This window comes from Procambarus clarkii, chromosome 64 (genome assembly GCF_040958095.1).
Source record: "Procambarus clarkii isolate CNS0578487 chromosome 64, FALCON_Pclarkii_2.0, whole genome shotgun sequence".
NCBI lineage: Eukaryota > Metazoa > Arthropoda > Malacostraca > Decapoda > Cambaridae > Procambarus > Procambarus clarkii.
The window spans coordinates 17,563,371-17,635,459 of record NC_091213.1 but is presented as its reverse complement, the minus strand read 5'-3'; the positions used below and the strand labels follow the sequence as shown (position 1 = coordinate 17,635,459).

Here is a 72,089-nt window from a genome sequence, read left to right as displayed (position 1 = left end):
ATATCAACCCAGATGTAATTCCAGTTGCCCAACCACATCGCCGACAACCATTCCATACTCGCAAGAAAGTCGATGCTGAACTGGATAGGCTGATAGAACTAGATATCATTGAACCAGTAACAGGCCCAACACCATGGGTAAGCCCAATTGTCACTCCACCAAAGCCGAAGAATCCAGATGAGATACGCATTTGTGTGGACATGCGTGTTCCCAACAAGGCAATAATGCGTGAACGCCATCCTACACCCACTGTAGATTATATGATCTACCGCTTGAATGGTGCAACTGTATTCAGCAAGTTAGATTTAAACAAGGGCTATCATCAGCTTGAACTTGATGATGAGAGTCGCTTCATCACAACGTTTACGACACATCGAGGTCTGTATAGGTACAAGCGCCTGAGTTTTGGTATCAACAGTGCTGCCGAGGTATTCCAGCACATCATCAGCCAGGTATTGCAAGATATACCTAATGCTGACAACATGTCTGATGACATCATTGTTTATGGCCGTACCCAAGCTGAACACGACAAAGCTCTTCGTGCAACATTGCAACGCTTACGAGAAAAGAATCTGACGTTAAGCCGAGCAAAGTGTGAGTTCAATCAACATAAAATTGAATTCTTTGGACATGTACTTAGTGACAAAGGTCTGTCTCCAGATCCTAAGAAAGTTGCAGATATCAAGAATGCTGCACCTCCTTCAACATCCACTGAAGTACATAGTTTTCTGGGAATGGCAAACTACTGTTCTCGCTTCATTCCAGATTTTGCTACCATTACGAAGCCTCTACGTGAGTTCCTGAAGAAAAATGCATCATGGTACTGGAGCGATATCGAGCAAAATGCATTTGATGCTGTGAAAGATGCACTAGTAGAGAATGCGACTGCTGCATACTTTGATCCATCAATGGACACTGAATTAACGGTGGATGCTAGTCCTGTTGGATTAGGTGCTGTTTTAGCCCAACACAAACCTGGTCAACCAGATTCCAGAGTAGTAATTGCCTACGCCAGCCGTTCTCTCACAGATGTTGAGCAACGATACAGTCAGACAGAGAAGGAAGCTCTTGCTCTTGTATGGGGCTGTGAACACTTCAATGTGTATCTGCTTGGTGCGCCCTTCACCACGATGGTCACTGACCACAAACCGTTGGAGACCATCTTCAATAATCCAAAGTCCAAACCACCAGCTCGCATTGAGAGATGGGCTCTTCGTCTGCAACCATACAACTTTACGGTGAAATACAAGCCGGGTGCAGGCAATCCCGCTGATTACATCAGTCGACATCCTGCCAACAGTTTCACCATCACCAAGCATCAGCAAGTTGCCGAGGAATATGTACACTCTGTAACCTGTGATGCAGTCCCTAAGGCTCTTACTGTTGATGAAATCCGTACTGCAACCCTAGAGGAACCAACTCTGCAAGCAACAGTGGATGCATTGACTAAGAAAAAGTTTCCACGCATCCCACCCTCAGGAGTTGACCAAGATGCATTCAAAGCACTTGAACGCATCCAGACAGAATTAAGTGTTACGCAACAACGCGACACTGTGCTGCGAGGTACTCGTATCGTTATTCCAGCTGTTCTCCAGCAACGTGCTCTGAAGCTTGCACATCAAGGACACAAAGGTCTTGTTAGGACCAAACAGCTGCTACGAGAAAAGGTGTGGTTTCCTGGCATTGATCGTCAAGCAAAGGATATGCATGATGCCTGTGTCCCTTGCCAAGCTGCAGTGGATACTTCAAGACCAACACCTCTACAACCTTCACCACTACCTGCTGCACCATGGACGGAAGTATCGATGGACTTCTGCGGACCACTACCAACTGGAGAGTACTTGATGGTAGTCATTGATGATCACTCACGTTATCCAGAAGTAGAAATCATCACTTCCACATCTGCAAAGGCTGTCATCCCGAACCTCGACAAGATCTTTTCAAACTTTGGCATTCCTGAAGTTGTCAAGACAGACAATGGACCGCCATTCAATGGACAAGACTTCGTCAACTTTTCTGAGCATATTGGATTCAAACACCGCCGTGTGATGCCACTACATCCCCAAGCAAATGCAGAAGTTGAGAGATTCATGCAACCTCTCATGAAAGCGGTACGCTGTGCTCATGCCGAAGGACGATCCTGGAAACAAGCTATGTATGCTTTTCTCAGGAACTACCGTGCAACACCACATGGAACACTGGGCAAGTCGCCTGGCGAACTTTTATTTGGACGTCCTATGAGAATCGCACTACCCGTCATGCCAGCCGAGGTAACGGATAAACGTCTCGCTCAGAAGGATGCACTAGCCAAGGGCAAAATGAAAATTGCTCATGATCAACGTGCAAAGGAACAGTTCATAAAGGTTGGAGACACTGTTCTCGTTAAAAAGAAAAAAGAGGGAAAGTTAGATATGCCGTATGATACAAAACCATATAAAGTGATTAGTGTAAAAGGAACTATGGTAACAGCTAGTAATAGAGATCATAGTATAACACGTAATATGGCTTATTTCAAAGTGATTCCAACTAGTGTAGAAAATGATGAAGTGCAAAGTCGTGCAAAAGAAAAAGAAAAAAATAGTTATAACCCGACAAACAATTCATCAAGGGATGTTATTGCATTTAAGGACTCTCGTCCTAAACGTCATGTTAAACGCCCTACACGATTTGATGATTAATTGTGTTCCTATGTAATGAAAAGTATTTACTTATTATGCTAAACTAAATTTAATATTGTTTGAATAATGCAGATATCTCATTCAATATTTTGCAACTTTGTAGTACAGTTTCTTTCATGTTTGTTTAACATTGCATATGTATTTTTAACATTGAAATCCTTTGTGGAAAAGATTAAGTTGTTTAAATTCTTTGTGTGCTTAATTAATGTTAAATGTATGCAGTATCTCTTGATATGGTAATAACTTACTTTGTGTCAATAACTTTGCTTTGTGCTACAAGCATGGTAGACATCCTGTATTCATTCTTTTTAAAGAAAAGGAGGGATGTCATGTTCACAGAAAATGGTACCATCCGTTTTCTATGTGCGGCGGCTGAGACGCCAGAGAGAGGAAGGAAAACAATAGAGCGTACAGGACGCCAGCCAAGCTTGGTAGCTACTAGTCATGTAATCATATTAAGTATTAAAGTCAGTAACCAAGTCATGACTTTACATCAACCCTACAACCAAGACTTCCTCAGTAACACACAAACACCACAGGGATATTTGGCATAGTTAAGATAGAGATAGATTAGTGCATAATAGAGATGAGAGCAGAGTTAGGAACATAATATCTGATTTTGGAGAGTATATATACAACTGTTTTAGAGACTTTCTTAGTTATGTGTTGTATGTGGGTACTGAAGTTGAGTCTCTTGTCTAGGAATAGGCTGAGAAACTTTCCATCATTTTTATTGCTAATGTTTACAGTGTCTATCTGAAGCTGGATTGCATTTGTAGATTTGCTTTCAAATAAGATGTAGTAGGTCTTTTCTATGTTAAGTGTTAGTTTGTTGGTTGACATCCATAAGTGGACTATGCTTGCGGGGGTTGAGCTTTGACTCTTTGGTCCCGCCTCTCAACCGTCAATCTACTGGTGTACAGATTCCTGAATTCTCGAGCTCTTATCATATCTACATTTGAAGCTGTGTATGAAGTCAGCCTCCACCACACTACATCCTAGTGCATTCTATTTACTAACTACTCTGAAATTGAAAAGAGCTTTCTAATGTCTTTGTGGCTCATTTGGATACTCGGCTTCTACCTGTGTCCCCTTGTACATGTACCAACCATGTTAAATAATCCATCCTTGTACACCCTATCAATTTCCCTGAGAATTTTGTATGTGGTGATCATGCCTCCCTGGGCTCTTTTGTCTTTCAGCAACGTGAGGTGTAGTTCCCTCAGCCTTTCCACATAACTCATACCTCTTAGTTCTGGGACTAACCTAGTGGCATACCTCTTAACTTTTTCCAGCTTCATCTTGTGCTTGACAAGGTACGGGCTCCATGCTGGGGCCTGCATAATCCAGGGTTGTCCTTACATACGAGGTATACAAGGTTCTGAAAGATTCCTTACACAGGTTTCTGAAGGCGATTCTGATTATAGCCAGCTTTGCATCCGTCACATGTTATTCTTTTGATATGAGCTACAGGAGACAGGTTTGGCATATCAACTCCTATATCTTTTTCTCTGTCCGTTTCATGAAGGACTTCATCTCCCATTCGGTATCCAGTGTCTGACCACTTATTTCCTCCCCCTAGTTTCATTACCTTACATTTACTTGGGTTGAACTTTAGTAGCCATTTCTTTACCATTCCTTCAGTTTGTTTAGGTCATGTTGTAGTCTCATACTATCTTCCTCTGTTTTAATCCTCCTCATAATTTTTGCATCATCAGCAAACATTGAGATGAATAAGTCTATGCCCTCTGGGAGATCATTTACTTATATCAGGAACAGTATAGGTCCAAGAACTAATCTCTGAGGGACCCCATTGGTGACGCCTTGCCACTTCTAGACCTCACTCCCTTATAGTGACTCTCTGTCTTCTGTTGCCTAAGTACTCCCTTATCCAGTGGAGTACCTTCTCTTTCACTCCTGCCTGCATCTCCAGGTTGGGCACTAGTCTCTTATGTGGTACTGTGTCAAAGGCTTTCTTGCAATCCAAAAATATGCTGTTTGCCCATCCCTCACTTTCTTGCCTGATACTTGTTGCTTGGTCATAAAATTCAATCAATCTTGTGAGGCATCATCTGCCATCCCTGAACCCATGCTGATGTGATACAAAGTTCTTCCACTCCAGATGTTCCACTATAGTTTTTTCGCACAATTTTCTCCATCACCTTGCATGGTATGCAAGTTAGTGACACTGGCCCTGGTTCAATGCCTCCTGTCTGTCATCCTTCTTGAATATTGGGACTACATATTACCCGTCTTCCAAATTTTTGGCAGTTCACCTTTTTCCAGTGATTTGTTATACACCATGGCAATTGGCTGGCACAGAGCATCTGCTCCTTCCTTCAGTATCGAAGTTGAGTATCCATCCAGGCCTATAGCTTTTGTCACTTCCAACTCTAGCAGATGCTTCCTCACCTTCTCACTAGTAATCACAAACTCAACTAGTGGTAATTGGTTAGATATTCCCTCTCCTATCGCTGAGACTTCCTCTTGCTTTATTATGAAGACCTCCTGGAATTTCTTATCGAGTTCTTCGCAAACTTGTCATTTGTAGTGAACTTGTCTGACCCCTATCCTCAGTTTCATTACCTGTTCCTTCACTGTTGTTTTTCTCTTGATATAGCTGTGCAGCAATTTAGGTTGAGTCTTTGCCTTGCTTGCTAAGTCATTTTCATATTGTCTTTCTGCCTCTCTTCTCACCCTGACGTATTCATTCCTGGTGCTCTGGTATCTTTCTCTGCTCGCTTGAGTCCTCGCTATCTATAGTTTCTCCACACCCTTGTACTTAGTTGTTTTGCTAGCTTACATCTCTGATTAAACCACGGGTTTCTCGTCTGCATTTATTTTTTTTCCTTTTGGACTGGGGTGAACTTGTCTGCTGCCTCCTAGCACTTTTGAGTAATGTAGTCCTTCATGCCTCTGAGCCCTGTCTCCAAAGTTATATCTGTTACGAATTTTCTTATCTCCTCGTAGTTTCCCTTTCAGAATGTCATCCTTTTGTTTTCTGTGCCCCTCCTTGGGTACATTATTCCTTCAACGACCAGATAATCAAATATCAATACACTGTGATCTCTCATTCCCAAGGGGTGGGGGGGGGGGTCTTCGAAACAGTTTTTCCCTTATGTCAGAGTCATTCAATGTGAAGACTAGATCGAGTCTCACTGGTTCATTTTTGCCTCTCATTCTTGTGGATCCCCTGACATGCTGACTTAAGACGTTTCTTGTCACCACTTCCAACAGTTTAGCTCTCCATGTTTTCTCACCTCCATGTGTTTCCTTGTTTTCCCAGTTTATCCTTCCATGATTGAAGTCCTCCATGATGAGCAGATGGGATCTATTTCTACTGGCAGCAGTGGCTGCTCTCTCAATTATAGTGCTGACTGCCATGTTACTTCTGTCAAACTCTTTCCTGGGTCTTCTGTCATTTGGTGGAGGGTTATATATCACTGTTACTACTACTCTTGGTCCTTCCATCAGCATGGTGCCTGTAGTCTCTGAACCCCTAGCAGCCTACAATAACAATCTCCATGAAACTCCATTCCTTTTTTATCAGGTAGCTACTTTGCCTCCTCCCATTCCTTTCCTCTCTCTCCTTATTACAGTGTAGTCCTGGGAGGGAAACACTGCATTCGTTATGATTCCTGAGAGTTTTGTTTTTCTGAATCAAATTATATCCGGGTTCCATTCTCGTGGTCTTTCCCTAAGTTCACTTACCTTGCTTGTAATCCCATCTACAGGCGATGAGTCACAATAACGTGGCTGAAGTATGTTGACCAGACCACTCACTAGAAGTTGAAGGGACGACGACGTTTCGGTCCGTCCTGGACACAATCGACTTGAGAATGGTCCAGGGCGGACCGAAACGTCGTCGTCCCTTCAACTTCTAGTGTGTGGTCTGGTCAACATAATCCCATCTATGTTCGAGTACATTACTGTGAAACTGACTCTTCATTCCATCCTCAGTTTCTGCTGATTCCACTGGGGTAAGGGGACATGGAGTGTTGGGGTGGGAGGGCCTAGGAAGGAGGAATTGGGGTGATCTGGGTGAGAGGGGCCTGGGAGGATCCAGTATGGGGACGCTACATGGATGAAATGGTTAAGCTGAGAGGGTCTGGGGTTGGGAGTCAATTAGGGCTTGTGATGGGGGAGCAGGAAGGGTCTGTTGAAGAGGGGAAGGGAGGTCATTGGTTGGAGAATGAAGGGGAGGCTTGGGTAGGGGAGCCGGTAGGTCAGGGGTTGTAGAGGGAAGGGGAGCCTGGGGTGGGGGGGGCAGGTAGGAAAGGGGGTGTGGGAGGAAGGAGAGCTTGGTGGTAGGGGATGCTGGGGAGGGCATGGGCTGGAGAAAAACAGGAGGGCATGGGGTGTGGGAACAGGGAGGGCTTGGGGTGGAGAAGAACGAGGGCATGGAGGAAAACATAGGGTGACAGACGTTGAGGAGCAAGGGGGGGAGGGGAGGCATGGTCTGGGGAGGATCTTTACTGGTAGGGGAGGTGCCAGTGATTGGGGAGGGAGAATGATCGTGGGGTGGGATGGTGGGAGGTTTCTGTTATATTCCTCCCTGGGGATGATGAACTGCTTATGAGGGGATTCCCACTCCCCTCTGAATAAGTAATTATCAAAGAAGGCACCAAGCTGGGGAGGCTATGTAGCACCATCAAAAGTGTAAGATAATCAGAGGGTGCTAAATAACACTGAGGATGCCAACATAAGAACAGAAACGCATAAGGCGAATGATATCAAAAGGTAAGGTAATTATCAAAAGAAGGCACCAAACCGGGAAGGCTATGTAACACCATCAAAGTGCGAAATAATCAGAGGGCGCTTGCCAGAGCCGTTTAACACCGCCGTTTATGGTGGTAATAAGGACACAGGAACTCACTACTCTTAAGAGTACACAGTGTGTTACCAGTAACAGAAGACCAACAACCCTGCGAATGGGCACGGATGGAGGAATGAATAACTGTGTAAAAGTCAGAATAAGCAATACCATTATGGAAGATGGGACAAGTGTGGATAGCTTCCCTAGTGGCAGCGTCCGCACGCTCATTTAAATTGACACCAATATGGCTGGGAACCCAGCAAAACTCAACTGTCTTAAATCAACTAGAAATAAGAAACAGCCAATGTTGATCTCGACTACCACCGGATGGACTGGATTAAAGAACCCCAGAGCCATGAGGGCACTACAAGAGTCAACTACAACTACAAAGGATTTGACAGTGAAAAAGCAGAAGACGAAAAGCATAGAGAACATCATAAAGTTCTGCCATGAAGATGCTAGTCTCCGGAGGTAGGCAACACATACAAGTGCTGTCAGGAACAACAGCAGAGTAGCCTACACCGCCTGCAGACTTAGACCCATCGGTGAAGATGGAAACAGAGAGGGAATATGAAGAAAAGTGTTCAAGGAAAAGGCGTTTCAAAAATGTAAGAGGGGTAAACGATTTAGTGATGTGGGTCAGGGATTTGCAATATTGAGGAAGGGGGACCCTCCACGGGAGTAAGGACGGAACAACACAAAGAGAAATATTAGTAATACTACTCGAAAAAGAATGTTGCAGGTGAGACAACCGGACAGAAAGAGGGAGGTGGTGAAGGGGAACAGGAACTACAGAAGGGGAAAAAGTCAAAGCAAGACAAAGGTAAGAGTGAGGATGTTGTAAGAACCGCGCAAGGTAGCGAAGACAGTAGCGATCTCGGGGGTCCTGGAGAGACAGGAAACCAGTGTCAACGTACAAGCTGAGGGTAGGAGTTGAACGAAAGGCACCAGAACTGAGACGCAACCCAGTATGGTGCAAAGGATTAAGGCGGCGAAGAGTAGAAGAAACAGAAGAGTATGTAGGGCAACCATAATCGAGTTTAGACAGTACAAGAGAGGCATGCAAAGAGAGGAGCGTGCGCCTATCCGCTCTCCAAGAAGTATGGGACAAAACTTTAAGTAGGTGAAGGGCCTTAGAGCATTCAACTTGGAAGTAAGAGATATGGGGCAACCAAGACAATTGAGTGTCAAAAGATTAACCCCAAAAGCTTTGCGGAATCTTTGTACCCAAGGGGATGACCATAAAGTGACAAAGAGGGACGAAGAACGACACGCTTCCGAAAAAAGTCATAGCACAAGTGTTAGTTGCAGAAAACTTGAGGCCATGATTGGTATCCCAAGATGACACGACATTAATTGCAAGTTGAAGCCGCCGTCGAAGGAGAGGTGAATCATCACCTCCACAGTAAAGAGTAAGATCGTCAACATATAGAGCGAAGATGCCAAAAGGAAGGGAGAAAAGAAGACCATTGAGGGCAACCAGAAAAAACAGTAGTGCTCAGAACACTACCTTGGGATACACGGGTGTATTGTAGAAAAGCGGCAGAGCGAGTGGCACAAAGCCTGACTCTAAAGGAACGATGAGAGAGGAAGCTTTGGAGGAAGAGAGCGAGATTACCACGAAGGTCAAAAGAAAGAAGTTGGGACAGAATATGGTATCTCCAAGTTGTGTCATAAGCCTTTTCCATATCAAATAGGACAGCGACAACAGAGGTTTTCACAGCAAAAGCAGTACGAATATAGACCTCCAAGTTCACCAGGACATCAGTCGTGCTGAGGTACTTGCGAAAACCTAATTGAGGAGAGAGGTGGTGATGGTGTTCCAAGAACCACATCAGACGAACATTTACCATACGCTCAAAGAGTTTGCAGACACAACTCGTGAGGGCAATAGGGTTGAAGTCCTGGGGGGGATGTTTCGAGAGACCCTGGTTTCCGAATAGGGAGTACAATGGCATCGAGCCAGTCCTCAGGGACAGACAACGACTCCCAGACCTGGTTATACAGAATCAGTAAATACTGAGACGTGCAAGGACAGAGATGGCGAAGCATCTCATAATGAATGTCATCAGAGCTATCTGCCTTAGATCCGCAGAGGGCCAGGACAGACCAAAGCTCAGAGAGAGAGAGAGAGAGAAGGGATCGTTATAGAGTAGGCGGAATGAGTGGGGAAATCTACGGGATGAGATTCAGGAACGGACTTACGAAGAAGGAAGGAGTGAGGAAGGTGAGAATCAGAGCTAACAGTAGAAAAGTGGGAACCCAGTTCAGTTGCAACCTTCACTGGGTCCACCACTGAAGTACCACGAAGGTGGAGAACCGGCGAGACCTCTGGAACAAACTTACCTGCAATCTTGCGGATCTTCTTCCAGATCTGCGGCAGAGGAGTATAGGACGTAATGGTGAAAACATGAGATTTACAACTCTCATGTTTAGCTGTACGGATGGTCCTACTGGCCACTGTACTTGCCTTCCGAAACAAAAAAGAATCAGCCATCTGCAGGCGTCGGTGTTTTTTCCAGGCTGCACGCTTATGGCGGACAGCCCGAGCACAGTCTGCATTACACCAGGAAACGCACTTCCGCATGCCCCGGGAGATAGAAGGAGGAATAGAGGAGGGCAGAGTTGAAGACAGTTTCATGAAAAAGGAGGAGGGCACGAGGAAGAGGCAGAGAGGAGAGGTCAAAGAGAGTAGCATGGAGTTATGAAAAGGTTCCAGTCAGCCTTAGCAAACTGCTAACTAGGGAAGGTGAAAAGAGAAAAAGGAAATGAGGATGGGGAAATGGTCACCGTTATAGAGGTCATCAAGAACCTGCAACGTGAAATTTAAGTAAAGGGACAACGAGCAGAGGGAAAGATCAAGATAGGAAAGGGTGCGATTCTGAGAGTCCACATGAGTGGGCTCACCAGAATTCAAAAGAGACAGGGAAGAAGAGAGGACGAACGGTTCGAGAAGGCGGCCTTGGGTGTTTGTCAGAACATCACTCCAGAGGGTATGTCAACAGTTGAAATCACTCAACAGAAGCACCGGCTCTGGCAAGGAGTTCAGGAGGTGCTTAAGATCAGGAAGGTAAAGTGGGGCATTTGGGAGGAGGTAAATGGAACAGACTGTATACCATTTACTCACAAAAACATGAGCAGCAGAGCAATGAATAGGTGATGGAAAAGTTGGGGGGACAAAGGAAATATCAGAATGAATCAAGAAAGCACTAGAGTTCTGGGCCCCAGCAAGAGCTCGGGGGGGGGGGGGGGGGGGAAGAATAACAACGAAAGTGACCAGGACGAGCACCAAGCATTGGCTCCTGGAGACAAACACAAAGTTGTTAAAACTGTATAATCAGAAGTTGGAGTTCATGGAAGTTGGCATAAAATCCACGAATATTCCACTGAAGAGTAGACATTATCAAAAAGAGAACGGACAGCGACAGAGAACAATGAAGAAACAAAGGTAAAGAAGAACACAGTATAGTAAATAAGCTCAGGATCAAGGTCAGCAAAATCAGGGTTAGGGGGCATGGGTAAACTTAGTAAGGATTGAGGGAAGGGACCGGGAGGACAGACCAGCGGCGGACTGACGGGGTCCGGAGGAGGAGGAGACAACTGAGAGGGGCAGTCAAGGACAGCAGCAGGAGGGGGGGGGGTTAGAAACCAGGGAGTGCACCTCAGCAAGGGCAGAAACCTAGAGGGAATCAGGAGCTAAAGAAATCTCCTTAGCCGGGACAGGGGACCTGACCACCGAAATGAGAGGGGATGTAGCGATAGAGCCAGAGGTGGGGGCGAGGAAGAAAGCGATGCTTTCATACCCACTGGGGAGGAGGAAGGAGAGGATCCAGGCAACATAATTTAAAACATGCCCAAAACAATGAAATGTCATTTTTAGCACGTTTAGAAAATGTGAAATAATTTGGTGGGATCTCTCCTCTCTCTTATTCTATTTCTCTCATCTCTTTTCTTCTTCTTCTCTCTCTCTCTCTCTCTCTCTTTCTTTTTCTCTCTCTCTCTCTCTTCTTTTTCTCTCTTCCTCTTCTCTCTCTGTCTTCTTCTCTCGCTCTCTTCTCTCTCTCTCTCCTCCTTTCTCTCAACTTCTTGTCTCTCTCTTCTTCTTCTTGTCTCTCTTCTTCTCTTTCTTCCCTCTCTCATTCTTATTCTTCTTCTCCTTCTCTCTTTTCTTTCTCTCCCCTCTCTCTCTTTTTTTCTTTCCTCTCTCTCCCCTTTCCAGTCTGTCTTCTCGCCTCTTTCTCTCTTCTTCTCTCTCTTCTTCTTCTTCTATATCTCCCTTCTTCTATATCTCTCTTCTTCTATATCTCTCTTCTTCTATATCTGTCTTCTTCTTCTCTCTCCCCCCCCTCTCTCTCTCCTCTGTCTATCTTTCTAAATGCAATGAAGATAATTATACATAATAATTCCAATAATTAATAACTAGAATTAACTTTTAAAAACCTTTGCTCCAAACGTTATATCATAATATTTAAAGCACTTTTTATAAAAACGTTATGACCTCATGTGTTTTACACATTTTTACACATTCTTTTTTGAGATATATACAAGAGTTGTTACATTCTTGTACAGCCACTAGTACGCGTAGCGTTTCGGGCAGGTCCCTGGAATACGATCCCCTCCGCGAAGAATCGTTTGCTTACATTCAACATTCACATCCCTTCTATTACATCAAACATTCTTAAAAACGTGTATAACATGTAATTTTAAACGTGACCAAAACAATGAAATGTCATTTTTAGAACGTTTAGAAAACATGAAAATGTTTGGTGGGTATCCATCAGAACACAAAATTTAACAACAAATCAAAACCATATAGGCTACTCCTATACCTGGTAATACAGGCCAATAATAATCCATTATGGGGCTGTATTAACAATTATATATTATTATTAATTACTTTTTAATTTATTATAACATAATAAATTATACAATTTTATTATATATATATATAAAAACTATATAAAATATAAAATTAACAAACAAAATTATAAATAATATAAATTATATAACATTAAACAATATTTAAACTTAGGTTTTTACATCAAATTTTAAAATCACTACTTTAAAAGCAGACATACTTTTATATTAATACATTTTCAGAGTCAGGCATTTGTAAACAGATGAAATAAATACTAGGAGTACAGTAATTATGCTTTGAATGAAATACATGTACTCCACATAATACAAATTCTGGAATCAAACTAATATAAATGCAAAATTCTAGTTGATAAAAGACCAGATTCAAGATAATGAAATGTCGTCAGAATTAGGCTAATATAATTGCCAGATTCATATAAATATAATTGCTAGGTTTAAGGTACTGGAATTACCATATTTATGCTAGTTTCAGATTCATGAGTTTAAAAAAAAAAAAAACTCCTAAGAGAGTTGTAACAGAACCCATGGGCACCAAACTAGATGCAAATACAGTGTAGCCTCGACTTAAGAATTTAATCTGTTCCCAGAAACAGGTTGTAAATCGAAACAAATTTTCCCACAAGACATAAATTGAATTAATCCGTTTCACACCCTCAAATATATTAACTAAAATACATATTTTACAGAATAATACACTTAAGTACCTTACCTTTATACAGGACTCTTGTTGGCGTATGGAAGACAGTGAGGAAGGGGGGAGAGCTAGGAGAGGTGTTAGTGTTTGGAAGGGGAGTCCCCTTCCATTATAATAGCAGTCTCCGTGGTGTAGTGGTAAGACACTCGCCTGGCGTTCCGCGAGCGCTATGTCATGGGTTCGTATCCTGGCCGGGGAGGATTTACTGGGCGCAATTCCTTAACTGTAGCCTCTGTTTAACGCAACAGTAAAATGTGTACTTGGATGAAAAAACGATTCTTCGCGGCAGGGGATCGTATTCCAGGGACCATAGGATTAAGGACTTGCCCGAAACGTTACGCGTACTAGTGGCTGTACAAGAATGTAACAACTCTTGTATATATAAAAAAAAAAAAAAAAAAAAAAAAAAAAAAAATAGCAGTGATGACATTTCTGGGGAACTCTCTCTCTTATGTTTTGCAGACATACCACTAGGACTTGGTTATGACTAACTGCTCTCTTGTCTTACTATGAATCTGTCTATAAACACTTGTTCTTCCCTATGTTTTAACACTTGTCTAAAGTGAGACATCACATGGTCTCACTATGAATGATCTCTTTGTTTTTCCTCTATCGTCATCCTCACACCAATTTTCTTAGGTTGAACATTATCACTGACTTTCTTGGTACCTATGGCGTGATATATAATAATTACATTTGTGTTCACAATATAAAAAAGCACAAAAAATTAAATTCTTAACAGGAGCAATCGTAACTAACTGGGCAGCTGTGGGAAACTGATGCGGGGTCGACCGTGCCCCAGGAGTCACGAGCTCGGTTGACCCAAACTTGTATTAGCAAAGTCGCTAGTTGAGGCAAAGGTCATAAGTCGAGTCACATTTTCTGGCAAAATTTATGTTGAAATTAAAAATTATTCATAAGTAGGGGCAGGCGTAAGTTGAGGTGCAATTGTACCTATTTGATATTCCAACACTGCGACTTAACCAAACCAGACATTCTCTGCAAATCAAGAGACCCAGTACGTGAAAAGACCTTCCCAATCATGTCAAAGGCTGTACCTCTCTCAACCAGTTTAAGAGAAAAACTGAGTACTACCTAATAAACTCTATGTAACCTACCCTATCTTGAGGTTATCTTGAGATGATTTCGGGGCTTTTTAGTGTCCCCGCGGCCAGGTCCTCGACCAGGCCTCCACCCCCAGGAAGCAGCCCGTGACAGCTGACTAACACGCAGGTACCTATTTTACTGCTAGGTAACAGGGGCATAGGGTGAAAGAAACTTTGCCCAATGTTTCTCACCGGCACCTGGGATCGAACCCAGGACCACAGGATCACAAGTCCAGCGTGCTGTCCGCTCGGCCGACCGTCTCCCTCCCTACCTCCTAAATGTCAACCAATGTCTTGCTATTTTCAAACATTATTGATTACTGATCAACTTGTTTAACTGCTGATATCTGCCATATATATAATCTTAAAGAAAATTGTGATCTTCTGTTAATTTAGTTAAAATTCCTTCTGATGTTTTGTTGCATTTTCTGCTGTTCTATCCATCATGTAATTATTATCATTCTCTTTTTCTTTTTCCTTTTTTCAGTTCAAATCATGCTTTTGATCTCAATTAGTATTAGGCTTTAGTCTAAGTTTTCCCACACCTTGTCTGAAATGCTGCGCATATTAGTGGTTTCAAGAATTGTATGTACTAGCTCTATCTATTAATCCAACATGTTTGTAACTCATTTTCAATTTATGTACCTTTACCTGAATAAATATCTTATTTTATATTATCTTATAATTTCCAGACTCAGGATAATATAATTGCCAGATTCAGGCTAATATAAATGACAGTCAGGCTTTGATACTGTAAATCCTAAATACTGTAAGTACCTTTTACATAAACTTTATTACAGAATCAGAGGCCTTAAACTGAAATATATTCTATCATAACCAAATCTACAAGGGCCGTGATATGAGTTCGAACTTATGTCCAGGATGATCCCAGACGCGCCTTAGCCGAGTGCATCATGACATGGTAAAAGAATTGCAACCGGGAATACTACCGCTCTCACCTGGATCCCACAGCCTTTCCGAGACACAAACCGGGGTTTTACACAATTTCCCTTATGCTCCCGGGCTCTTTGCCCTTACTTCAAATACACACAGAAATCACAATATCGTGACACATCAAATGAACAAATCCACAAGGGGCATGATAAGGGTTAATTAATAATGTGATGAGAGTTAGCATGATGTATCATGCTATTGTGATTTCTGTGAGTATTGAAGGGGAAAGAGGTAGAACAGCTTGTTGACAGAGCCCAGGTGTATAGGGAATTGTGTAAAACCCTGGTTTGTGTCTCGGAGAGGCTGCAGCATCCGTGTGAGAGCAGTAGCACTCCCGGTTGCAATTCTTTTACTATGTCATGGCACAATTGACTAAGGCGCATCTGGGGTCATCCTGAACATAAGTTCGAACCCTCATCACGACCCTTGCCAATTTTTTTCATTTGATGTATCACGCTATTGTGATTTCTGTGTGTATATTCAATCATATTTTAATGACAAACACATTAAATGACATAACCTCCCCACTCTACTAATAACGGTAGGAGTGCCACAGGGCACCATCTTAGGACCCCTACATATTTCTTATATACATCAACAATTTACAAAACGTCTCTATCATCCTTAAACTAATACCATTTGTTGATGAAACTACCTTCAACTGTTCAAACCCCAACCCGCACACACACTACATAATATTGTGCATAACAAATTAAAAAAAAAGTCCACTCATGGACGTCAACCAGCAAACTTACACTAAAATAGAAAAGCTCTATTACATATTTAAAGTGAATCAGCAAACCAAATTCACATTTCTTTATAATAATAATAAAAAAGTTGATTAAGAAAATGTGTATGCAGAATATAGAAGATATGCTGTACAATATATAATGTACAATTGAAGGGATAGGAATTACATATGCTTAATTAAGCCACTATTATGCAAAGCATTTCAGGCATAACTTTAAATAATATTGAAAAAATAAATAAAGGTATTTGATAATGTCAACATTAGCATTAATAAAAATTATGGAAAATTTCTTCACCAATACATAAACAAGAGACTAAACTTCAGCACCAACATACAACATGCTGACAAAATGTCTGAAAACTGTTGGCATACTCTGAAAAATCAGATATTATGTTCCCCACTCTGCTGTTCTTAAACTATACTACTCGATAATCTAACATATGATATCTGTGCATGGGGTTCAACACTGCAAATTACCTCAACTCTATCATTACCCAGCAAAAACTCTGCAATCAGAACTATAAGAAACTCAGTCTGAAGACAACACACAGTCCCTCTGTTTAAATCTAAACATGCTAAACATCCCCCGACTCCACACTCCAGTTCAGGAGCTGGTGGCCGAGCGGACAGCACGCTGGGCACATGATCCTGTGGTCAAGGGTTCGATCCAGGGCACTGGCAAGAAACGATGGGCAGAATTTCTTTCACCCTATGCCCCTGTTACCTAGCAGTAAATTGGTACCTGGTAGTTAGTCAGCTGTCACAGGCTGCTTCCTGGTGTGTGTGTGTGTGTGTGTGTGTGTGTGTGTGTGTGTGTGTGTGTGTGTGTGTGTGTGTGTGTGTGCACGCGTGTGTGATGTGGAGAAAAAAAAAGTAGTAGTAGAAACAGTTGATTGACAGTTGAGAGGCGGACCGAAACAGAGGGGGTTGCTTGCGAGGGGTTGAGCTCTGCTCAACCCCTCAAGCACAACTAGGTGAATACATGGGACCCGGTAGTACAGTCGGGTTCGTTCTCAACTCACAACTGAGAATTAACAATACAACTGAGAATAAACAATACCCAAATTTGTAACAAATTAGATGGCAAATTCCTTGGCATTCTCATTGACCACAAGCTGAATTTCCAGGGACACATTCTAAATATATCAAAAAAAGTTTCAAAAACTGTGGGCATTCTTTCTAAGATCAGATATTATGTACCACGCCCTGCCCTGGTGACTCTCTATTACTCCCTTATCTATCCATATCTCAACTAAGGTATTTGTGCTTGGGGTTCTACCACCCAAAATCACTTATGTCCTCTAATTACCCAACACAAAGCTGCTATTAGAACAATATCCAACTCTGGGCCCAGACATCACTCGGTACCCCTACTCAAATCTCTGAATATGTTAGACATTAAGTCACTGCACATTCTCTCATGTGTATTATACATATATAAAACGCTAAACTATAATGCCAATCCTGATCTCAAAAGCTTCATAGAAGGTTGTAACAGTCTCTACTGATTGTAATCAGTTGTAATCGGTTGTAATCAGTCTCTACTGATTTTTTGTGTTTTATTTTATGTAACTTCTGTGTCCTCCCTGGCTATCTATTGGATCTTTATTTTACTTCTAAATTGTTACTATTTTATTGTATCTGCTCTTATTCTTGTGTTTTGCTTTACATAGCCTTCCCGGTTTGGTGCCTTCTTTTGATAATTACTTACTTACTTGTGTTTTGCTTTATCGTGTATCTTGTATCGTGATCCCTCTGCATCTCTATGCACACTGATATTGATCCTGATCAAAATCTTCTGTCTCATATCTATACCAACCAGCACATTGATCATCATTATTGTAAGTATTTCACAGCACACCATGCTAAAAACAAACTCCAAAATAGCACCTATCTATCAGTTTATAACCAAAATGTTAGATCACTTGGTAAACATTTTGACGATTTAAATGCACTACTCACAGCACTAGGTACTAACCTATCGTTCATTATTTTAACAGAAACTTGGCTAAATAAAGACTATACCCAACTCTACAACTTAGCTGGTTATAAAGCCATTCATAACTGTAGGCCTAATAAAAAAGGTGGTGGCACAGCTATATATTACCGAGATACATTTATCTGCAACAGTGTTATTAGTGACAGAGATGACTACTGTGAATATACTTTTGCTCAGTTTACAATTAAATCCCTTAAATCCTCTTTGACTATTGGAGCCATCTATAGATTTCCTAATACGAACATAGCTTCTTTCTCAGACAACCTAAGGAATCTTATTATAAACAACAATCTCAACAAAAACCACATCATTCTGGGAGGAGACTTTAATATTGACCTGGGTCAACAAAACTGCTCTCAAGTTGACTATTTCCTTAACAGCATGAACTCCTGTATGCTAATCCCCACTATCACCAAACCTACCCGAGTCACTCAAACATCAGCCACTACCTTGGACCACATATGGACAAACATAACAGCTCCCCTTGTATCTGGTATAATCTACGACAGAACAACTGACCACTATCCTACCTTTCTCATAGCGAACATGGACATAACACCACCAAAAAGCAAGAAATTTTCATTTAGGCTACACAGTGAATCAGCTTTAGACAATCTTACAGAGGCACTTCACAATATTAACTGGGATTCTGAATTCAGTAATACCCATGATATAAATTCATTAGCTAACCTCTTCCTCTCCAAAACTCTAAGCCTCTACAACCTTCATTGTCCCCTTCTTACAAAGCAAGTAACTGACAAAAGATTAAACAATCCATGGCTCACAAATGGCATTCTCAACTCAATCAACAAGAAACATGAATATGAAAAGAAAGTTAGGATTGGCCTAGTTTCAAAGGAAGTAGCTAAAAGGTACTCATCAATGCTTACCAGTATCATAAGAAAGGCAAAACTTGCATATTATGTGAATAGATTCAATGAAGCAAAAGGCAACATGAAAAACACTTGGAAAACTATCTCTAGTATCCTAGGAACTAAACAACACTCACATAACCAAATAAAACTCTACAAGGATGGGGATATACCGTCAACTGATTTAGAAATGGCAAATGAATTTAATAGTTTCTTTTCATCGGTTGGTGCTAATCTTGCCAGTAAAATCCCACAGACTCAGACACATATTAACACATATCTCTCAGGCAGCTATCCAAACTCTCTTCTCCTTTCACCAATCAGCCCGGCAGATGTTGTGTCCATCATACACTCTCTAAAAACCAAGGCAGGGAACACCAGTGAAATTCCGTCCATTGTGTACAAGAGAGCCTCCCATGCCCTTGCCCCACCCATAGCACTACTGTTCAACAAATCTATAGAGTGTCACACCTTCCCTGATATCCTCAAAAAAGCAAGAGTAACGCCAGTCCATAAAGGAGGCAATCCGGCGGACATAAACAATTATAGACCAATATCAAATCTACCCATTCTATCAAAAATATTTGAAAAAATTATTTACAAACAGCTCTATTCCTACCTCGTAAAATTCGACATACTCAGCCCCTGCCAGTTTGGCTTCCGGTCCCAAAAGAGTACCAATGATGCAATCATTAGTCTCCTTGACATTATCTACTCAGCCCTTGACAAAAATGAGTTTCCGATTGGACTCTTCATTGACCTAAGAAAAGCCTTTGATACTGTTAATCACAACTACCTCTTATTTAAACTCCAGCATTATGGAATCCGAGGCCTTGCCCTTGACTACATCCGATCCTATCTTAGTGACAGACACCAATATGTAACCATCAATGATACAACTTCTTCCACTCTACCAATTACCGTTGGAGTGCCACAGGGCAGCATCTTAGGACCTCTTCTATTTCTTATATATATAAACGATCTGCCTAATGTCTCTAATATTCTCAAACCTATATTGTTTGCTGACGATACTACCCTTATCTACTCAAACCTCAACCCACATACACTAAATAATGTTGTGAATAATGAATTAAAAAAAGTCCACTTATGGATGTCAACGAACAAACTAACATTAAACATCGAAAAGACTTACTACATCTTATTTGGAAGCAAATCATCAAATGCAATTCAGCTACAGATAGACAACATTAACATCAGTAATAAAAATGATGGCAAGTTTCTTGGCCTATTCCTAGACAAGAGACTCAACTTCAGCACCCACATTCAACACATAACTAAGAAAGTCTCTAAGACAGTTGGTATACTCTCCAAAATCAGATATTATGTTCCTAACTCTGCTCTCCTCTCACTATATTATGCACTAATCTACCCCTATCTTAATTATGGTATCTGTGCATGGGGGTCTACCACTGCAAACCACCTTAAGCCCATCATCACACAGCAAAAATCTGCTATCAGAATAATAACTAACTCTGCTTTCAGACAACACTCAGCTCCCTTGTTTAAATCTCTAAACTTGCTAAATATTAACTCCCTCCACACATTCTCTTGTGTCAACTACATTTACAAAACCCTGTTCTTAAATGCAAACCATGCTCTGAAACTCTCCCTGGACAGATGTAATAGGACCCATTATCACCACACCAGAAATAAATATCTCTTTGATATCCCCAGGGTCAAACTTAATCTGTGTAAACACTCAATGCAAATTAAGGGACCTAGTCTATGGAACTCACTCCCTAGTGAATTGAAAAACTGTAAAACTTTTGCCTTATTTAAAAGCAAAACCAAAAAGTACCTAACTTCATCTATTTAGTTTCCTACACTGAGCTTTAAATTTGCTCTGTACCTAGTGGTACCCAATCTCCTAATTTTTATGTAATATCAAACAACCTTATCATTGTGTTCATTGCTGTCTTCTTTTATGTGCTAGCCATATGCTGTATTGTGACTACCAATTTTTGTCAACTACCATTCAAGCTGTCATTGCAATCAATCTTATATTGTTTCTGCTGTATTGTGCCTACCAATTTGTTGTCAACTACCATTTTAAGCTGTCATTGCAATCAATCATAGCTACCTATGTGCTTTAATATACTGTACCTATAATTTTCTCTCATCTTTTTTTTTTTTCATTCCATGTAATCTGTTATCATTTTTTTGTCTATAAATTTTGCAAGTATTTACCTCCTTAAAATTTTCTTAGATTAAGGACCTGCCCGAAACGCTGCGCGTGCTAGTGGCTTTACAAGACTGTAATTACCATAATTGTATCCTCACATTCCTTATGTACATTCTTGTATATGCATAAATAAATAAATAAATAAATAACAGAACCCATGAGCACCACACCAGAAATAAATACAGTTTTGATATTCCTAGAGTACGACTTAATCAAACTAGAAATGCTCTACAAATCAAGGGGCCCAGAATGTGGAATGACCTTCCCAACCATGTTAAAGACTGTACCTCTCTCAACCAGTTTAAGATAAAAACTAAACACTACCTAATAAATTCCCTGTAACCTACCTCACTCCTCTATTGTCAACCCATGTCTGTTATTTTCTTTTTTTAATCAACACTGTTTGTCAACCTATTGTATTTGTGCTGCTTTTTCAGTCATGTTCCCCCTTTTTTTTTATCTTTATTTGTATTTGTTCTCAACACTTTTTATTCTTTTTGCTCAATTAGTATTAAGTTCTAGATATTAATGTTTTTCTTGCCCGAAACGCATTGCGTAATAGTGGCTTTAGGCATTGTATGTACTAGCTCTATCTATATATCAATCCATTAATGTAACATCACTTGTATGTATATACCTTTCCTGAATAAACATATTTATTTATAATTTATTAATTGTGGGTTCAAATCCCAGGTGGGACAGAAATGGTTGGGTGCATTCTCAATAATCTAATGACCTGTTTTCCTATCAGTAAGTAGGTACTCAGGAGTTAAACTACTTGTTGTGGGGTTGCATCCTGGCCAGGGTCAGTAATTTGACCTTGGAGTCGAGGGACCTCGATATAAGCCTAATGTGTATGAATACTCTCTGGCTGTCTGTCTCCTGACACAATGAATATTAATAATTATTATTATTATTATTATTATTATTATTATTGAGAAAATCTGTACTGAGCCATGATGAGGGTTTGAGCTGATGCAGTAGGTGTTCCCACACACATGCTCAAACTTACAGAGCCACAATGCATAAGGGATTGTGTGGAAATCCTGTTCTGGCTTCAGTAGAATCCTTGTGTGTTCAGTAGAACTCCAGGTTGCAATCCTTATTACCATAATTTGGTCTAGTTGCTAAAGCATGTGTGTATGGGAACTCCCACTGTAGAGAAAAAATCGAACATAGGTTCGAGCCCTCAGCACGGCTCCACGGATTTTCTCACTGATGCAGTCACATTAGTGTGATTACTCTCTGTATATTATAATTCTCTTGTGTTATTTACATGCACAAAACCTTATTCCTAAATGCCAATTCTCATCTGAAACTTTTCCTTGATAGACGAAATAGAACCCATGAGCATCACACCAGAAATAAATGTCTCTGATATAATTCACAGTCATGCTAATATAAATGCCAGTGAGGCTCGAGTAATTGATCATCCTACTATAATTACCAGTCATGCTAATATAACTGATAGTCCAGGAAATATATCTTTATGACTATCAATTATAAATACTAGTCCATCTACTATAAACTCTTAATATATTTCTAATCAAGAGTAGAAGTCATAAATATGCATAAACAAAAATAAAAAAAGGGGCATCAGTTTGCACAGGAATCTGATGAGTTAATTCCTTGATTAATATACAATTTGCCTACCAATAAAAAGGTCTCATCTTGAGTACGTCTGAAACTGTCTTCTTCACCAGCTCTAATGCTAAATACCATTACAGCAAAAATGTCCATAACTTAGCTATAGAGAAATATGTATTTATATATATTGCTTTAAAACAAATTTCTAAAGAGAACATAAATAGAAAGCGCATTGTTGAAATAAATATGAAGAAAAAAACATTTAAATTTTGCCTTATCTGCTAAAATATAGAAATATTTATTTTACTCATCAGCAATTCTAAGTTTTTCTACAATGACAGCTTCTCTAGTTCTTGCTTGGTCTATGAGTAGCATCTAACTTGTAAACTAGGATCTTCTCTATTTCTTGCTTGGGCTATGAGGAGCATCTAACTTTCATAAATACACAAAATAATATAATACCTATAGATCTTTACCATTCATGGTGAAGCATATTTCTCAAACAAAATGTAACAATTACTTTGTAGACATCAAACTGATAAGGTGATAATTAATTATTTTTTATAATGAAGCTTATTTTCAAAATTGTTTGTTATATTAAATGTAATATAGGCATCTATATAAGAGCATGTAATATGCTCCTCATATTACATGCTCTAATATAAGCATGTAATATGAGGAGCATCTATAACTTTCATAAATGAACAAAATAATATAATACCTATAGATCTTTACCATTTATGGTGAAGCATATTTCTCAAACAAAATATAACAATTACCTTGTAGACATCAAACTGATAAGGTGATAATTAATTAATTATTATTATAATGAAGCTTATTTTCAAAATTGTTCGTTATATTAAATGTAAGTTAATGTAATAATACCTCATTTTCCTCCAGCATTCTTTCAATCATCTCCAACACTCAAAGAATTTAGCCTATCACCTAACTCACAAGATGAGTGGCGCTGCCCAATAAACTCGCCCCTCGGGGCAAAATTTAAATTTAAAATGTATCATCTTGTGCCTCTTCATACTTCCAAGACGATTGAATCTCTTCCCACACTGTGGACACTCATGAGGTTTGTCACCTGAATGCACTAACATATGCATCTTCATATTTCCAAGCAGACTGAATCTTTTCCCACACTCTGGACACTTGTGAGGTTTGTCACCTGAATGCACTAACATGTGACGTATTATAGCCCCACGTTCTCTAAATTTTTTGCCACACTCAGCACATTCAAAAGGTCTTTCATCCGCATGCACCATCCTGTGAGTCTTCACACTTCCAAGACGCCTGAATCTCTTCCCACACTCAGGACACTCATAAGACTTGTTACCTGAATGTACTAAAATGTGTTTCTTCATATCTCCAAGTTGAATGAATCTCTTCCCACACTCTGGACACTCGTGACGTTTGTCACCTGAATGCACTAACATATGAGTCTTCATACTTCCAAGCTGACTGAATTTCTTGCCACACTCTGGACATTCGTGAGGTTTATCACCAGAATGCACTAATATATGAGTCTTCATATTTCCAAGCTGACTGAATCTCTTCCCACACTCTGGACACTCATGAGGTTTATCACCTGAATGCACCAACAAATGAATCTTCATACTTCCGAGATGACTAAATCTCTTCCCACACTCTGGACACTCGTGAGGTCTGACACCTGAATGCACCAACATGTGAGTCTTCATACCACCAAGATGACTGAATCTCTTCCTACACTCTGGACATTCATGAGGTTTGTCACCTGAATGCACCAAGATATGCGTCTTCAAACTTCCAAGCTGACTGAATCTCTTCCCACACTCTGGACATTCATGAGGTTTGTCACCTGAATGCACCAAGATATGCGTCTTCATACTTCCAAGACGACTGAATCTCTTCCCACACTCTAGACACTCGTGAGGTTTCTCACCTGAATGCACCAACATGTGAGTCTTCATACTTCCAAGTTGACTAAATCTCTTCCCGCACTCTGTACACTGATGAAGTTTGTCACCTGAATGCCCTAACATGTGAGTCTTCACGTGTCCAAGACGACTGAATACTTTCCCACACTCTAGACACTGGTGAGTTTTCATTATCTTTATGCTAGGTGTAGTTTGTGTGCAGTTTTCTCGGTTAAGCAAGACTTACGTGTTGTTTCTTGAGTTTGACTTGATGTAAGCACTTGGCGGTCAATGGTGGTGTTTCTTTTTTTTATAATAGGTGCAGTATGTGTCTAGGTTTTCTTTTAATGTTCATGCCTGGACACGCACCATCTGGTGTTGATAAAATGGCGCTCGATGCTCACCTAAGTGTTCCAATGTTATTTTTCTGGGTCCATATCTTGTTTTTCCTACTTCATATTTATTGCCTGTAAGTAGGTTTTTACATTTATCATTTATGTTTTTGCTCATGTTTTCCAATTAGAGAATGTACTTGTAATTGCATATTTAAATGCAATACCACACGATTATTTACTTTTGGAAGGAAACAGTTCTCCCATTGTAGATGCACTTCTGCGCATGTGCAGAGGATACTAGACACAAACAACGACCTTCACATTCCTGTGTGCACAGAACATGTGGTCAACACACTAAAAGAATTTGACCCAACTGACAGATGGGTCAACCCATGTGTTGTGTCTTCAAAATGGTCAACCATTTTGGAATAGACGAACGCCAAAAAAATATTGTTGAAAACATCTTGATAGCTTATTAAATTAAATATATCTATATGTCAGAAGAAAGACAGAAACGGGATCTATATGTAAAACCTCTACCATAAAAATATTTTAAGTAAAACCGAAATTATATGTACTGTAGTTGAATACAAGTGGCAGTTTTTATCGTTGGTCGAGCTCGTAACACACAATATTCATCTTAGAACAATGCTTATTTCACGCAGATTCGTTAATAAATGTAAATTTTATATGTCGCAAGAAATTTAGAAATATAAGCTTTATTTTAAATACCTGACCATGGTCATATTTGAAATTAAAGCGAAGATAGGTTAATTTTATAATCACCGAGCTCGGAACCTTCACAGATCGATCGACGGAGCAACTCTCTTAGAACAATGTTTATTTCAAATCAAAATCAAATGTTTATTTAGGTAAGGTACATACATACAAGAGATTTTACAATGAGTGATGGATTTATAGATAGGGCTAGTACATACAATGCCTAAAGCCACTATTACGCAAAGCGTTTCCGGCATGAAAAGCTTAAATGACTAAAGCTTAATACTAATTGAGCATAAGGAATAAAATAAGTTGAGAACAAACAAAAAAAAAGAGTTAAAAAGGGGGGAACATGGCTGTAAAAGCAGCACAAATACAATTTGGTCGACAAACAGCGTCAATTAAAAAAAAACAGACATTGGTTGACAATAGAGGGGTACAGTTGCCCTCAAGCTAGAGGAGGAGCAGGCAGGATGTATCCATCCTCCTGTTTGACATAGGCCTAGGCCTAAGGTCTAGTCTTCAGTGCGCCAAGTAGGTCAGCTACAGCGTTACTAAGTGTGCACCGCCCCTCCTACCAACTGTGGTAGGCCCTGGACGTGTGGATTGGCCAGAAATTAAGGCAGGTATTGTTAATGTGGCAATATCGAGGCCTGCTGAGGGGAGAGTCGTGAGGTAGGTGGGCCGCCTCGCGGTACCTGAAGCCTGGTGCACCACGCGCGTGAAAAATAGCCTTTGTGCCCTCCCTACCCAAGATCGTGGTCTGTGTGCGCGACAAGTGTGTTTACACGAGAGACTGCCAGGACACCCCATATAGTGCCCCTACACTACGTGTGAGTGTAATCCTTGTGCCTTGTAGGTGTCTATATGTACATGTGTGTATACGTAGGGCAGAGTGCAGTGTTGAAGACATACCACCCAACAACACATGAAGTGAGCCGCAGCAAATAGATGGCTGTTGACACAAGGAGTAAGACTTCGAGACAACAACAACAAGTGATCATGGCGGGTGTACCCGGGAACCATAACGGCTCCCCCGGCGTAAGCCCCCGTCCCCGCCAGGGGCCCCTGGGTGATGGTCCACACCCGGGGCCCTCCGGTGGGGATCCCAACCCGGGGCCCTCCAACAGTACTGGTACAGGTGACTCTACAACAGACGATGAAGGTTACCGCCTAGTCCAAGGTAGAAACAGCAGGAACCGGGACAGGTTACAGCGACAGGATGAGCAGCAACAGCAACCTCAACAACAACAACAACGACGACTAGACGCAGACAGTGAGTGGTACATCCTAATCTTTCCTGCAGTGGGATTGACTGCAGCAGAGAAGTATAGATGGATTATTGAGGCCGCCCGCGCCCACAGAGGAAAGTATCGTATAGAGACCAGGTGTGTATAGGTGGCAATGTTAGTGCACGGGTGCAGGGGCACAGTGCCCTGAAGTACTTCACAGAGACCAGCCTCGAGTATCAAGGTAAGAATGTTAAATTGTTGGAAGCAAACCCACAGACAAGACAAACTAAAATTATAATTAAGAACTATAGTATTCATGTTGACGTGGAATTTCTCAAGGACTATGAAGAGATTGTTTGGTCGAGCGCAACACTGGACCAGGGGGTCTGGCCAAAAATCAAGCAATTGCTATGTGGAAGGGAGACCTGCCTCCAGTCATTAAAATACCAGGCATGAGGGCGTGCAAAGTGGAGAGGTATATTGGCAGCCCGTCCTTGTGTGGCAACTGTCAACGGTGGGATCACAGAACATGGCAATGTGATCGCCCAATTAGGTGTGGGTGTTGCAGTGGCTCTCACGACACCAAGCAGTGTCTGGCTAAGCTTGCACTGGGTGGGGGTGGCGGGGTAACACCTAAATGTGCCAACTGCAAGCAACCCCACCATGCTTGGAACAGGTATTGCAGGGCGAGGCCTACATGGCGGGGCTCGAAACCACCGAATCAAACCGCAGGTGGACCAGTGAACAGGGGCGGGAATGGCACCGTTAACAGTACCACAGCAAGACAGGGTCCAGTTCAGGGACCAGCTCAGGGTCCAGCTCACAGTAGACCGACAGCAGTATGGGGTAGTGATCACTCAGTGAACAGGGGAACTCAGGGTGGGGTGGGGAATCAGGCGTGGGGAGGGGGCGGTGTAGCCAGCCACCGCCGCTCCCCCATCCCTGAGGCCTTCCCACCTCTCTCCCCTCTAGGGAACCCACCCACCCATACCCCAATCTCTACTCACGGTGTCACACCACCATCTACCCTCCCAATCCATACCAATGAATCAGACCCCTCCACTGTCTCCCATCTGCCTCCCCATCCAGGCACTCCTGACCCCCAGGAGGTCGTCACTCAGGTTTGTGTTGCAGCAATATTAGACTGCATGATAAAACCTCATCCAGTCGTCCACCAAATACTGCAAAAACAGACGGAACTTGAGAAAGCCTTCTGCCAGATAAAGACGACTCAGGAAAAAATCCTCCAAATCCTACAACAGCAGAGTCCATCAAGTGGAGGTCCTGCAAGCCAGAGCCTGATGCAAGATGATGCAACACATACTGCCGAGGTACGTCAGCAGACACAACCTGGACACCAGCACATCAGTCCACACAGTGACACCAGTGCACACAGTGACACCAGTGCACACAGTGACACCAGTGCACACAGTGACACCAGTGCACACAGAAGCACCAGTGCACAAAGTAACAGCAGTGCACACAGTGACACCAGTGCACACAGTGACACCAGTGCACACAGTGACACCAGTGCACACAGTGACACCAGTGCACACAGTGACACCAGTCCACACAGTGACACCAGTGCACACAGTAAAACCAGTGCACACAGTAACACCAGTGCACACAGTGACACCAGTGCACACAGTAACGCCAGTACACACAGTAACACCAAACACCATGGAATACACGATGACACATGTGAACATAATAATTACACACGTGCAGCTGATGACAAACAATCTCAAAATGGATAATCACAATGAACAACATCTCACTATACTGCAATGGAACTGTAATGGAGTTCGCAATAGAATTAATGACATCATACAGTACGTCCGTGAACACCAAACTGACGTCATAGTGCTACAGGAGACGATGGTAGGTGATGACTTCAACCCAAGGTTCAGTGGTTATCGCAAGTTCTCCCTGCCCTCTGGGGAAAGAAAACGGGGTCTCATCACTTTTGTAAATACCAACATTCCCGCACAGATTATTGATGACCTGCACATGGGGGATGAGTTTGAATCACTGGGAGTAACCCTTTACTTAAACAATAATGCTCTACATATAATCAACCTATATGTGCCACAGTAAACTTGACCTTGACACACTGCCTGAGTTTGTTAATGAAGAACCTACCCTGCTGGTCGGTGACCTTAATGCCCGACACCCACACTTTGGTGCCAACTGTCATCAGCCCAATGTCAATGGACGGAAACTGTCACTCTTTGTCAGGAGAAGTGAAAACCTTAGAGTCCTGGGTGATGAACAGCCAACTCACCTCAGAGGAGGAAGATTAGACTATGCTCTCCTGCTGAATGCACAGGACACGGATGCCAGTACACACATTGTGCACAGTTTATGTAGTGACCATTGGGCACTGATTACCACCGTCGACATGAGCAAGAGAAGGAAAGAGACGAATAAAAGAAAAAGGTTATCACTCGGACCAGATTTGAGGCCGCACTTCATAAACAGGATGAGTGACTGGTTCACGGAATACCAAATCCCAGAAGACATTGACACATTTGTTGATGACCTTAATCACCAAATTGAGAGCTGTCTAAGAGTTCCGCGCCGTACGCCTGGGCGAAGTAACCCTCAGAGGAAGAAAATAAAATGGTATGAGAACGATTACATAAAGATGCTTAACGCAAATGTAAGAGACATGAGTAGAGAGTATCGGAGACATCCCACTGAAAGTAACCAAGAGTTGTTTAAAACTGTGTGTCAAGTAGCCAGGGAAGAGAAGATTAAAGAGCGGGAAAGACAATGGCTTGAGTTCACTAGCTCTATTGGACGGGAAACATCTGCAAGACAAGTGTAGGCAAAAATTCAGATAGCTAAGGGTGGCAGAGCCCGGCCTGCGGCTCACAAAGAACCCCAGGGTAAGGCTGAGAAACTAATTCACAAGTGGAGTGATGCAGCATCCTCCTCCTCTCTCCCTGCAGAAATCAGCAGGGAACAGCTCCTGCGACATGATGACAGAAGAATTAGGATAACAAGAGCACTGTCTAGTGATGACGAGTATGGGGAACCAATCACAGCCCAAGAAGTAAGGGGCGCTATGAAAAAGGGTAAAAGTACAGCACCTGGTGAAGATGGCGTCACCTACGACATACTCAATGCACTGTGTGATGTGTCTGGGAATCCACTACTCCACCTGTTTAACAAGTCATTCCTCAGTGGAGTGTTGCCCACACAATGGAAACACGCAATAATTATTCCCATACCGAAGCCTAATGACCCTGGTAATTACAGACCTATCAGTCTCGTGTCATGCACTTGCAAGATGCTTGAAAGGATCATCCTAAACCGACTGTTGCACAAAATAGGCAGGTTAGGGGAGGGGGTCAATGGATTTGTTAAAGGACGGAGCACATCAAATTGTATAGTTAATTACTTGGCTAATGACACGGCTAGGTACTCTGTATTTGTTGACATCAAAGGAGCCTTCGACAAAGCACAGGGGATTGCGATCCTGGACGAGCTTGCATGCATGGGTGTCAAGGGGAGACTCATGAAATGGGTTGAAGACTACCTCACAGGAAGGAAAGTCAAGGTTTGCTTCAATGGAGCAGTCTCCAGAACAATGAATATGGAACTCGGGACCCCCCAAGGCGGAGTCTTAAGCCCTACACTATTCAATGTACTTATGAACGCCATTGCAAATATTGATTTTCCGGAAGGAACACAACAAGTGGGATATGCGGATGATGTCCTAATACAAGCTCCCACCTTGGGAAAAATTGAACAGTCCATTGAACTCCTTTGAAGGAAATGTATTGAGCTCGGTTTCACTCTCTCCACAAACAAGACGAAGGCATACTCCCATCACAAGCGGAGAGCAAATGAAGAACTGCAAATTAATGGTGTAACACTTGAATGGGTTGACCACTATCGGTACCTTGGCGTCACTGTCGGCTCTAACAAGGGAAAGAAAGAGGAGCTCAATCAACTCATAGGAACATGCAAAAGTCGACTCAGGGCACTGAAAGCTATGACCTGGAATGGACATGGAGCCTCTAGTGCCGTGATTAAAATGATGTACACAGCCTATGTGCGCTCCGTCAAAGACTATGCCGCACCAGTTCTGTGCACCTACTTCCAAAGCGATATGAAAAGGCTTGAAAACATTCAAAATGAAGCCATGACAATCATTCTTGGAGTTCCAAGAACTGCCAGAACGTCTAATCTACGAGAGGAGTTGTCCCTTCCCAGTGTTAAAAGCAGAATTCAGGAGCTGAATACTAAGCTTGCAATTAGGATAGCATGCAGAGATCCCCATTACAATGATATTGCCAAGAAAAAACTGAGCTCTGTGCTACTTTCAGGGGGAAACAGGGGAAGCAAAAAATTGCATCACAGAGCAGTCTGCTACCTTGAAGAGCTTCACCTGCTTGAGCAAGCCCGTGAGCTCCTGCCTGTAGAGAGGTTACCTCCCTGGGAGGATGACTCATGCAAGATCATCATCAATGAAATGGCAATGAAAAAATCCAACATGATACCACAAGAAATGAGGCACAAGTATCTCGAGGAAATTTATAAAGAAGCCAGAGATGAACTAGATCAAATCTACACTGCCGGGTCATCTAATCCTATCAATGGCAGGGCTGGTGCAGCATACATGGTAATCAAGGATAATACTTTCCAATGCAGAAATGAAGAAAAAGCACGTATTGAGAACTATGGCTCTTCAACGCAAGCAGAGCTAACTGCCATTGTTATGGCGTTAAGGTTTCTTGAACGGAACACTAATGGTGCAGTGATTCGCACCGATTCAAAAGCAGCACTGCAAAGCCTAAGTAAAAATCAGGCAGAAAATCTTGCAATAGTCGCTGAAATTAAGAGAGCTGTGAGAGTACTTACCAATCAGGGAAGAGTCATCAAGTTTCTGTGGATCCCCTCCCATGTTGGAATATGTGGGAATGAACGAGCAGATGTGCTGGCTGCTGAAGGCGCTGAAGGAGACCATATTGAATACTTCATACCCAAGACTCAACTACAAATTAGAGGTATTATCAGGCAACATCACCGTGACAAGGTAACTGAGGAAAGGAGGATAGAAGCACAAACCAGTGAATCTGTACGATGGTACAACATGGTTGCAGCTGGCAATCCCAATCATTATGGCCGAAGAGGAGAACGACGAGGGAGAGAATCAGTAATAGCGAGAATCCGTCTTGGATACAAATATCCATGGAGATTTGGAATGGAAACAACAGTTGATCAGCGAAGTTGCAGAATCTGTGGTGAGAGTGATGGACACCGCCTTGACCACTATCTACGTGAATGTGAACACCTGATCACATTAGGAATATGTGTAGAATAATAAACCCCACATTGTTTGAGTTAGGAAAACACTATTTGTCAAATATTGATACTGTTCTTAAAAGATTTCCCCATTTTGCACCCACATGATAACGTAAGCTTTTAAGGGTTGATAAATGTTAATTTTCTTGTTTGAGGAGCTGTTCACTTGAGACAGTTAAGCAAGTCCCAGCTGTGTCTGGTTACAAGTGACAGGATGAACAACCCAGCGGGTTTTCTTCCTATTGGGGAGTGTTGTACATTCTGCTATGGCGGTATGTTCACTCACAAGATGAGTGGCGCTGCCCAATAAACTCGCCCCTCAGGGCAAAATTTAAAATTTAAATAGAGGGGTAAGGTAGGTTACAGGGAATTTATTAGGTATAGCTTCGTTTTTATCCTAAACTGGTTGAGAGAGGTACAGTCTTTAACATGGTTGGGAAGGTCATTCTACATTCTGGGTCCCTTGATTTGTAGAGCATTTCTAGTTTGATTAAGTCGTACTCTAAGAATATCAAAACTGTATTTATTTCTGGTGTGGTGCTCATGAGTTCTGTTACAACCTTCTATAAAGCTTTCGAGGTCAGGATTGGCATTACAGTTCAGCGTTTTATATATGTATAATACACATGAGAGAATGTGCAGTGACCTTATATCTAACATATTCAGAGATTTGAATAGGGGTACCGAGTGATGTCTAAGGCCAGAGTATATTGTCCTAATAGCAGCTTTGTGTTGAGTGATTAGAGGACGTAAATGATTTTGGGTAGTAGAACCCCAATCACAAATACCATAGTTGAGATATGGATAGATGAGTGTTACGAACCCGGATCCAGGGTCCGGGCCCGGAGCAGTGACGACCGCGCCATCTGTGGGTCAGCTCCCGAAATCCCCTCCAAACGGACGACGACACCTGGTGAGGACGACGTGTACTGGCCTCGAGGGCCAGTTTCCAGTCCTGTTCAGCGCTCAACACAGCCGCTGCTGACCTCTGGTGAGGTGGTGCTCAGACACCAGCGCCATCTATGGAGTGGATAGGTGGGCGTTTGTGTCTGAGCCTGTAAGTGAGGTGCCTTAGTGTGTCCCAGTTATTGATGACGTGTCTGCTTACAGAGTCGACCTGGGACTGCTGTGATGGAAGTTGAGTCAGTCTACCCAAGGCAGCCGTCCCCATACCTTGTGCTTTGCTGTAGCAGCTGTGAGTCGCCTCCCGGAAGAACACTGTGGTGTTACCCTGCCAGTGGAGTGGCAGTAGAAGGATTACCCGGGACCGACTGCTGGAGACGACTATCCACTGGGGTATTGAGGACAGGAGAGTGATTTGTGGTATCACACGAGGCTCCTGTCTAGGGCGTTACCCTTATATCGTTCGTGGAGTGGCCTGACCAGCCTTGCTGATCCGGAACCTGCCAGCAGACCTGCTGGACTTGTGGTTGACGGCCTCCATGGCGGTGCCCCCAGTGGAACTGTGTTTTGGCTGGCCTGTGTCTGGGGTAGACTCAGCTTGGTCGAAGGATTCGTCAAGAGACCACGAAAGCACCGAGGACTCAGCACCGAGAGTCTGGATCCAGAGTCTTCAGCAGAAGACGATTGTGTATTTCCCCTGTACAGTGTTAATACCCCTCCCCCTGTGCACTCTTTTATATATATTATTTATTTGGTGATGGTAACAATTATAGTCTTAAGTTCTTAACTTTCTTTCCCTTCCCCCTTTAAGTTTCTTGCGTCACGGATCACATCCCTTGAAAGCCACTACTGGCTTGGGGTCGGATACAACTTCCTCTAACAACATCAGAGTAAGAACCCCGTTGCGTCCCGAGAGGGCCGTAACAATGAGGGAGTAATAGAGAGTTACCAGGGTAGGGCGGGGAACATAATATCTGATCTTAGAAAGAATGCCAACAGTTTTTGAAACTTTTTTGGATATATTTAGAATGTGTCCCTGGAAATTCAGCTTATGGTCAATGAGAATGCCAAGGAATTTGCCATCTAATTTGTTACAAATTTGGGGTATTGTTTGAGATTTATTTGATTAGAGGATTTATTACCAAACAGAATATAGAAAGTTTTGTCAATGTTAAGGGTGAGTTTGTTGGCAGTTAGCCAAAGATGGACTTTATTTAACTCAGCATTTACTGTGGCATTTAGAGCAAGAGGGTCAGGACTGGAGTAAATGAAGGTTGTGTCGTCAGCAAATAGAATTAGTTTGAGGTGTTGGGAGGCATTTGGAAGGTCATTAATGTAGATGAGAAAGAGGAGAGGGCCAAGTATGCTGCCCTGAGGAACACCAATGTTGATGGGTTGGGTGGGAGAAGTTGAATTATTCACAGAAACATACTGGAGCCTGTCAGTAAGGTAGGATTTGAGGTATTGCAGGGAGTGTCCTCTGACTCCATAATGATGTAATTTAAGAAGACGGTTTTGGTGGTTGACAGTGTCAAAAGCCTTACGCAGGTCCACAAATAACCCAACAGGGAACTCATTTTTATCAAGAGCTGCATGAATCAAGTTAATCATACTAATAAGTGCATCGTTAGTGCTTTTTTTTGGGTCTGAAGCCATATTGGCAAGAGCTAAGTATATTGTGTTTGACTAGATAAGAGTAGAGCTGCTTGTAGATTAGTTTCTCAAATATTTTTGACAAGTTAGGCAGGATTGATATAGGTCTGTAGTTGTTAACATCTGTGAGATCACCACATTTGTGTACAGGGGTTACTCTCGCTTTTTTTAGAATATCTGGAAAGGTTTGGAGTTCAAGTGACTTGTTGAAGAGCAATGCAATAGCAGGGGCTAAAGTTCTGGACGCTTTTTTGTAAATTAAAGTTGGTATCTCCTCAAGGGCCCTAGACTTGGTTTTAAAGGGAAAGGATTATCTCATTGACGTCAGTGGAATTAATAGGCTTTAGGTAAAGAGACTGTGGATAGTTACCTGTAAGATAGTCCTTAACATCAGTACTGGAAGATGGAATATCATTTGCAAGGGATGACCCAATGGAAGAGAAGAACCTATTGAACTCAATAGCAGAATCAGAGGCTGAAAGCTGACCATCGTTATTGGACAGGAGTGTTGGTTTGTTATTTAAAATCTTCTTTGATCCCAATATTTGTGAAATTGTGCTCCAAGTTTTTTTAATGTTGCTCTTTATTTGGGTAAATTTATCTTCGTAGTATTTAGTTTTGGCTCGTCTAATTATCTTAGACAGCAATAACGAGTAATTCTTTGAGAATTCTTTGGAGCCAATTCCTAACCTATACTTCTTCTCAAGGTCATGTTTTTTTATTAATGGATTTAAGTATTCCCTTTGTAAGTCAGGATTGTTAAGCCTTTTGGTTGTGAATTGTTTTGTGAGCATAGGACAGTGGGTGTTATGAAGGCTAAGAGTTTTTTTAAGAAAAGATTGCACTGCTAGGTTGATGTTCCCTATGTTACCTAACTCGGACTCCCAGTTGACATTATCAGCAGCAGTTATAAAATTGTCTATAGCAGTTTCATTGAGCAGCCTAAAAGTTAACTCCCTTGACTCTGGAGGTGGTTTGCTAATGTTAGTTAAGAGAAATGTGGGGTAATGGTCTCTAGTGCTATCGGTGATTATACCTGAAGTAAGCGGAGAGGTTATGGTTGTCCAGATGTGATCTAGAGTCGTGGCAGTACTATCAGTAATTCTAGTAAGTCTAGTGATTAAGGGTATGAGGAAGCAGGAATTCATACAGTTGAGGAAGCTAACAGCAGTAGGGTGTTCAGGCTCGCAGAGGTCAATTTTAAAGTCCCCTGCGATAATTAGATGGTTTTTGTTCAGTCTGTTATCGAGTATTAGATTTCTAAGGTTTGAGTTGAATTCGGACATATCAGTGTTAGGAATTCTATAGACTGCACCCACAGACAGGACAGACTCGGCACCCTTGACTCTGAAGCTGGCGAAGATATACTCCCCACAGCAGTCTCTAGTTCTAATTACTTTTAAGCATGTTAGTTCTTGGTGGTAGTAAAGAGCAGTACCACCACCTCTCTGAATTTGACGACAGTTGTGAATTGCCGAGTAGTTAGGCATGTTAAAGAGTTGAGTAGTGTCCTCTTTCAACCACGTTTCAGTAAGTATAATTAAAGAGAATTTTTTGTCAATAGTTTCAATCAAGGCACTAGCATCTTTGAAGTGTTTACCTAGGGATCTAACGTTCAAGTTGATTACAGAGATATTGTGATTATGTGTTAATACATTGCTTACATCATGTGCTGCAAAATATCTGCAATTTTGATCATTAAAGTGATGATTGTCATAGATAGTTGATAAGAGGTTTAGTTCTGGGTCGATACTTGTCTGCATAAAAAAGCTGGTTGCAGGAAAACAAGGCAAGAATGGCAAATTACAAAGAAGAATTAAGCTATAAATGGGTGAAAAATATATAAACAAGACTATACAAAACAAACACAAAATGAACAACAAAAGAAAAAAATGAGGTAGCTTACAAGGGGCTCCTGTATATATGTAAATAATCGTAAATGTTTTATATGTCTCAAGAAAGATATGAGTATAAGCTTCATTTTAGACACTTTACCATAGACATAATTAAGGAGCCATCTGGTTGGTGTTGGAAAAGTTGTTCAATGTCAACCAATATTATTTGACTAGTTGTATATGAAAAGTGCTGAAATTGTCCCAAGTTTCAGTACTGCAGCGTAAATAGAAAGGGAGATTTTTTTTTCAACATTTTTTACACATTTTCAAGTCTACACTTCAGAACACACGTTTCATATATAATTATTTTGTGACACTTTTCTGACACATTAGCATATAATAAAGGATTGCATGTTGTAGAATTTCCAAAACATCTTTAGTTTTCCTAATACAAATGTTCAAAGTTCCCCTTAAAAATCATGCAAATATGGCATGTTTATTGCTTTTATAAAATCAATAAATGAACTTAGAGCAAAATGACAATATGCAAATGTAGAGACATGCCCTCCACATATACTGTGTAAGTTTCATGTAAATTGAATAAAAAATGAATCAGTTATGTAAACGTTTGTGTCAACTGAAAAAAAACAGAAATGAATAAAGTCAAAGGTTCTAAAATCTGTGGCTGAGGTTGACATCAACCAATTTTCTCCAAAATTGGCATCCTTACAGATAGGCTTACGTACAGTCATGTGTGTAAGTTTGATGCAAATCGCCCGAAAAAAAAAATGAAAAAAAAAATTACATTTTTTTTATTTTTTTTCAATTAAACTAATTATAATATTTGTTTAATATATGCTATAGTGATAGCAAAGAGTCATAACTATGATTTCAGTTGACACTTTTGATTGATAATCGATTTTGACCATTTTGGCATAATTTTCACAACTACTTCAATATTTTTTTCTCCCTTCCTATTTATGCTACGATGCTGAAACTAGGACCAGATTAAACACTTTTCATATAGAACTTGTCAAAAAAGTTTGATTGAAATCGAACGAGTTTTCATTTATTGCATTTATGGAACCAAACGCCCCCTTTACGTTCTAGTGAAGATACATGTGTTAATCACAACGCTCCGACTCTACACAGACTGATCGACAGAGCAATTCTCTTTCTCTCAGAACAATGCATATTTCACGTAAATTCGTTAATACACATAAATGTTTTATATGTCTCAAGATATATAGAAATATAAGATTCATTTTAAATACTTTCCAAAAGACATATTTAAAGCTCAAGTGAAAATACATATGCATTTGTTACGTATGATTAAGTTATTGAGTAGATTAGATACACAGTGTTTAGTGGGTTTTCATATTTATTTAGTAGTCTCGGATACAGCAGTGTCGTAGACGTTGAGACGGAGCTTGGAGCAGAGCATGAGAGAGCTGAGTGGAATTGAAATTGAAATAAGTTTATTGAGGTAAAATATACATATGGGATGAGCTAGCTCAAGCTATTCTCACCCCGTTCAGTATAACGTGTTCATACATATATAGACACACATCACAAATAATATACATATTTCTGAACATTCTGAGAGATAAACATATACATTTCTTCCGTTACACAAGTAGAATGGTATCAGACGTACACATAAATACTTTTATGGCTTAGGCATACTGCATAGGGGCCGGCTGGCCGAGCGGAAGCACGCTGGATACGTGATCCTGTGGTCCCGGGTTCGATCCCGGGCGCCGGTGAGAAATGATGGGCAGAGTTTCTTTCACGTTAATGCCCCTGTTACCTAGCAGTAAATAGGTACCTGGGAGTTTGTCAGCTGTTACCGGCTGCTTCCTGGGGGTGGAGGCCTGGTCGAGGACTGGGCTGCGGGGACACTAAAAAGCCCCGAAATCAAGTCAAGATAGCCTCAAGATAGACAATTTGCAAGAGACCTGCAGATAATTCAACAAAAGATTACAGTCTTGGTGCAAAATTCTTATATCTCTCTAGAATATCATCAACCTGTCCGTTGTGACACATCCAGGCTATTTTTTCAGGAACAGTCCTTATCTCAGTGTTTCTATATACATTAATCAATGGACAATCAAGAACATAATGGGCAAGGGTGTGAAACCTTAACATACCACATAGTTTACACTTCATGTCATTATCATGAACACCTGTTCCATGTTCGTTCCCTAGTTGATTATGCAGTGCCTGCCTTATTCACTCTTTCTCCTGGTCAGTGGGCAAACGTTGAGGTTATTCAAAACGATGCATTGCGAATCATAACAGGAGCTCCCAGATGGACTAAAATACTGAAACTAAGACTAGAAACCAAGTTAACGTCGATTGAAATAAGGGTAAAAATGATTGCTGCGTGCATGCTGACCAAGATATTGACTAGACCTAGAATCAGTTCACTTAAAGATATAATCACTGGAGCACTAACTCTGGACAGAAGAGCCTCCAATAGCAACAGGTGGACCCATTGTGCTATAAACACCATCAATACATTCGATATAACAAACACAGTCATGGAGAGGGGTGTAGCCCGCCAGCCCGCGGCTGGCGGGCTACACGCTCGGGACAGAGTGGCAGCTGGCGGCGGCTGTCTATAGGTACCATGCGGTCCGCTTGTGGTAAAGTCACACACAGGTTACTTAGGCGGCAGCACTGCCTTAGTTCACTCTAGGTCACTCACAGACGATCTCTATTTAACACCAGGGGTTACCTGATACCAGTCAGTTTCGCTCTGGTGATTTGTCACTACTAGGCTTCTGAACAATATAGTCACAGTTGCGATTCCGGGCGAGTGTTGGTATATCGAAAAGACACTGAGTTTAACTTGACTCAGGGCTCAGGGCTCCTTGTGGGGCACAACACAAGGGATTACAATTTGACCAATGACATTGCAGCAAAAGAGCGGAACCAATCATATTGATCGTTCCCTGATCAGTAGCAGAGGTGACGTCATGAACACGTCACGACCACGTCATAGTTGTTATTCTCCATAGCGCCGGTTGAGGCTGACCCCAGAGCTCAGTCGCCACGCTGGCGTGTCCTCTCCCTCTCTCACGCTGGCACCTCTTAAGTTCTCACTGACCTTTGTGGCAAGTATGCTTAACTTTCCTGTATCTACTTCCTGCCTGGACATACAGCGGCCTCCGTATTATAAATGTATTTCTCGTTAAGTGTGCATCCTGGAGATACCCAACATGCCAGTTTACTATCCAGGGTTAAAAGAGATAGGGCTTGTGCATGAGGATCGGTGCACTGCAATGAGCTATTCAAGTCAGCTGTGGAAGAATCTTGAGAGACCATTCTCTCACATCACCCCCCAACGAAAGACCGAGCTCCATAGAGTGGTGCTCGTTCTACACCCACTGCTGATGCACATGCACGTGGTGCGGCTGAGTAGAGCAGACCCCGTTTTCTAGACTGCTAGGCGAGGCGGATCCTCATCTAGACTATTTCCTTCTGGTAAGTGAGAAATTTCTTCAGTCACCGGGCCACACATGGCAATCTGTTCAGGTCTTGAGCAGGCACTGTGGTTGGACGGGGCTCCCGCTCTGGGTCGGCTCAACGCCTCGAAACCCTGAGTGGCGCTAGTCTGTCCACTGCCTCTCTCTACCTGTATCGCGCCTGAAACATCAGAGGCACACTGGGAACTAGTGTCCGGTGATTAGCGATGCATTGTCGGAAAATCCGACACCATTTAATATATCATACAGATAATAGCTGTATTACCAACAAGTTACCCATAGAAAACGTAACTTGTAGTGGAATTTCCGTCTATAGAAAACGGGATATCATCACCACATACTATTATAATTCACCAGCTATTCTGCTGGGAATTATTCTTAAATACATTAGTCTTTGGACTTTACCATCATAAAACATCTTATATAAATTAACTTAATTATCAATATTAAAGTAGAGTAAATGTGACCCTTCTATCACTTTCTGAAATGTGGACAATGTAAGCCAGGCGTCAGAGTGAGGAGGAGGGCAGCCATTGTTGTTTATTGAGACCAGAGGCTCACACGGGAGCAAATTCGGCTCCTGTTAAATTTACTTGGACGTAGTGTTATGGAACCCAAAGGTGTACCATTGTCAACACGCTGTCTACAAATACAAGTTAAGTGTCTATCCGAAACCCGTTTATCATTCATTTATGGCCATTAATGTCAGGATATAGGGTTAGCCGGTTAGAACGCGAAATCGCCTCAAACTAAAGGTAATTAAGCCAGGTCTTTAAGGTTCCATGTACTGTATAGTGTTTTCTCTGATATAGCTTGTCATATATAGGATTCTGGCTTCACAGCTAGCGCACTTTTGACAGGTCAAGACGAGGATGCAAGATTATGTGCACCAGTTACTGGGTGATAGAAGCTACCTCAAAGAGGATAATTTGGTGTCTACACCCTAGTTATACCTAGTGGACTAACCTGCTGTACTATAAGATAAGGAACCTCATCAATGTATGTAGCTATTCCTGTAGTTTGATTGGCTGCATATATATATATATAAATATAAACCCCCCCTAATGTGTAGAGGATCGATTTGTGAGATTATGAGATTATTGCAGAAATACAGTCCACTTAACATTATACAAATTGCTATCGAAGTATATAAATTAACGTAAATATAAATTCATATAAATTAAATAAATATAAATCTCACAGGTCGGTTCCCACATGCATTACCTTGCTCATGTCTCCCTCGTTCGACGTCTCGTTAATCACCCCTGACCTACTCAACAAGTCAGCACCAACCTTGTTGCCTCCCTTTATGTAAACCACGCGGAATGTGAACTGTTGAAGGAACAACACCTTGCGCATTATTCTAGGGTTTGCTTTTTTAAGTGTGCCGATGTGGCTGATGGGTTGGTGATCTACTTGAAATGTGAAGTGCTTACCATTGAGATACTGGTAGAATTTCCTCACTCCTACGACAGCAGCAAGGAGTGCCTTTTCTACAGTGGAGTACTTCTGCTCAGCATTGCTCAATTTACGACTGGAGTAAGCAACTGGCCAGATTTCACCATCGTACTCTTGCTTGAGTACAGCACCAATACCTGTATTTGAAGCATCTGTCCAGAGGATGTACTCCCTGGTAGAATCTGGAAGTCTAAGGATGGGTGCTTCAGTTAGCTTCTTCTTGAGCGTCGAGAATGCTGAGTTCTCCATTTCTGTCCAACGTACTCTAACATGTGCATTCTTCTTGGTTAGGTTAGTTAGCAGAGTTGCTATGGACGTGAAATTGGGAATGGAAGTTCTATAGTGCCCTGCAAGTCCCAGGAATGACTTAACCTGCGTCTTGGTGGTAGGTGGAGCGGCTTCACTGATCTTGGTGAACTTCTCAGGCAGCGGCCTGGTGAACCCTCCCCCTATCACGTGACCAAGGTACCTAACCTCCTTGCACCCCAACTCACACTTAGTGGGTTTTGCAACCATTCCTTCTTCTTGTAGTCTTGCGAACACCTGCCTTAGCAAGCTCAGATGTTCTTCCCACGTAGCAGAGTGGATGAGCACATCGTCCACGAACACTTTTACTCCAGTAATTTCCCCCCAAGACCTTGAACATGGCTCTGTTGAGCACGGCCGGGGCGTTCACCAGTTCAAACGGGAGAACTGTGAACTGGAAGAGACCTTCTCTTGTTATGAAAGCAGTGCAGCGCTTTCTGTCTTCATCTAATGGAATCTGCCAAAATCCTTTTGTCAGATCAAGCTTGGAGAAATAGCAGCTGGAAGCTAACCTCGAGAAGATCTCATTTTGATTGAACATCGGTTCAGCATCAAACTCTATGATGGAGTTCAACTTCCTGAAGTTGAGGCAGATGCGCACATCTTCCCCAGGCTTCTTCAGAAACACCATCGGGCTTGAGTACAGTGAGGTCGACTTCTCTATTACTCCCGCATTAATCATAGATGCCAGTTCTTCTCTCACCTGTGGTACAAGGTGATGAGGAACAGGGTATGGTTTTGTTCGTACCGCTTGCTGCTCTAGCAAAGGTATGTGGTAACCCTCTACCTTCGCTACCTTAGTGTACTCTGTACTCTGCTACCAGTCGAGTAACCTGGTCGACTTGATCTTCAGACAGCTGATCATCAACCTTAACATCTCGGTGTGTCTCCTGCTGCTGTTGATTGAAGAGACCTGGCTGACCTACCTCCTCGTCGGCGATCATTGCTGAGAGCAGTGGATGGTCGATCGGCCCTGTCGATGTTGAGCCCCGTGGTCCTCTCCTGTTCTTGCGTCTTACATGCTTCTTCGGCTTTGTGGATCCATCTACAGGCGAGTCCTTGTAGCGTTTGAGCATGTTGATGTGGTACTTCTTCCTGGCATTATCAACGTCGAGCACGTAGTTTAACGAGTGCGAGCACTCCACTACCGTGAATGGGCCCTTCCACTGCAGGAAGAGCTTGTCCCTGCCGGTGGAAAGTAACAAAAGTACCTTGGCACCTACACTGAACTTGTGTTCTTTCGCTTTTTTCACCTTTGCAGACACTCCCTGAATGCCTCGTAATTTCAAAGGTTTTTCTGGGTGAGTTGTCTGGTTGCTCTCCGACTTCGTGGTGACAGTTACCACGAGCGAGTTACCTGTTAATGGAGTTGCTGTCGCCTCAACCAGAGGTTTTGCTTCTCCATTACTTCACAGCGTGCTTCCTCTCCCTTATTCTTCAGCTGGGTGAGGGTGTGGTCACTCCCTGTGACGTCACCCGTGGCACCAGCTGAGTGAGGGCGGCTGCACTCCTCACTCTCCCCCGTTTTCTTTGAGGGTGGACTTGGGCAATCAGAGATTCCCGGGACATTCCCCAATAAGAGTCCATATACAGCACGTTCCTGTTGAACGGCACGAATTTTACCTTTGATGTAAGGTGTGTCAACCCACACATACACCTCCACCATCTCCTTAGCATAGCCATTTGGGAATTTGACATAGATATGTCTACCTGTCTCAGATCCTGGCTTTACAAGGCTTTTTCTTACCATGTGGGTAGTGGCGCCTTTGTCACGGATGATTGTCGCTGATTTTCCGTTAACATTTTCGTCCACCACCTCAAGGGTCCAAGCTAGTGGATCCTTTCCAACGCTGGGATGTATCTTACCACTTGAGCTCACACCCGCTATGTAACCTGATTTCGGTTTTACCTTGCAATCAGCTGCTCGATGACCTGGCTTACCACAGGTGTAGCACTTGTGCACATGCTTGTTGGAGGAGTTTCCCTGCTCCCCCGACACACCAGTCTTAGGCTTTGCTCCCTCGCCAGTACCTGTAGCATGATGCTTCTCGTGCGGCTTCACCCCTTTCACCTGTCTCCTGGCCCCAGCCCACAGATCAGCTTGCTTGGCCATAGACAGATTTGACACAATTTCCTGCTCTTTGAGCTTGGCACGCAGAGACGATTCGCATGCTTCTAAGGACTGTTCACGAATCATCAGTTGATAGAACTCCATGCTCCCAGGAGCAGTCTCCATGAGTTCACAGTAACCGTTTAGACTCGATTCTAACCGCTGTAACATTAGCACATATGTCTCCCCTTTTTGCAACTGAGCCCTACGGAAATTCTCTAACATCCGGTCTGCAGTGATGCCAAAACCGTTCAGCAACGCTGTTGTCAATGCCTCGTAATCTCCGCACTAGTACGGACCCAGACTGTGGTAGATAGTTAATGCCCTACCCTTTAACAATGTACTAAGAGCGAGTGCCCACTTTGATCTTTTCCACCCGCAATCACCGGTGTGACCTTCGAAACACTTGATGTATGCATCCATCGAGTCGTCCCTCTCATCAAAGTTAGCTAGTTTGGGTAAGTAAGTAATTATCAAAAGAAGGCACCAAACTGGGAAGGCTATGTAGCACCATCAAATACGCAAAATAATCAGAGGGCGCTAAATATCACCAAGGATGCCAATACGAGAACAAAAACGCATAAGGCGAACGATATCAAAAGTATCCGAGTCACCAAGAATTCTATCGAGGGACAGGTGACCGCGAGGGGCGGTCGGAAAGCAAGACACACGCTCGTCCTGGAAGTCAGGACATTCAAGAAGGACATGCACGACCGTAAGAGGGACAATGCAACTAGGACAATAAGGAGCAGGGCGGCGCTCCATCAAGTGACCATGGGTTAAGCGAGTATGGCCAATACGCAACCTCGCCAGAGCTGTTTCCCACCGCCGGTTACGGTGGAAGGAGGACGGCCACGAGGAAACACAACATTTAAGAGTACGTAGCTTGTTACCAGTAACAGACAACCAAGAAGCCTGCCAACGGTAAGGACTGAGGAATGGATAACCGGGTAAAAGTCGGAATACGGAATGCCTTTACGAGAGATGGGACAAGAGCGGACAGCTTCCTTAGCGGCAGCATCCGCACGCTCATTTAAAGACACGCCAATATGGCTGGGAACCCAACAAAACTCAACCGACTTAAATTTACTGTGAATGAGAAACAGCCAATGCTGGATCTCGACAACTACTGGATGAACTGGATTAAAGCACCCGAGAGCCATGAGGGCACTACGAGAGTCAACAACAACCACAAAGGAAGACTGACAACGAGAAAGCAGGAGACGAAGAGCATAGAGAATAGCATAAAGTTCAGCTGTAAAGATGCTAGTCTCCGGAGGCAAGCGACACATATAAGTGCGATCAGGAAAAACAACAGAGTAGCCAACACCGTCCGCTGACTTAGACCCATCGGTGAAGACAGAAACGGAGCGGGAGTGAGAAGAAAAGTGCTCGAGGAAAAGGCGTTTTAGAACCGTAGGAGGGGTAAAAGCTTTAGTGATACGAGTCAAGGATGTACAAAACCGCGGAAGAGGGACCCTCCACGGGGGCAAAGAAGGAACAACACGAGGAGAAACATCAGAAATACGAACGGAAAGAGAATCCTGTAGGCGAGATAACCGGACAGAAAGAGGGAGGTGGTGAAGAGGAACAGGAACCGCAGGAGGGGTAAAAGTTAAAGCACGACAGAGGCGAGAGGAAGGATGTTGCAAGGACCGCGCAAGATAGCGAAGACAGTAGCGATCACGGCGGTCCTGGAGAGACAGGAAGCCAGTGTCAACATACAAGCTAAGGATGGGAGTCGAACGAAAGGCACCAGAACTGAGGCGCAACCCAGTATGGTGCAAAGCATCAAGACGGCGAAGAGTAGAAGGAGAAGCAGACGAGTAAGCAGGGCAACCATAATCGAGCTTAGACAGGACGAGAGAGGAATGTAAAGCAAGGAGAGTGCGCCTATCTGCCCCCCAAGAAGTATGGGACAAGACCCGAAGGAGGGTAAGGGCCTTAGAGCACTCAACACGGAGGTAAGAGATATGGGGAGACCAAGACAAACGAGTGTCAAGGAATAACCCCAAAAGCTTCGCGGAATCTTTGTATTCAAGGGGATGACCATAAAGTGACAAAGAGGGACGAAGAACAACCCGTTTCCGCGTAAAAGTCATGGCACAAGTCTTAGAAGTAGAGAACTTGAAGCCATGACCTGTGGCCCAAGACGACACGGCATCAATTGCAAGTTGAAGCCGGCGTTGAAGGAGAGGCGAATCATCACCCTGACAACAAAGGGTAAGATCATCGACATAGAGAGCGGAGAAGACACCAGAAGGAAGAGAGGAAAGAAGACCATTGAGGGCAACCAGAAAAAGAGTAGTGCTCAGAACACTACCCTGGGGTACACCTTCGTATTGCTGAAAAGAGGGAGAGAGAGCGGTACCAAGGCGCACCCGAAAGGAACGACGAGAGAGGAAGCTGCGGAGAAAGAGAGGGAGATGACCACGAAGGCCAAAAGAATGAAGTTGAGATAGGATATGATAACGCCAAGTGGTGTCGTAAGCCTTTTCTAGATCAAAAAGGACGGCAACAACGGAGGTCTTCGCAGCAAAAGCAGTACGAATATAGACCTCCAAGTTCACCAGGACATCTGTCGTGCTGCGGCACTTGCGGAAACCAAATTGAGAAGGGGAGAGGAGGTGATGGTGTTCCAGGAACCACATCAGACGAACGTTAACCATACGTTCAAAGAGTTTGCAGACACAACTTGTGAGAGCAATAGGGCGAAAGTCCTTAGGGGAAGTACCCAGAGACCCCGGTTTGCGAACAGGGAGGACAACGGCATCGAGCCAGTCCTCAGGGACTGACGACGACTCCCAGATCCGATTATACAGACTCAGTAAATACTGAGACGTGCTCGGAGGGAGATGGCGAAGCATCTCATAGTGAATACCATCGGAGCCCGCCGCCGTAGAACCGCAGAGGGCCAGGGCAGAACGAAGTTCAGAGAGAGAGAAGGGATCATTATAGGGAAGCTGAAGATGAGTGCAGAAATCTAAAGGACGAGACTCAAGGACAGGTTTACGAAGAAGGAAAGATTGAGGAAGATGAAGACCAGAGCTAACAGAAGAAAAGTGGGAACCCAGTTCGGAAGCGAACTGCAACGGGTCCGCCACAAGAGTATCATGGAGCTGAAGGACCGGTGAAACATCGGGAACGAACTTACCCGCTATCTTGCGGATACGCTTCCAGATCTGGGCCAGAGGGGTTTCGGACGTAATTGTCGAGACATAAGATGCCCAACATTCACGTTTAGCCGTACGGATGGCCCTACGGGCCACCGCACTCGCTTTCCGAAAGAAAAGAAAAGAATCGGTTGTCTGCCTACGGCGGTGCTTCTTCCAGGCTGCACGCTTACAGCGGACAGCCCGAGCACAGTCCGCATTCCACCAGGGAACGCACTTCCGTGGACCCCGAGAGGAAGAGCGAGGAATAGAGCGGAGGGCAGCGTCGAAGACAGTGTCATGAAAAAGGAGGAGAGCGCGAGAGAGGGGCAGAAGGGAGAGGTCAGAGAGAGTAGCACTGAGGGAAAATAGGGTCCAGTCCGCCATAGCAAACTGCTAAGGAGGGAAAGAGAGGGAAGGGCGAAAAGAGAAAAAGGAAACAAGGATGGAGAAATGATCACTTCCATGGAGGTCATCAAGAACCTGCCACATGAAATCTAAGTAAAGAGAAGAAGAGCAGAGAGAAAGATCAAGACAAGAAAGTGTGCGAGTCCGGGAGTCCAAATGAGTGGGCTCACCAGAATTCAGAAGAGACAGGGAAGAAGAGAGGAGAAACGGCTCAAGGAGGCGACCCCGGGTATTCGTCAGAACGTCACCCCAAAGAGAATGACGACAATTGAAGTCACCCAGCAGGAGCACAGGCTCTGGCAAGGAGTCCAGGAGGTGTTTCAAATCAGGAAGAGAGAGCGGGACACTCGGGGGGAGATAAATGGAACAAACTGTGTACCATTTCCCCACAAAGATACGAGCAGCAGAACAATGGAGAGGCGAAGGAAAAAGTAAAGGAACAAAGGGAACATCAGCCCGAATCAAGAGAGCAGAAGAATTAGAAGCCCCAGCAATGGCTGGGGGGGGGGAGAGAAAGGAATAGCCACGAAAACGACCAGGACGAGCACCAAGCATTGGCTCCTGGAGACAGACACAAAGGGGCGAAAACCGCGAAACCAGAAGTTGGAGTTCGAGGAAATTGGCGTAATAACCTCGAACGTTCCATTGAAGAATGGACAACGACGAGAAGAGAAAGGACAAAAACAGAGAACAAGGAAGAAACAAAGGCGAAAGACCAACAGAGCACGTTAAAGAATATCAGGGTCGGGATCAGGGTCAGCAAAGTCAGGGTTAGGGGGCATGGGTAAACTGAGCAAAGACGGAGGGAAGGAAACGGGAGAACAGATCAGAGGTGGGCGGGCAGGGTCCGGAGGAGGAGGAGGAGACAACGGAGAGGAGCAGTCAAGGACAGCAGCAGGAAGAGGGGGAGTAGAAAGAGAGGAGCGCACCCCAGCAAGAGCAGCAACCGAAAGGGAAGCAGGGGCCAAAGAAACCTCCATAGCAGGAACAGGGGGCGCAAGCACTGAAACGGGAGGGGAAGGAGCAACAGAGCCAGAAGGAGCTGAGGAAGAAAGCGAAGCCTTCTTACCCGCCGGGGAAGAGGAAGGAGAGGAGCCAGGCTTACGCTTCTGACTTAAAGAGACCGGTGTCCCAGCAACTACGTACCGGGCAACGGATTCCAGTGTCTCAACAGGAGAAGCCGAACGAGAGCACACACGACGGCCGTTAGGAGAGCGATGGACATCCGCCCGCACCGACAGGCGGCGGGGAGAGCCGATAGATGGAGGAAGAGGATGGGAAGGAGGATCGGAGGGGGACGAGGAAGAAGACACAGAAGACACGACAGACCGGGTAGAAGGAAGGGGAACCCCAGACAGAGGACCAGGAGGAGGATCCTTCGGGAGAGAACCCAAAGGGACAGAGGAGGGGGCAGTGGGCGCATCAGGGTCCAAGGCCCGGAAACGGTTGTGAGTCTGAGGAAGGCGGGAAGGACGAGGAGAGGAAGAGCGCAACACGCGAGCATAAGAGATATTAGCATAAGGCGGGAGCCGGCGAACCTGGCGCCTCGCCTCAGGAAAAGATAAACGCTCCCGGTGCTTCAAGTTGAGGACGGCTGCCTCAAGCTTGTAATGGACACACGCACGGGAGAAGGTAGGATGGGCCTCACCGCAGTTGAGGCAACGAGCCTGGGGAGAAGCGCACTCCGACTTAGAGTGACCTTCGCCACCACACAAAGGACAGAGAGAGACAGTCCCGGAGCAGCGGAGGGCACCATGCCCAAACCTCCAGCACTTGTTGCAGAGCCGAGGAGAAGGAATGTACTCCTGGACAGAGCACCTGGCACCAGCAAGAATGACAGAGGGTGGAAGGGTCCTACCATCAAAGGTAATCTTCACAACCCGGAGGGGTTGACGGCGACTACCACGAGGGGGACGAGTAAACGTGTCCACCTGGAGAATAGAATGGCCCTGGGCAGCGAGGATATGTCGAATATCGTCGTGGCAGTCGCGCAGGTCCCGAACACCGGTCGCAACATGGGGCGGGAGCAAAATAGTGCCAACACTGGCATTCAACTGAACGTTCTTCGAGACCCGAACGGGGGTCTCGCCAAGGCAGGATAAGGCAGCCAAGCGGGAAGCAGCATCCTGAGAAGGAGCAGCAACGACACGTGTACCGAGACGAGTGGGGTTGAAAGTAATGGAGGCATCCACGGAATCAATGAGATGTCGATGGAGGGAGAAATCGTCAGGAGGCGCAGAATCAAGAGGGAGGAGATCAAAATATTTGGCCCACGAAGCGGGACCAAACAAGGCTTGATAGGTAGCAGAACTGGAAGGAATCGAGCGAGGGCGGCCGTGACGAGGACGGCGGTGAGAACCCCCAGAGAGAGAGGGGTTAAAAGGCGCAGTAGTTACAACTAGAGAAGGAGCCGCGCCAGGGGACGAGGTAGTCACCACTGGGGGCTTGGGGCTCGACCCAACCACAGAGGAGGGAGGGGAGCCAGAGGAAGGAGTCAGAGAGGCCAAAGGAGGAGCAAGGTCGGGGCCCAATGCAGCGGAGGCTACAGAGCCCGGTCTTCCAATACGGACCGACTCGGGGGCTTGGTCGCCCACCCCACGAGCCTGAGAAGGTAAACCAGAAGAAGCCGAAGCAGGGGTAATCATCTTGACGAAAGAAAGAATTCACTCACGAATGTGCCCCCACACCCACCATGGAGCCACAATTAGAGGCAGGACACCCAACAAGAAGCTATCGCCGATCTTGTCGGGGCCTCCTAGGGGTGCGTCGCGAGTATACGCCCCACAAACGCCACCTTAAGAAACCGACAGTCCGTCGAGATCGGGTTCAGTGACGAAGTGGGGATTGACAATAAAAGGTTCCCCTCGCTCTCGACGTCGGGTACTGCAGTTCTACGGGTGCATGAGTATGCCTCTTCAAGCACCCGGGCGTCAAAATAGAAGAAGTCCAAGGGAAGAACCAGAACGAGCAAAAGGTCGGTAGGAAACGGCAAGCAGATAGGAGAAGAGGGGGGAGAAAAACGAAACAGAAGGAAAAGGAAAAGATGCCCAGCAGAATTAGAGAGGACGACAGCAGGAGCATAAGGCTAGAAAAGGACAGAGGACTGTCCCAAGGAGCATCACACTCCGGCAGCCGCCCACTAAGCCCCCACACGGCGACAACGAGCTGAGCGGGGAGGGGGGGCCTGGGGAGAAGTGCACTCCAACCTAGTGTGACCCTCGCTGCCACACAGGGGACAGAGAGAGGACTAGAGCATTTGAGGGCACCATGCCCAAACCTCCAGTACTTACTGCAGAGCCGAGGAGATGGAATATACTCCTGAACGGAGCATCTGGCACCAGCAAGAATGACAGAGTGGAAGAGTCCTACTATCAAAGGTAACCTTCACAACCCGAAAAGGCATCCGGCGATGACCACGAGGGGGACGAGTAAATGTATCCACCTTGAGGACAGAATGACCCTAGGCCTCGAGGATATGCTTAATATCCTCGTAGCAGTCCTTGAGATCCCTAACACCAGTCGCAACATGGCGCGGGAGGTTATCTCGTGATTTCAGGATTTTTTTTTTTTTTTTTTTTTTTTTTTTTTTTTTTTGGTCCCCTTAGCCCGGTCCTCGACCAGGCCTCAACCCCCAGTTAGCAGCCTGTGACAGCTGACTACCACCCAGGTACCTATTTTACTGCTAGGTAACAAGGGCATAGGGTGAAAAACTCTGCCCATTGTTTCTCGCCAGCACCTGGGATCGAACCCAGGACCACAGGATCACAAGTACAGTGTACTGTGAGCTCGGCCGACCGGCTCTAGAAAGCTGGGGAGGAGAACAGTGCAAACACTGGCATTCAACCGAGCGTTCTTCGAGACCCGAACAGTGCAAACACTGGCATTCAACCGAGCGTTCTTCGAGACCCGAACAGTGCAAACACTGGCATTCAACCGAGCGTTCTTCGAGACCCGAACAGGAGTCTCGCCAAGGCAGGATAAGGCGGCCAAGCGGGTGGCCGCATCCTGAGGAGCAGCAACGACACTGGTGCCAAGATGAGTGGGGTTGAGGGTGACAGGCATCCACGGAATCGACAAGATGCCTATGAAGGGAAAAATCGTCAGGAGTTTAATCCAAAGGTTGGAGGTCAAAGAACTTAGTCCACATAGCAGGACCAAACAAAGCATGGAACGAATTACGATGGGAAGGGAGCATATGAGATCGTCCGTGGCGGGGACGGCGATGAGTACCCTTAGAGAGAGACGGGTCAAAAGGTGCAGTAGTTACAAGAGATGGAGGCGTGCAAGGGGACGAAAAGGCCACCACAGCAGGCTTGGGGCTCGACCCAACCAGAGAGGGAGGGGTGCAGGGAGGAAGAGTCCAGTCTGGGCCTAAACCGGGTCCTGTAGCAGGGGGCTACAGATCCCGGTCTTCCAGGACAGTCCTACTCAGGGGCCTGGTCGCCCACCCCATGAGCCTGGGTAAGAGAAGTCTAGTCGTCATCCTTGCAGCAAACCAATATATATATAAAGGATGGGACCTGGAACCAAGGGATACCACCTACCAGGGCAGCCAGGGAGGATGAGCGCGGGCCAGTGCAGGAAGGGTGCGTCATCCCCAGCGGTGCTCCCCCTTTTCAACAGGGGAGTCCTACTTCGTTCATTCTTCCACACTTGTGGAAAGACCCCAGTCCCCCTATCGCCCCAGCCTGGACACCCAACCATCCACCCAGGGCGGCCTCTCACAGGCGACCCCTCCAGCAGGTGGTCCGATGGCTCACAAGGCCCCTACATGGTGCCCTTCAGCACGTTCACCACCCAGAGGGGGAGCGCAGGCAATCCACACCGGTCCCAGGGAGGTGTACACGAGCCCCTCACCACGGCAAGTAGGCACCACGGAGGGGTAAGCAAGTAATTATCAAAAGAAGGCACCAAACCGGGAAGGCTATGTAGCACCATCAAATGTGCAGAATAATCAGAGGGCGCTAAATATCACAAAGGATGCCAATACGGGAACAAAAACGAATAAGGCGAAAGATATCCAAAGTATCCGAGTCACCAAGAATTCTATTTAGGGACAGGTGACCGCGAGGGGCAGTCGGAAAGCAAGACACGCTCGTCCTGGAAGTCAGGACATTCAAGAAGGACATGCACGACCGTAAGAGGGACAATGCAACTAGGACAATAAGGAGCAGAGCGGCGCTCCAAGTGACAATGGGTTAAGCAAATATGGCCAACACGCAACCTTGCCAGAGCCGTTTCCCATCGCCGGTTATGGTGGTAGGAGGACGGCCACGAGGAAACACTTAAGATTACGTAGTTTGTTACCAGTAACAGATGACTAAGAAGCCTGACAACGGGTAAGGATAGAGGAATGAATAACTGAGTAAAAGTCTGAATATGGAATACCTTTACGAGAGATGGGACAAGAGCGGACAGCTTCCTTGGCGGCAGCATTCTCACACTCATTTAAAGACACCAATATAGCTGGGAACCCAACAAGACTCAACCGACTTAAATTTACTGTCAATAAGAAACAGCCAATGCTGGATCTCTACTACTGGATGAACCGGATTAAAGGACCCGAGAGCCATGAGGGCACTAAGAGTGTCAACAACAACTACAAAGGAAGACCGACAATGAGAAAGCAGGAGACGAAGAGCAGAGAAAATAGCATAACGCTCCGCTGTAAAGATGCTAGTCTGCGGAGGTAAGTGACACGTATAAGTATAATCAGGAAAAACAACAGTAGCCAACACCGTCCGCTGACTTAGACCCATCGGTGCAGCCCGTTCTCGCAAATTTAATAAGTCAATATTTACTTCGTTGCGTGCATAGGTGACACTTTACATAGTTTCCCTTGAAAAACTTCATAGAAAACACCGACCTTACCTAACCTACTTAGTAGGTCAAGACAAGCGTCTTATTGCTTCGTAATTACAATTATTACCTAACCAATAATAGGTTAAGTAACAATTGTAATTACAAAGCTATAAGATGCTTATTTTAACATAGTAGGCTAGGTAAGGTCTGCGTTTTCTATGAAGCTTTCCAAGGGAAACTTATGTTTAGTATTTAACCTATGCACGCAACGAAGTCAATATCGACCAATTAAATTTGCGAGAACGGGTTGATCGGTGAAGACAAACTGAGCGGGAGTGAGAAGAAAAGTTTAAGGAAAAGGCATTTTAGAACCGTAAGAGGGGTAAAAGCTTTAGTGATGCGGGTCAAGGATGTACAAAACCGTGTTAGAGGAACTCTCCACGGGGGGCACGGAGGGGCGCGAACCATGTAGTCTACCTGGACAAGACTCTAACCTTGTGACAAAGAGGGACAGGTTCCCCCGGGTCTGTCTATCGGTCTTCCTTCCACACCTCCAACCTCAGTCTTTCCCCATAAACTTTTCACCATTTATTGTTCTATATTATGATGTAGTTATAATTATGCGTGATTAATCTGAAAAATTCGGGTAAAGTCCATAGAACGATAAACCCATTTACTTTAAGTGGGTCATTAGTTGTTGCAACACGAGCCCGTCTTACTTGGGAAGGGGGGGGGGGCCTACCTCGCCACCACTGATGCCATCTTACCAAGTCACCACATTACGTTGAAAGAGCAAGACAATCTATTGGCCTGCGAGTGTGTGTGATACATTAGAGGAAGCATTGTGTAACTTCAGGCTTTCAAAGGTGCAAGTGAGGAATCATAACCCACCCCCTCCAACAGCTGTGCAACACCCGGGTAACTAATGCTACAGGAACACTGTGGGGAGACGTGTCTAACCCTATCTGTCCCACTTTTAACGGTTAACCCGAGATACCGAGTTGCGAGCCTAGTTTACTCATGTTCATGCCTGCTAATGGTTCATCAAGTATATGGCATCCTACAATCTCTTCGTCACTGTACCAATATAGGTTACAGAATTAGCTATCCAGGTTTATCTAGAACTAAAAGTAGCATCCGGGCCTTCCCTCCCACTAACCCTCGCCAGAGGAACAAGGTTTGAAGACCGTTTTCAGTTAACATGCATATCCTTATATTATACCAGTCCAATTAGGAATTCTATAGAGTTATGAGAGCAGTGTTCAGTTAATTTGAAAGGAGGTACTTTTGAACCTTCAGACATCAGCAAGTTACTCATGGCATCTAAGTCCGATGGAAGAGAAAGAAACGTACAAAATATTTGGAACTTAAGCCATTTTCTTGAATAGTAATCAAGATTGTTGAAAAAGTATACAAACTAATTAGTCTTAAAGCAAGATCATCCTTTCCACCTCTAAAAGGTTGTGGCATTAAAGACCTAGAGTATATGTAAATTTATGTATATTTACAAGTTATGCAATAATTAATAAAAGCAGCGAGTTTACCCTTCATAATTAGTGCCATTGTTTGTCGATTCTATTAAAAGTTAGAATAAGGAGAAAGCAAGACAGAAGTCTCACAAATGACGGGCTTATCGTGGTAGCAAGCAATGTCGTGCCACTTAATGCCGTCGTTGTAGAAGTTCTTCATCACCGCCAAGCAGTCTTCGTTTCCCTCGCGGTTGTCTGGTTGTGGTTGACCTTTCCTGTTTACGAGAACTAAATTAGTTAACCGAACTATGAGAGTTGTATGCCATCATTATACAGGAGGGACAGCAGAATATTCACAACTCCGGGAAACTTTACCACATACCCTCCCGTATGGGACCACTTGTTGTACGTGACCAAGCTTCCCGACAGCCACCGCCAGACGCCATAACCTCGTTTGTTGCCGCCAGTCCAGAAGAACTTTACTGGATCTGAAGTTGGGAAAATAAATTAACAAATCTGCATTTTTTTTAAACCCTCCTCCTCCAGCCTTAAGAAACCTAAAGTTTTTATAACCTTTAAGAAATTCACATACCAGTGAAACACGTGCATTCACGTTCACTTTACAGAAAAAGTAATAAAGGTACGTACGTCTATCAATGATGTCTGTAATGAAGTCATCAATATCTTTAGATTCTATACTGACAAGTCTGAAGTCTCTGCCAAGACCTGAACAATAGGAATTGCCTTGATCCCAACTGAAGGTGGCTTGGGTTCTGCACCAGGAGAAGTGGTACCCGCGGCTTTTGTAAGTGGCGTGTACCTGTGGGGTGCCAAGTTACAGTTTAACTTACCATTACGCATCATTTTTGCAAGTAGTAGTAAATAAAGTAATTTATTATACGTACTAGAGCAGAGGAGTGGCCACAGAGGTTCAGGGGCGACTGTGCAGGTAGTGGAGGAGAAGACTGAACCAGAGGCGGTTGTGGCAAGAATTGGGGAAATGCCACTTGTGGTGACTGGAAGACCTGCGGCTGGATTTCAAAGGTTTGGGGAAGGTTGAACTGATTAACGAGTAAAGGCTGTAAGCGAGGCTGAGCAGGGAAGACCTGCTGAACTGGGAGGGTGTTCCCAATGTGCAAGTTCCTTACAAACTCGTTTTGTGCTCTAGCTGTATTTGGTAGAGGTAAAGCTATGCGTTGGATTTGTTGGTCAGCAAGAGATTCTCCTCCTTGACCGAAGTATTGACCCAAACTTACACCAACACTCAACATGAACATCCATATTGTAATCATCCTAGAAAGAACAAGACAAACATTAAACCGAGAAGAGTAAAACAAGCAAATACTGAGCCTAAATACACAATAAAACAACGTTTACTTATGTCAGTACTTGAATATCTCAAATGCCGATGCACGAGCGACTCCAACTGTGGTGAGTGTGGCCTGCCCGCCCCTTTTATCACCATAGCTCAAGCAAGAACGGGCTCTAATTGGCCGATATTCTAGCCTAGAGTCACACTATTGGCTAACCTGTTCATGGTTTTAAAACTATTGATTCAAATGTCACTAATAATTGGCTAACGGTCAACTGATCATTTTATGAAAACAAATGAGCTTGATATGAACAACTGATAAAATCCAAGTTGATTTATAAATCATGTTAAGGAATTATTTATTGTAAAATAACAATTCCGTTTTAATAAATAAGCAGAAAATTTAATTTATAACGTGTTAGTAAAACCGATCGACAAAAATCGTAACTACAAGCCGCAAGTAATTAACACACATACACACACACAGAGGACAATATATTTATTTCCAAACACATGATATAATTTTGTTGTATTGGTTAAAAAAAATACAGGTGGTGAGATATTGTTTCAGAAATAAGGTGTTCAAAGGTCCCAATCTTATGGTATTGTGCGACTCCTTCCGAAATCGGGGGATTTACAGGACTTGGGCAATTGGAGACCTTTTCCTTGTTAAATCAATATTATAAAATAATATCGAAACTGTTGGCGAACTTTCTAAGGCTTGCTTTAGGTCGGGATGTGTTGTGTAGGAACGTTGTGTTTACGTAACCGAGAATAATATTTTGGCTTCATTGATTAATTTGGATTTGTCCGAGGCCTTTGATAGAGTTGATCTATAGTTTGTTTACCGGGTTCTGCGTAGGGTGGGTGTGGCTGAGGGTGTTATTTCCAGGATGAAGATGCTGTATCGTGAGTGTAGGAGTAGTGTCTGTATCAACGGGTTACTGAGAGCTTCCTTTGCCATTGAGAGATCAGTTCGGCAGGGATGCCCAATTTCAATGGTGCTGTGTATGTTGTTTCAGAAACCAGTATTTGACGGTGAAGAAGTGTTCGCCTAGCTCTGGGCGGAGGTGGACGTGTCGCCTGTGGGCTCCTGGTTTGCTGGCCCGTGGTAGTTTGTGTGTGTGAGCGGACCCTTGGGGCCGTGGCGGCTGGAGGGATGGCGGCCCCCCTCCCCCCTGTGAAGCGGAGGGATACCATTGGCTCAGAATTTACTGGCCCAGCGTCTTACCCGGCAGTTGAGGTGGTGATGATTGACATGTTGAGGGTGGATGTGGCGTCTGTGTGCGGCGTTCAAATTGTATCCGAGCATCGAGCTGTTGTAAAATTCTGCTCTACGGCTGTGTATCGTGACTTTGTGGAACGCTATGACGGGAGGACATTTACTCTGCCTAAGGGTGGTGGTTCGGTGATAGTGTCGGACAGGTGCAGTGAGACTACCTATGTGGCGGTTCATGGTGCTCCCTTTGAGTTCCCTGACTCTCTTCTCCAGCGTCATTTTAACCGGTATGGGCGGGTCTTGAGTGTCCGAATGAATGCTGTCTCCTCCAGGCGGTGGAAGGGTATCCCGAATGGGACCCGCCCTGTGGCGCTGCGCTTGAAGAACTCCATCCCTTCGTCCCTTCAGCTTCTGGGCTTCATGGTACGCGTGTTCTATGGGGGTCAGCCCCGGACGTGTTTCCGGTGCGGACTCTCGGGCCATCAGGCTGCGGGATGTGATGAAAGCCGGGTCGGGCCTGTAAACCTTTTTAGGGAGAAGGACTTTCCCCCGTTGGCGGTCCCGGACCTGTCGGAAGGTGCTGCTGTGGACAGTGTTACTACCCAGCCCTCTGTTGCCCAGTTACCGGTCTCTGATGCCAGCCTCGATGTGGCTGTGGGTGTCGGAGTGGGAGGACGTGCGTCCCCTGCTCCCGCACCTCAGCCTCCCCTGCCTGCCTCGTCTCCAGTCGAGTCTCCAGTTGTGTCTCCTGTGGTGTGTGGTCTCGTGGCTCCGGACGTCGAGTCTGCGCCTCGGCCTGTACTGTCTCCGGCAGCTGCGTCTTCGACTCGTGTCGACGTGCACACTGTGATGTCTCCTGTGGTGTGTGGTCCTGTTCCCAGGGTTGTTGAGGCTGCGACGGTGAGTGATCGTGCGCTGCGGGGAGTTGCGCGGGCAACCAGCGGTTCTGCTACGGTGCTTCCTAGCGACTTCGTCCAGCTCGTCTGGGAGGCGTACTGCTTGCGCTTCCCAGCCGAGGAGTTTCCGGTGCCGTGTGTTTACTTGTGTACTCTGTCTGTTTAATTTGTTACCGTGTCTGCTGTTCTGTGTCTGGTTTGTCTCCGTGTTTGGTTTCGCCCTGCTGGGCGGTGTACTTGTGGGTGTGCGTGGGTGTGTGCTCTGCGTGCGCTTTTTTTTTGGTTGTGATGTGCTGTGTTTGTGTGTTTTGTTCTGTTACTTGTGTTGTTTTTAGGGCTGTGTGTGTGTGTGTGATTGCCGGTTCCTGCGTGTTCCGGTTGTGATTTCCTGTCTGTTTTGCCTTGTCGTATTGCTTGTGTAGCCCTTCAGGCTAGCTTGTTACTAGATTTGTTTTATTTTGTACCGTGTCGTCCTATGTCCTTTTTAATTTTTGTTTCCTGTTGTACGATTATTTGTTTTTCTGTTTTATGTTTCTTTTCTGTTGTTCACATGTTTGTTTATGCTTTATAGTTCACTGCTTGTGCTGTTTTGACTAGATGTTTTTGTGTGTATTTAATGTACTTTCCTATGTATTTTTTGTTCTTTGTTTTCTATTTTATGTTATGTTGCTCTGTGTTCCTTGTTTTGTGTTGTTGTCATTCTATGTTCCTTGTTATTATATGCTTTACTGTTTTATATGGTTATATGTACGCTGTTTACTTTGTTTTAACAATAAAAAGAAAAAAAAAAGAAAAATTTGACGGTGAAGAGGAGTGCATTGATAGTGCCACCATCCCTGCCAAATTCGATGTTTCTTCCGATTCTTGTGTATACTGATGACACCACGGTGTTCGTATAGAGGGAGGACTCTGTGTTGGCTGCCCTGTATGTGTTTGTAGCGAGTAATCCTTATACTCGCTCCATTATCTCATTATCTTAATGGCATAACTAATAAGCACTAACTACACAAGCTATAATCCTATCCCTAATTACAGGTAACAGTTTTCACATCCTCCCATCCTAGTAGAGAAAGGTGAGGGGTAGTCAGTAAATATAAGGAAGCGATATGAGAATAGACAAAAGTACTGTTTCCAGTCAAGAATGTAGCACTCGGCATAGGCAGTTCTAATCGTATCCAAGACGTTACAGCTTCGACAGAGAACAGGCAGCAGACTAAGACCGCATTGAGCTTCAACGCTCTCCCACATAGAGCTCCACGACTCCGGCCACACTCAGCTCTCTGCTCAGCTCCAAGCTCCGTCTCAACGTCTACTACCCTGCTGTATCCAGGACTACTAAATATGAAACTCACTAAACACTGCGTATATAATCTACTCGACAACATAACATAATCGTACGTTACATGTTTAAAGTGGTGATGGGTGGAGACGTATGATGGGGCTTGGTCGATGGACTTCTAATCGACTAATTTAATTACCACTGAGAGTGTTCGCCAAGCTCTGAGCGGAGGTGGAAATGTCGCCTGTCAGCTCCTGGTTTGCTGACCCGTGGTAGTTTTTGTGTGTGAGCAAACCCTTGGGCCGTAGCTGCTGGAGGGATGGCGGCCCCCCCCCCCCCCCCCCCTGTGAAGCAGAGAGATACCATTGGCCTAGAATTTACTGGCCCAATGTCTTACCCGGCAGTTGAGGTGGTGATAATTGACATGTTGCGGGTGGATGTGGCGTCTGTGTGCGGCGTTCAACTTGTATCCGGGCATCGAGCTGTTGTGAAATTCTGCTCTATGGCTATGCATTGTGCCTTTGTGGACCGCTATGACGGGAGGACATTTACTCTGCCTGAGGGTGGTGGTTCGGTGGAAGTGTCGGACAGGTGCAGTGAGACTACCTATGTGGCAGTTCATGGTGCTCCTTTTGAGTTCCCTGATTCTCTTCTCCAGCGTCACTTTACCCGATATGGGTGGGTCTTGAGTGTCCGGATGAATGCAGTCTCCTCCGGGCGGTGGAAGGGTATCCGAATGGGACCCGCACTGTGGCGCTGTGCATGAAGGAATCCATCCCTTCGTCTCTCCAGTTTCTGGGCAACTTGGTACGTGTGTTCTATGGGGATCAGCCCTGGACGTATTTCCGGTGCGGACTCTCGGGCCATCAGGCTGCGGGATGTGATGCAAGCCGGGTTGAGCCTGTGAACCTCTTCAGGGAGGAGGACTTTCCCCCGTTGGCGGTCCCGAACCTGTCGGATGTGCTACTGTGGTGAGTGATACTTCCCAGTCGTCTGGTGCCCCGTTGCCGGTCTCTGATGCCAGCCTCGATGTGGCTGTGGGTGTCGGAGTGGAAGGTTGTGCATCCCCGGCTCCCGCACATCTGCCTCCCCTGCCTGCCTCGTCTCCAGTCGAGTCTCCAATTGTGTCTCCTGGGGTGTGTGGTCTCGTGACTCCGGACGTCGAAGCTGCGCCTCGGCCTGTACTGTCTCCGGCAGCTGTGTCTTCGACCCGTGTCGACGTGCACGCTGTTATGTCTCCTATGGTGTGTGGTCCTGTTCCCCGGGTTGTTGAGGCTGCAATGTTGAGTGATCGTGCGCTGCGGGGAGTTGCACGGGCAACCAGAGGTTCTGCTACGGTGCTTCCTAGCGGAGGTGATAGTTCCGACGATCTGCGACTTGTGTCCAATAGATCGCGGCAAGCTTTGAGTCTGTCTCCGCCTCTAAATGCGGCCTGGGCCGACGTCGGGGAATTTGAGGACTCCGGGAGTTCGTCTTCTTGGGATGGTGATGTGTGCGACGCAGTTGGAGTGCCTGCGGCTCCTGTGGGTCGTGTTGCAGCAGTGATGGGTCCTGTGGTGGGATTGTCGCCTGCCCCTAGTCCGGTGTCTTCTCCAGCTGCCTCCGCGTCACCGGTTGCTGGTTCCCCGGGTTGGGATTTTGTGGCACTGGCCGAGTTTACGAGAGAGGGTAGGGGCTTGGTGCCGGTTCTTACAAATGCTTCTGTTCCGGCGGCCTCCGTGCCTCTGGCGTCCATGTCTGTGCCTTCCACGCCTTTGCCCTCTGCTCAGTCGTCCTTTGTTACTCCGTCCCCTGTGGTGTCTGCCCATGCACCATCGCCCTCTGTGATTGTGTCCCCTGCGACTCTGCCCGATCTGTTGCCGGTTTGTGTCCGGCCGACTCCTGTGCTTCAGTCCCGTGTGGTTCCACCGTCTGTATCAAAGCCCTCTGTGCGGCCTCTTTCCGTGCCTACCGTCTCCGTGGTGGAGGGCGCCGAGCTGGATGTTCCTGACTTCATGCATCGACCGCGTGGGTCACGTTAACGCGCCTATGGAATTGTGGGCACAGTGGGATGCCTACAGGAAGAAGTACCCGCGTCGTTTCTATCCGGAAAAATATGAAGATGATTGACTGTGTGTGTGGTTCTTGCTTTGTGTTGCTTTATTTCTTTCGTTTTGTTGAGCTATGTGATACGGGTTCCTTTTTTTTTTTCCTTTTTTCTTACCTAGCTGGGTTATAATGCTCTAGTGTTTTTTCTTTTTTAATGTATTTCATTGTTACCTATGTGTAAGATTCCATTTTTGTTTATGCTTATTTACGATTTGTTCTATTATCTGTGTCCTATTTACTGTGTTCTATGTTCCAATGTGGGTTTGTGTTATACCGATTCTTTATTTCTTATTTTTTATTTTGATATTTTACTATGTAATGCACATGTGTTCTGTTTCCTTTGATCTATGTACTGTGCTGTGTATTGCTTTGTTGTATTCCCTTGCTATTTTCCTGCATTTTATTTACTATGTTGTATTTCCAGTGTTATATTGCCATGTTCTGTTAATGTGTTTTCGATTCTGTGGTGTGTTGTCTGTTGTTGTGTGGTGTGGCGCATGGTGGGTGTGTTTTGTGTTTGTGTTATCTTGAGGTTATCTTGAGATGATTTCGGGGCTGTTAAGTGTCCCCGCGGCCCGGTCCTCGACCAGGCCTCCACCCCCAGGAAGCAGCCCGTGACAGCTGACTAACACCCAGGTACCTATTTTACTGCTAGGTAACAGGGGCATAGGGTGAAAGAAACTCTGCCCATTGTTTCTCGCCGGCGCCTGGGATCGAACCCAGGACCACAGGATCACAAGTCCAGCGTGCTGTCCTCTCGGCCGACCGGCTCCGGTGTTAGTTTGTGTTATTGTGTATATGTATATTCCTTGTTTATATTTTACCCTTGGTTTTATTGTGCTCTTTGTGCGCTTTTGTCATTACTGAGGCTTTTGGCACGCCCCATCTGGGTAGTGCTGCTTTGTTTGTGTGTGTGTGTTCTGTTGAGTTTTATGTTATTCTTTGTTTTCACTTTTGTGTTATGTTGATCTGTGTTACGTGTTATGTGTTGTTGTTATTCTGCGTTCTTTGTTCTTCTGTGGTTTCCTGTTATATGGTTACTGTACGCTGTTATTGCTCTGTTTAAAAAAAACAAAGAAAAAAACAAAACAAAATACACCTTCACTCGTCACGGTAGTCTGAGGTAGTTGGCTTTCTTGTTTTATGGCAGTGTTAGTGTAGTGTCAAGCCTTTGTTCTCATGTTTATTATTATTAACATGAATAAACTGTTATAATTTATGTAAGAAACTTATATTAGTTATAAATTTCTAAATAAACAATTATACCAATTTTTTTATAAAATTTAGTTTTTAAAAAAAAAAAATTACATTTCTTAAAATTATTTAAAGACAAAAAATTGACTTTGTTGCCAAAATTATCTACAGGACTTGTTCAGTGTCACGAAGAACTACCGAAGGAGCCTTGTATGGTCTGGTGTCTGATGAGCTGACACACTAGTTAACGGAAGTATATATCGGAGTTCTACAGAGCTCTGAAATTGTTTTTCTCTTCATTTAAAATAAACAAAACATAAATACATATAGAAGAACATATATTCAAAACATCTGCACATGTAAAATTACAAAAAACATTACAGTGTTAAACAAACAAAGCCAGAAAACCTTGACAACATCAGAAACAGTATAAATGCCAATACAAGCACAGCATGACAATAAGCTAATACCACCACAGAACGACAATAAGCCAATACTACCAAAGCAAGACAATAAACCAATAATAACAGCACAGCTTGAAAGTAAGTTAATACCACCACAGCATGACAATAAGCTAATACCACCACAGCATGACAATAAGCCCTTACTACCACAGCGTTACAATAAGTAGATACCACCACTGAATGACAGTAAGCCAATCCCACAAAAGCATGAAAATAAGCCAATAAGAGCACAGCATGACAATAAGCCAATACCAGCACAGCATGACAATAAGCCAATACCACCACAGCATGAGAATAAGCCAATACCACTACAGCATGACAATAAGCCAATACCATCACAGCATGATAATAAGCCAATACCCGCACAGCATGACAATAAGCCAATAACAGCACAACATGAAAATAAGCCAATAACAGCACAGCATGACAATAAGCCAATACCACTACAGCATGACAATAAACCAACACCACTACAGCATGACCCTAAGCCAATACCATCACAGCATGACAATAAGCCAATAAGAGCACTACATGACAATAAGCCAATAACACGACAGCATGAAAATAAGCCAATACTAGCATAGTATGATGATTAGCCTATACCACCACAGCATGAAAATAAGCCAATAACAGCACAGCATGACAATAAGCCAATACAACCACAGCATGACAATAAACCAATACCACCACAGCATGACAATATGCCAATACCATCACAGCATGACAATAAGCCAATAAGAGCACTACATGACAATAAGCCAATAACAGCACAACATGAAAATAAGCCAATAACAGCACAGCATGATGATAAGGCTATACATGTGGTGTTAAGTCTTCTGTGTATGATGATGTGGGCGACGTTCTTGGAGTGCCTGCGGCTCTTGTGGGCCGTGTTGCAGCGGTGGTGGGTCCTGGGGTGGAATTGTCGACTGGCCCTGGTCCGCTGTCTTCTCCGGCTGCCTCTGCATCCCTGGTTGCTGGTTCCTCGAGGTTGGGAGGTTGTGACACCAGCCGAGGTTGCGTAAGAGGGAGGGAACTTGGTGCTGGTTCTTAAGAAAGATTCTGTTCCGGCGGCCCCCGTGCCTCTGGCGTCCATGTCTGTGCCTTCCGCTCATCTGCCCTCGGCGATGGCAACCGCTGCGTGGCTACCCTCTGCTCCGACGTCCTTTATTACTCCGCCCCCTGTGGTTTCGTGGTTTCAGCCCCTGCACCATCGCCTTCAATGATTGTGTACCTTGCGACTCTGCCCGTTATGTTGCCGCCCTGTGTCCAGCTGGCCCCTTTGCTTCAGTCCCGTGCGGTTCCACTGTCTGTACCGAAGAGCTCTGTGCGGCTCTTCCTGTGACTTCTGCCCCCGTGGTGGAGGGTGCCGAGCTGGATGTTACTGACTTCATGCATAGACCGCGAGGATCACGTAGTCACGTTAACGCGTCTGCAGAATTTTGGGCTCAGTGGGATGCCTACAGGAAGAAGTACCCGCGTCATTTCTATCCGAATAAATATGATGATGATTAACTTTGTATGTGGCTCTTGCTTTGTGTTGCTTTATTTATTTATTTGTTTTGATGAGCTATTTGATACGGTTTTTTTTATCTGTTTTCTTACCTAGTTATTGCTGGGTTATAATGCTATTCTCATATCGAATTTGGCAGGGATGGTGGCACTATCAATGCACTCCTCTTCACCGTCAAATAGTGGTTTCTGAAACAACATACACAGCACCATTGAAATTGGGCATCCCTGCCGAACTGATCTCTCAATGGCAAAGGAAGCTCTCAGTAACCCGTTGATACAGACACTACTCCTACACTCACGATACAGCATCTTCATCCTGGAAATAACACCCTCAGCCACACCAACCCTACGCAAAACCTGGTAAAACAACTATAGATCAACTCTATCAAAGGCCTCGGACAAATCCAAATTAATCAATGAAGCCAAATATTATTCTCGGTTACGTAAACACAACGTTCCTACACAACACATCCCGACCCAAATCAAGCCTTAGAATGTTCGCCAACAGTTTCGATATTATTTTATAATATTGATTTAACAAGGAAAAGGTCTCCAATTGCACAAGCCCTGTAAATCCCCCGATTTCGGAAGGAGTCGCACAATACCATAAGATTGGGACCTTTGAACACCTTATTTCTGAAACAATATCTCACCACCTGTATTTTTTTTAACCAATATAACAAAATTATATCATGTGTTTGGAAATAAAAATATTGTCCTCTGTGTGTGTGAGTGTGTGTTAATTACTTGCGGCTTGTAGTTACGATTTTTGTCGATCGGTTTTACTAACACGTTATAAATGAAATTTTCTGCTTATTTATTAAAACGGAATTGTTATTTTACAATAAATAATTCCTTAACATGATTTATAAATCAACTTGGATTTATCAGTTGTTCATATCAAGCTCATTTGTTTTCATAAAATGATCAGTTGACCGTTAGCCAATTATTAGTGACATTTGAATCAATAGTTTTAAAACCATGAACAGGTTAGCCAATAGTGTGACTCTAGGCTAGAATATCGGCCAATTAGAGCCCGTTCTTGCTTGAGCTATGGTGATAAAAGGGGCGGGCAGGCCACACTCACCACAGTTGGAGTCGCTCGTGCATCGGCTGTAGAGATATTCAAGTACTAACATAAGTAGACGTTGTTTTATTGTGTATTTAGGCTCAGTATTTGCTTGTTTCACTCTTCTCGCTTTAATGTTTGTCTTGTTCTTTCTAGGATGATTACAATATGGATGTTCATGTTGGTGTAAGTTTGGGTCAATACTTCGGTCAAGGAGGAGAATCTCTTACTGACCAACAAAACCAACGCATAGCTTTACCTCTACCAAATACAGCTAGAGCACAAAATGAGTTTGTAAGGAACTTGCACATTGGGAACACCCTCCCAGTTCAGCAGGTCTTCCCTGTTCAGCCTCGCTTACAGCCTTTACTCATTAATCGGTTCAACCTTCCCCAAAACTTTGAAATCCAGCCGCAGGTCTTCCAGTCACAAGTGGCATTTCCCCAATTCTTGCCACAACCGCCTCTGGTTCAGTCTTCTCCTCCACTACCTTCAGTCGCCCCTGAACCTCTGTGGCCACTCCTCTGCTCTAGTACGTATAATAAATTACTTTATTTACTACTACTTGCAAAAATGATGCGTAATGGCAAGTTAAACTGTAACTTGGCACCCCACAGGTACACGCCACTTACAAAAGCCGCGGGTACCACTTCTCCTGGTGCAGAACCCAGGCCACCTTCAGTTGGGATAAAGGCAATTCCTATTGTTCAGGCCTTGGCAGAGACTTCAGACTTGTCAGTATAGAATCTAAAGATATTGATGACTTCATTACAGACATCATTGATAGACGTACGTACCGTTATTACTTTTTCTGTAAAGTGAACGTGAATGCGCACGTTTCACTGGTATGCGAATTTCTTAAGGGTTATAAAAACTTTTAGGTTTCTTAAGGCTGGGGGAGGAGGGTTAAAAAAAAATGCAGGTTAATTTATTTTTTCCCAACTTCAGATCCAGTAAAGTTCTTCTGGACTGGCGGCAACAAACGAGGTTATGGCGTCTGGCGGTGGCTGTCGGGAAGCTTGGTGACTTACAACAAGTGGTCCCATACTGGAGGGTATGTGGTAATGTTTCCCGGAGTTGTGAATATTCTGCTGTCCCTCCTGTATAATGATGGCATAGAACTCTCATAGTTCGGTTAACTAATTTAGTTCTCGTAAACAGGAAAGGTCAACCACAACCAGACAACCGCGAGGGAAACGAAGACTGCTTGGCGGTGATGAATAACTTCTACAACGACGGCATTAAGTGGCACGACATTGCTTGCTACCACGATAAGCCCGTCATTTGTGAGACTTCAGTCTTGCCTTCTCCATATTCTAACTTTTAATAGAATCGACCAACAATGGCACTAATTATGAAGGGTAAACTCGCTGCTTTTATAAATTATTGCATAACTTGTAAATATACATAAATTTACATATACTCTAGGTCTTTAATGCCACAACCTTTTAGAGGTGGAAAGGATGATCTTGCTTTAAGACTAATTAGTTTTATACTTTTTCAACAATGTTGATTACTATTCAAGAAAATGGCTTAAGTTCCAAATATTTTATAGGTTTCTTTCTCTTCCATCGGACTTAGATGCCATGAGTAACTTGCTGATGTCTGGAGGTTCAAAAGTACCTCCTTTCAAATTAACTGAACACTGCTCTCATAACTATAGAATTCCTAATTGGACTGGTATAATATAAGGATATGCATGTTAACTGAAAACGGTCTTCAAACTGTGTTCCTCTGGCGAGGGTTAGTGGGAGGGGGGAGGGCCCGGATGCTACTTTTAGTTCTAGATAAACCCGGATAGCTAATTCTGTAACCTATATTGGTACAGTGACGAAGAGATTGTAGGATGCCATATACTTGATGAAACATTAGCAGGCATGAATATAAACATTAGCAGGCATGGTGGAATTTGGACTGTGCTCGGGCTGTCCGCTGTAAGCGTGCAGCCTGGAAGAGACATCGCCGCCGGCAGACGATCGAGTCTTTTCTTTTGTTTCGGAAGGCGAGTGCGGTGGCCCGTAGGACCATCCGTGCGGCTAAACGTGCTTGCTAGGAGTCTTGTCTCCACCGTTACGTCCGAAACTCCTCTTCCACTGGTCTGGAAGCATATCTGCAAAATTGCGGGTAAGTTCGTTCCCGATGTCTCGCCGGTCCTTCACCTTCATGGTGCTCTTGTGGCGGACCCGTTGCAGGTTGCGACCGAACTGGGTTCCCATTTCTCTTCTTAGTTCTGGTTCTAGTCTCCCCCAATCCTTCCTTAAGCCTCTCCTTGAATCTCTTCCTCTAAATTTCTGTACTTATCTTCACCTTCCCTATAATGATCCCTTCTCTCTCTGAACTTCAATCTGCCCTAGCCCTTTGTGGTTCTACGGCAGCGGGCTCAGATGGCATTAATTATGAAATGCTTCGCCATCTCCCTCCGTGCACGTCTCGGTATTTAGAGTGAACAATCGGGTCTGGGAGTCGTCGTCAGTCCCTAAAGACTGGCTCGATGCTGTTGTCATCCCTGTTCAGAAACCAGGGTCTCTCGGGTCATCCCCCAAGGACTTGCGCCCTATTGCTCTCACGAGTTGTCTGGAAGCTCTTTGAACGTATGGTCAACGTTCGTTTGATGTGGTTTTTAGAGCACTATCGCCGCCTCTCCCCTTATTAATTTGGTTTTCGCAAGTGCCTCGGCACAACAGATGTCCTGGTGAACTTGGAGGTCTATATTCGTACTGCTTTTGCTGCGAAGACCTCCGTTGTTGCCGTCCTTTTTGACCTGGAAAAGGCTTAAGACACTACCTGGCGGTATCATATTGTCTCGACTTCATTCTTTTGGCCTTCGTGGGAACCTCCCTCTCTTCCTCAAGAGCTTCTTCTCTCATCGTTCCTTTCGTGTGCGGCTTGGTACTGCTCTCTTTGCCTCTTTTCAGCAGTATGAGGGTGTACCCCAGGGTAGTGTTCTGAGCACTACTCTTTTTCTAGTTGCCCTCAACGGTCTTCTTTCCTCTCTTCCTTCTGGCGTCTTCTCTGCTCTCTGTTGATGATCTTACCCTTTTCTGTTCGGGTGATGATTCCCCTCTCCTTCAACAGCGGCTTCAACTTGAGATTGATGCCGTGTCGTCTTGGGCCACCGATCATGGCTTAAAGTTCTCTGCATCTAAGACTTGTGCTATGACGTTTACTCGAAAGCATGTCATTCTTCGTCCCTCTTTGTCGCTTTATGGTCATCCCATTGTGTACAGGGATTCTGCGAAGCTCTCTTCAGGACCGCCGTGATCGCTACTGTCTTCGCTATCTTGCGCGGTCCTTCCAACATCCTTCCTCTCGCCTCTGTCGTGCATTGCCTTTTCCTCCTCCTGTGGTTCCTGTTCCTCTTCATTGTCTCCCATTTTCTGTCCGGTTATCTCGCTTACAGGATTCTCTTTGTTCGTATTTCTAATGGTTTCTCCTCGTATTTTTCCTTCCTTCCTCCGTGGAGAGTCCCCCTTCCCAAGTTTTGTACGTCCTTGACTTGTATTACTAAAGCCTTTACCCCTCCTACAATTCTGAAAAGCCTCTTCCTTGAGCACTTCTTCGCACTCCTACTCTATTTCCATCTTCACTGATGGGTCTAAGTCTGCGGACGGTGTGGGCTACTGTTGTTTTTCCTGACCGTACTCGTGTCGCCTCCCTTCGGAGGCTAGCGTCATTACGGCAGAACTTTATGCTATTCTCTATGCTCTTCGTCTCTTGCTTTCTCGTTCTCATTCCTCCTTTGTGGTTATAATTGATTCTCGTAGTGCCCTCATGGCTCTAGGGTCCTTTTAATCCTGTCCATCCGGTGGTCAATGAGATTAAACATTGGCTGTTTCTTATTTCTAGTAAATTTAAATCGGTAGTTTTGCTGGGTTCCCAGCCATATTGGTGTTTCTTTCAATGAGCGTGCGGATGCTGCCGCTAAGGAAGCTATCCGTTCTTGTCCCATCTCCCATAAGGGTATTCCTTATTCCGACTTTTATCCTGTTATTCATTTTTCCATTCTTGCCCGTTGGCAGGATTGTTGGTCGTCTGTGGTTGGTAACAAGCTGCGTACTCTCAAACGTAGTGTCCCCATGGCCTTCCTCCTACTACTGTAACCGGCGGTGGGAAACTGCTTTGGCACGGCTGCGGGTTGGTCATACCCGCTTAACCCACGGTCACTTAATGGAGCGCCGCCCTGCTCCTTATTGTCCGAATTGCGTTGTTCCTCTTACAGTTGTTCCTATCCTTGTTGAATGTCCAGATGCTCCGTTCAGGAGTATATTCCATCTCCTCGGCTCTGCAGTAAGTACTGGAGGTTTGGCCATGGTCCCCTCAAATGCTCTAGTCCTCTCTCTCTCCCCTGTGTGGAAGCGAGGGTCACTAAGTTGGAGTGTACTTTTCCCCAGGCCCGCTGCCTCAATTGCGGTGAGGCCCACCCTACCTTCTCCCGTACGTGTTTAATATAGGTTTAGCATCTAAATGGCCGGGAATGGAGAATGAATGTCTAGAGAAGGCTCCTTCAATATGGTCAACGACATCTAAGACCTGAGGAACAACTTTAACTGCATTATATACCTCGAGCAAATCTGGAGCAATAACACCTTCGTCATCGGACGATGAAATATCATGAACAGGAGGCTGGTTTTCCTCATCTGAGGACGACTGGTCGTGTAGATATCCGTCTGTTGTACCTTCTAGGTCCTGGGAATGTGGGTGTTGACTGCATACAAGAGTGCTTCACTCAGAGGGTTGTGTTGAATCCGGGAGCGAGTCATTTTCTGTAATAAAATATAATATTAGTAAAGAGAACAATGAATAAACATTAAGTGGAAAACGATTGAAAAATAAACAAGAGGAAAAAAGTTTGAAAAATAAATAACTGATAAGTAATAAATGATACTTGCGAGCTGGGTTGTTGTTTCCACAAAGTATAAGATTTTCCTGGTCACAATTAGGAACTCCTGCAATGTAAATTTTTTGTGAGTACATATTACTTGTTTTATACACTGTTTATATACTTGTTAAAATATAAAAAAAGTATAACTTAAAATTACGAAAATTATGGAAAAAACGAACGATTACTTATGATACGACGGCGCTTGGGTGGGGGGTTCAATTATGTTTCTGGCTAGGGTTGGGGGTTCCTGGTTAATAAAGGACCAGGAAGTATGGGCAGGAAGTAGAACGATAAACTGTAGAGAGAATATTATATATAAATTGAGTGTCTGGATGTATGTATGTTTCAGATATACATCTTTAATAGATTATTGAATATACGAGAAACTAATGTGGTACTTATTATTATAATATAGCTGCCAGCAGCTAGCGCAGTTAACGTCAAAATGTCCGTGGTGTAGGTACATTGCATCAAATGCAGTATAAGCGACATTCTTGTAACAGGTTGACCCCCTCCCCGCTCAGCTCGTTGTCGCCGTGTGGGGGCTTCGTGGGCGGCTGCCGGAGTGTGATGCTCCTTAGGACAGTCCTCTGTCCTTTTCTAGCCTTGTGCTCCTGCTGCCGTCCTCTCCAATTCTGCTGGGCACCTTTTCCTTTTCCTTCCGTTTCGTTTTTCTCCCCCCTCTTCTCCTATCTGCTTGCCGTTTCCTGCCGACCTTTTGCTCGTTCTGGTTCTTTCATGGCCTTCTTCTATTTTGACGCCCGGGTGCTTGAGGAGGCATACTCATGCACCCGTAGAACTGCAGTACCCGACGTCGAGAGCGAGGGGAACCTTTTATTGTCAATCCCCACTTCGTCACTGAACCCGATCTCGACGGACTGTCGGTTTCTTAAGGTGGCGTTTGTGGGGCGTATACTCACGACGCACCCCTAGGAGGCCCCGACAAGATCGGCGATAGCTTCTTGTTGGGTGTCCTGCCTCTAATTGTGGCTCCATGGTGGGTGTGGGGGCACATTCGTGAGTGAATTCTTCTTTTCGTCAAGATGATAACCCCTGTTTCGGCTGCTTCTGGCTTACCTTCTCAGGCTCGTGGGGTGGGCGACCAAGCCCCCGAGTCGGTCCGTATTGGAAGACCGGGCTCTGTAGCCTCCGCTGCATTGGGCCCCGACCTTGCTCCTCCTTTGGCCTCTCTGACTCCTTCCCCTGGCTCCCCTCCCTCCTCTGTGGTTGGGTCGAGCCCCAAGCCCCCAGTGGTGACTACCTCGTCCCCTGGCGCGGCTCCTTCTCTAGTTGTAACTACTGCGCCTTTTAACCCCTCTCTCTCTGGGGGTTCTCACCGCCGTCCTCGTCACGGCCGCCCTCGCTCGATTCCTTCCAGTTCTGCTACCTATCAAGCCTTGTTTGGTTCCGCTTCGTGGGCCAAATATTTTGATCTCCTCCCTCTTGATTCTGCGCCTCCTGACGATTTCTCCCTTCATCGACATCTCATTGATTCCGTGGATGCCTCCGTTACTTTCAACCCCACTCGTCTCGGTACAC

The 72,089-nt window shown here is 44.4% G+C and overlaps 2 protein-coding genes across 2 annotated transcripts; both read right to left on the bottom strand.

The window, feature by feature from the left end:
- Window positions 1–20,476: 20,476 nt before the first annotated feature.
- LOC138354743 (zinc finger protein 98-like) lies at window positions 20,477–25,126 on the bottom strand. Its single transcript, XM_069309235.1, has one exon. It carries the CDS (start codon window positions 24,632–24,634, stop codon window positions 23,489–23,491), a length of 1,146 nt encoding a protein of 381 aa, XP_069165336.1. The 5' UTR covers window positions 24,635–25,126; the 3' UTR covers window positions 20,477–23,488.
- Window positions 25,127–54,645: 29,519 nt separating this feature from the next.
- Window positions 54,646–56,126, bottom strand: LOC123769098 (E-selectin-like). Its single transcript, XM_045760049.2, has 5 exons — window positions 56,022–56,126; window positions 55,538–55,925; window positions 55,281–55,452; window positions 55,015–55,120; window positions 54,646–54,907 (listed from the first exon to the last, which is right to left on the bottom strand). Exons 2-5 carry the CDS (start codon window positions 55,922–55,924, stop codon window positions 54,742–54,744), a joined length of 831 nt encoding a protein of 276 aa, XP_045616005.1. The 5' UTR covers window position 55,925; window positions 56,022–56,126; the 3' UTR covers window positions 54,646–54,741.
- Window positions 56,127–72,089: the final 15,963 nt, after the last annotated feature.

Excerpts from the sequence above, each read along its gene's own strand:
- LOC138354743 (XM_069309235.1), bottom strand. The coding sequence starts at position 24,634 with ATGAAAACTCACCAGTGTCTAGAGTGTGGGAAAGTATTCAGTCGTCTT.
- LOC123769098 (XM_045760049.2), bottom strand. The coding sequence starts at position 55,924 with ATGATTACAATATGGATGTTCATGTTGAGTGTTGGTGTAAGTTTGGGT. Across the intron at positions 55,121-55,280 it reads TACAGACATCATTGATAGAC|ATCCAGTAAAGTTCTTCTGG; the intron begins GTACGTACCTTT and ends TCCCAACTTCAG. Across the intron at positions 54,908-55,014 it reads AAGTGGTCCCATACGGGAGG|GAAAGGTCAACCACAACCAG; the intron begins GTATGTGGTAAA and ends TCTCGTAAACAG.